General features: G+C 39.9%; 1 protein-coding gene across 3 annotated transcripts; it reads right to left on the bottom strand.

Moving 5' to 3' along the window:
* Window positions 1-5380: 5380 nt before the first annotated feature.
* tfcp2 (transcription factor CP2) lies at window positions 5381-36414 on the bottom strand. 3 transcript variants are annotated; one of them, XM_017486584.3, is made up of 16 exons: window positions 36297-36414; window positions 35523-35732; window positions 35150-35301; window positions 33672-33748; window positions 33484-33589; window positions 31574-31680; window positions 31313-31465; window positions 30963-31073; window positions 26559-26644; window positions 25420-25468; window positions 16039-16132; window positions 15682-15772; window positions 12070-12176; window positions 11805-11947; window positions 6880-6931; window positions 5381-6782 (listed from the first exon to the last, which is right to left on the bottom strand). In XM_017486584.3, exons 2-16 carry the CDS (start codon window positions 35642-35644, stop codon window positions 6745-6747), a joined length of 1488 nt encoding a protein of 495 aa, XP_017342073.1. In that variant the 5' UTR covers window positions 35645-35732; window positions 36297-36414; the 3' UTR covers window positions 5381-6744. The 3 variants fall into 3 exon arrangements, with proteins under 3 accessions (XP_017342073.1, XP_017342072.1, XP_017342074.1); XM_017486583.3 differs by having other exon boundaries at window positions 35952-36395; XM_017486585.3 differs by lacking the exons at window positions 5381-6782; window positions 6880-6931; window positions 11805-11947; ... (3 more) ...; window positions 25420-25468; window positions 26559-26644 and adding an exon at window positions 26680-28454 and having other exon boundaries at window positions 35952-36402.
* Between the last annotated feature and the right edge of the window lie 29367 nt (window positions 36415-65781).

Below are 65781 nucleotides of genomic sequence, written 5' to 3'. Positions count from 1 at the left end.
GCCAATTAGAGCTGAAGTGGGAGCCCCCCCAACAATCCCCCAAACACACACACACCCAAAGTCTCCATAAAACAAATGAGACAGCAGTGTTTCCCACAGTAACCGAACGTTGTCCACAATGTGAAAACAACTTGGAGAGTAAGCTGAACTAACCAACAAAATTACCAAAACAAAAATTTCCAGTAAGAGAAAAACCCCTACTGACTTCAAGTCTGATAAACAGTCTGCGCACAATAACAAATATAATGTTCTTAACTTTTAAAGACTTGTAACAGATAATATAACATTGTAGCACGTAAAGCCGAGGAGATAAACACTAATAAAATTAAATAAACAGAAACTCTAACCCGGTCAGAGCCTCAAAACAGAGAAGCACATTAATACAGAAGGACATTTAAGAGGAGTGAGTCCACAAAATCGAGGTGAAGTAATGCAACGACAATATCTTCAATAAAAATCCGAATTCTGTAGAGCTGGAAGGCCGATTGCAAAAAATAAAAATAATAGAAGAGCGAAAAAGGTGCCAGCAGGTGGGTGTGTCTTTATGACAGAACCTATACAATTTAGAGGGGATGTAAAATCTTAAATTGGATAAGGAGCACCCTTGCGTCTCTAGAAGCAGTTTTTATATTTTTTAAAATCCTAGCCCACTCTCCCTCCCCCAATTCCAAATTGAAATCTTTCTCCCGTAATCTCTTGAGAGTGGTCGAGACTCCGTCCCCTAGACTCTGAATCAGTAAGGAGTAATACACTGATGCTTCATGCCCTCTTCCAAAAGCAGAAATCACCTCTCCCAGAGTATCTGCTGCATTAGGGGGGTGCATGCTACTCCCAAAAATAGTACAGAGCAAGTGGCGTAGTTGAAGATACCTAAAAAACTGAGATCTGGGGATCCCAAAATGTTGAATCAATTTTTCAAAAGATATCATCACACCACTCTCATAAAGATCACCGAGTGTATTAACCCCCCTCGTGATCCACTCTGACCAACAAAAAGACTTATTAATACATAGTTTGGGGTTTAGCCATAGACTTGAGGCAACATTGAGATAAATATCAGAATCAAACACTCTGGACACTCTTCTCCACCCTGAGTGCAGATGTGAAATAACGGGATGTGATTTAACTTCTCTGGTTAGATTAATGGAAAGGCTTTGCAGTGGCAAAATAGGGGCAAGAACTTCTTGTTCAATGCAGAACCAGGGAGGGACTATACAACCAGTTCTTGAGTATGCCAGCACAGTCTGGGGTGCACTGCTTAAAGGGCTCTTTGATGAGTTAGAGAGGGTTCAAAAGCTCTGTTGTCAGATAATAGGTATTCTGACTTCTTCTCTGCCATTATTCAGTGAGAGGCGTGATGAGGCCTCCATACATACCCTCACTAGCATACTCAAGGACAGTTCATAGCAATTGTTTCCTGCCTGTGGCTTCAACAACCAATTATTCACTTCCTAGACATAGAGAATATGTTGTGCCTAGAAGTAAAACAAAAGGGCATGAACTTTCTTTTATTCCTCGTGCTCTTAAAGTGTTATATAAGTGACATATATATGGTACTTAATGAATTGACTGTGAGATGTTTTATTGCATTTCAGGTTGTGTTTGCTAATAGAAAAGTTATCACTATTTCAAGGTGGAGATGGATGCAAGTGCAGATTTACTCTTAATTGATAGCAAAACAAAACACAAAACAAGAACTATGAATAGGCAGCAAACCACTAAGGCAAAGACCTAAACACAGCAACAGAGACAACAGCAAAGAAAGACAAATGTAAGACAAGGAGTGCAGTTCAAACTGTGGCTATATACACATGGGTGCTGGTTAACATGACATGATTCAGGTGAAGATGGTCATGTGACTATGACACAGTGCAGTGCAGTGGCTGCTGGGAACTGTAGTTCAGAGTTTCTTCTCTGATATACATGAAAAAAGGTAATTGGTCATTTATTTTATGTGCATTTAAATTGTTTTATATATGACCTAGTTATGATGCAAGATTATGTGCTTTATATATATATATATATATATATATATATATATATATATATATATATATATATATATATATATATATATATATATATATTAGTGAGTGATAGATATGCACTCTACATGGCTGATTTCCCTGGAGTGTTCTGTAATAGTGGGTTGCTCAGATTATTTCGTAATGCGTGTTCGTGAAAATATTGAATTGTTGCCAAGTTGCCATATCTCTCTCTCTTTCTTTAAAAAAAAAAGTTTTCTGTTTACTGTAGTGTATAACTACTACATTGATAGCTTGGTTTGGTTTAACTGCTCCCGGGGTTGCACTGGTGCTTGAAAGTTTGTGAACCCTTAGAATTTTCGATATATCTGCATAAATATGATCTAAAACATCATCAGATTTTCACACAAGTCCTAAAAGTAGACAATGAGAATCAACTTAAACAAATGTGACAAAAATATTATACTTGGACATTTATTTATTGAGGGAAATGATCCAATATTTCATATCAGTGAGTGGCAAAAGTATGTGAACCTCTAGGATTAGCAGTTTATTTTGAAGGTGAAGTTAGAGTCAGGTGTTTTCAGTCAATGGGATGACAATCAGGTGTGAGTGAGTGCCCTGTTTTATTTAAAGAACAGGGATCTATCAAAGTTTGATCTTCACAACACATGTTTGTGGAAGTGTATCATGGCATGAACAAAGGGGATTTGCGAGGACCTCAAAAAAAGAGCTGTTGATGCTACTCAGGCTGGAAAAGCTTACAAAACCATCCCTAAAGTGTTTGGACTCCACAGTCCAGTCCACAGTCAGACTATGTATAAATGGAAATTCAATGCCATTGTTACCCTCATCAGAGCAGTTGACCAACAAAGTTCACTCCACGAGAAGGACGTGTAATAGTCCATGAGGTCACAAAGGAACCCGGGGTAGCTTCTAGGCAAATAAAAGCCTCTCTCACATTGGCTAATGTTACTGTTCATGAGTTCACCATCAGGAGAACACTGAACAACAATGGTGTGCATGGCAAGGTTCTAAGGTGAAAGCCACTGGTCTCCAAAAAGAACATAGTTGCCCATATGCAGTTAGCTGAAGATCACGTGGACAAGCCAGAAGGCTATTGGAAAAATGTTTTGAGACCAAAATAGAACATTTTGGTTTAAACGAGGAGTTTTATGTTTGGAGAAAGGAAAACACTGCATTTTAGCATAAGAACCTTATCTTATCTGTGAAACATGGTGGTCGTAGTATCATGTTTTGGGCCTGTTTTGCTGCATCTGGGTCAGGACAGCTTGCCATCATTGATAGAACAATGAGTTCTGAATTATACCAGCGGATTCTAAAGGAAAATCTCAGGACATCTGTCCAGGAACTGATCTCAAGAGAAATCTCAAGAGAAATCAAGGCATGCAGCAAGACAATGACACTAAACACACAAGCTGTTCTACCAAAGAACGGTTAAAGAAGAATAAGGTTAATGTTTTGAAATGGCCAAGTCAATGTCCTGACCTTAATCCAATAGAAATGTTGTGGAAGAACCTGAAGCAAGCAGTTCATGTGAAGAAACACACCAACATCCCAGAGCCGAAGGTGTTCTGTACTGAGGAATGGGCTAAAATTCCTCCAAGCCGATGTGCAGGACTCAACAGTTATCAGAAACTTGTATCTGCAGTTATTGCACAAAATGGTCATACTGAAAGCAAAGGTTCACATACTTTTGCAACTCACAGATATATAATATTGGATCATGTCCTCAATAAATAAATGACCAAGAATAATATTTTTGTCTCATTTGTTTACTTGGGTTCTCTTTATCTACTTGAGGACTTCTGAAAATCTGATGTTTTAGGTCATATTTATGCCAAAATATATCAAAATTCTAAAGGGTTTTCAAACTTTTAAGCACCACTGATTATTAAAGGTCAAATGTTCAGCTTCATTAGTTCCAAATTTAATAAATTCAAACAAAAGATGAACAATGAATTTATTAACCCTTCAACATGAGCACAAGGAGCTTTCCAAACAAAAAGCTGAAAATAGTCTATTGAGGCTTAAGAAAACTTTTTATGATTAAGGTGAAAAATCCAATAAATTGCGAGCCTGGAAAATTAAGAAATTTAACTCCGAAAGAGCCATAAATGCAATTAGAAATGGATGGGGGGAAATATCTACAGATCCACTGGAAATTAACCATGCTTTTGTTTCATTTTATGAATCCCTTTATCAGTCGGAATTACTTTTCTAGATAGATTGGATATCCCAGTATCTCTGAAGATACAAAACTTGAGCTGGGTTTGGAGGAGATCTCCATCGCTATTCTTAACATGAAAGGTGGTAAAACAGGCAGGTCCTGATGGGTTCCCAGTAGACATTTACAAATTATTTAAAGTAAAACGAATAATTCCTTTGTTAGATAAGTACATAGAATCATTTGAACAGGGTTACCTTCCCCTGTTGCTATGAAATGCCCTGATCACTCATATTCTGAAGTCACAAAATGTGTCTCCTACAGACCAATTTTACTTTACATGTTCAACAGACTCAAATAGCCCTATCTATTGGAGGTGCTTGAGCGTTTTGGGCTCTGTGACGATCATAGATTGTTTGTTGATTCATCTGCAGAAGTACCCACAAATAATTTGATCTCTCACCAGTTTAAGCTCTTTTACAGCTCAAGACAAGTCTCCCCACTTTCACTTTTACTTTTTGTAATAGCCTTGTAACCACTGGCAATAGCAATAAGATCACACCCTTCAATTTTTGGTATTAGGATAGGTGACCTAGAACATAGTATTGGATTGTATGAAAATACAATACAATCATATTTTCATCAGTTCACCATCCCTCTTAAAGCTGATCAGTCAATTTGGCAACTTCTCTGGTTTTGAAGGTAAACGATAAATCATCTATTATGTTCCTAAATGAACAAGAGATTAGAAAACCAACAATAGCCCACCCATTTGTAAATGCTATAAATGATTTTAACTATCTGGGTATTAGAATAACTAACAGAGATAAGCACCTTAGTTCAACTAACTATGAACCAATGTCAGCTAATTTGTCTGAAGAGTTTGTAAGAAGGAAAACATTACTGCTGTCTTTAATAAAGAAGAATAAATGCAATTAAGATGAACATTTTACCTAAATTTTTACTTTTTCTAATCAATATCAATACCACTTACACCTCCACCTTAATTTTTCCCAAAAGCTAGGACACTGCTTTCAACACTGCCATATGTTCGATTTGGGGCAAAGTTCAGTTGGCATGTATACAATGTGTTAAATGTATAAAACCAATAAAGTTTATATTAAAAAAAAAGAAAAAGAAAAAAAAAAAAAGGAAAAAGCTTAACCTTTGTAGAGGATGTTACAATAGGAAAAATGAAACACCAGTGTTTTTGAGAAACCCTGTGGTCCTTGCTTAAAAGCATTTAATTTAGAAAAATTTTCAGAATGATACAAATAATTTTGCCCAAACATTTGAGCATCATGTGGATTCTTAACAGTGATGTTCACTTTGACTGGCTGTCTGTGTGAATACTGTACATACACGAAATTCAAGCCAGCATCTGGAAAAATTACAATCAATCTGAAATTTACTCGGTATCAAATGTTAGCATTAAATGAGATGTTGCAAACTGTGGTTGGAGCAAGGCTGACACTGAAGCAATAATGCTTTTCATGGGTAAACTATTTTAATTGTTGAACTGACATGAGAAATCGGGGAACAGATTCAACAAATTATTCAGTGACTTTGCTGTCTTACATACATCCAACACAGCTAATCCGATCTGTCACAAGCACAAGCTTAAAACATATGCTTTTCACACCAAATGGATTTGCATTGCAATGGTTATTAAAAACAAAAACAAAACAAAAAAACAGTTTAACAACGATCATGACGAACACACATCTGATGGTTTACTTACATAAAACATGATAGAAAAAAAATCCTAGTCTGAACAGACCTTTGTAAGAACAAGCCTGCTAAAAAAAGTACTAAACACAAAGAAAGTAGTAATGGACTGGTCTTGCCTTTCAAGCCCGCTGTCTGAACAGTACAATGGAACATTTAACAACAAAACGTAGTGTGACCATACTGTTGTGAATTAGCAACTGAATTCATGTTTCTCGGAGTGAGAATTTAGGCCAATTTAGAAGAAATGCTACACTTACAAAGAAAAGATTTGTGACAGAAAACACTTGTTAATAAATGAGCTATAGAAAAGTAACTCAACTTCATGCAGCAGTGCTACTTTTCTTCCTGTAGGCAAACTAGGGGAAGCTACAGAAATCATTTATTTTCGTAACGTAAGCTTAACACGCATTATAAATTAGCCTACTGATAATATGCTGAAACCACATTTTCAGTTGGGCATCAATATACATACAATGTCTGCTAATGCTAATTCTACAACAACCAATTCAGTCATTCCCAGGAAGCAGGCTCTGGCACACCACTTACAATGAATGTATAGACATTAAAGATATTTTTTAAAAAGGAAGGATAACTAAAACAATAAAATGCAAAACATTAAAATCAGCTGTCTGATAGTGCTGGCAGTACAAACATTCTGTGGAGAGTAAGACAGTAGGTATCACAACAGGCCAGATGCATTTCCACTTGACTTATTGCCTGAGCAATACAATTGTAAGTAACAATCGTAATCATAAGATCCAGGAAGAGTGAAGACAGGAAACTGATCAAGATTAATCTGCAGGAAAATGGGTGCCAAATCTCTTCGCCCAATTTTCATTCTCACTTCAAGATGATGTGGTAGCCATCGTTCGTCTCGGCTGCAAATCCAGGAACAGACAAAAGAGATATAATAGATGTTACAACATCAGGACACAATTACCTTCTAATATTTCATTAATTATAGGTTCTCAGTACCTTTCATTGTGTCCAACACAAAACACATCTCATCCTGAAAGTTCTGAATCATCTGTGTGAGAGAAAACGAAAATGTCACACTACAGACGAGTTAGAACACATTTCTATGTGCTCAGAAGACACAAAGGAATCTTTGAGGAACATACTATACACATCTAGTAGTAGTAATGGCAGTGGAGCTTGAATTCAAAGGCAACTTTGAACTCAAAACTTCTGCTCTTACTTCAGTAACTCAGCAACATCAGATTTGGGTGATGTACAGTCCCCTCCAAAAGTACTGGAACAGCAAGGCCAATTCGTTTTTTTTTTTTTTTAGCTGTACACTGAAGACATTTGGATTTGAGATCAAGAGATGACTATGAGGTGATCGATCAGAATTTCAGCTTTCATTTCCTGATATTTATATCTACGTGTGTTAAACAACTTACAACATGGCACCTTTGGTGGCAGACCACCCAATTTCTAGTGAGCAAAAGTATTGAAACAGAAAGAGTAAACACTTAATATTTAAGTTATGATGTTTATTGGGTGTAATAGAATAGGCTAACATGTTTTAATGTTCAAAAAACGCATTATTTGGCGAATAATGTACATTATTGTAGTACCTCTATTCCCAGTTTGCCTGAAAAGCTTGGATTTCTCCGAAGCCCCTCCTTCCAGCTGACTCTTTTCGTTGTGATTGGCCTAAAATCTCAAACGTGGGTCAGAAATGTAACGCCCCTTGGGTTAGCTTCAGCCTTCAAGGCTTCTAAAGCAATTCTAAGCACCTAAGCATGTCGTGGGTTTTACCGTATCAGTTTGAGCCCGAGACAGATTCAGAAAAAGAGGATGATCGAGCGGAACCAACTTTGCAAACACGACCTGAGCAGAACGTCACAGTGTGTAGAACTTCACAGTGGTAAGTTTTTATTTTGTAACTCTCTTACTTTTCAGATACAATGTAAATTCTGACGCCCCGTTGGCGGGCTGTTAAGTGCAAAACTATGCTATATACACAGCTCTGTGTGTACATAGGTACTCATGCGATATACCTTTAGAAAGTTAAGATTCTTGTGATTCAATAGATATAAAATATTTCAAGATAGAATCACAAGAGCAGCTACAATCAACGTCTCTGTCAGACCACTGACATACAAACACACACTTAAAAAAATGAAGCAACTTAGCAAAATTTAGCTAGCATGTTAGCAGAGGTCTACAACTGAGCCCTGAGCCACAGCACAAAACTCCGCATTTGGAAAGTCAATAGCAGATGCTTCATAAAATAATCAAACATACTTACAGGCTCTGATTCAGAAGCCCAAGCCTGGGAATCGCCCCACTTTTCAGAAGTAGCCTTTGTGTGTAGCCTGCGTTGTACTCGCCCAGTTTCAAGAAGCTGTCCTCGGTAAAATGCGCTGTGCACAAGCAAACGTTTGGGTTGTATTGCTCAGGAACAGCGTTATAAATAAACAGTAAAAACCGATTCCTAATTTCATCTGTTTTCGGAACGCTCAAAAAAGTTGTTTTGCTTTCGCACCGAAACACAACACACAACGTCTCTACAACATGGCGCCTGAATTCACTGAAGCCTCGCCTTCTTTCTTTGTGCCTGCCGTTGGGCGGAATTATGCAAATAGTGCACACTGTGACACAGACGTGTTACGGAAGTGATATCTCTACTTCGAACGACGCATTTTGGGCAAGTTTGGAGCAGTGCTCTCTGTTATCGTACAATACATGGACATGACCTCAATCATTTTTGCTGACCTCGATATCAAAACAAAAAAACCTGCGCTGTGCGCTGACAGTTTCCTGCCAAACCGCTCAGCGCGAAGGGGAGATTCCTGACACACCAATATTTTACACATTTGCGCTGCTTCCTATCGTCTCCTCTAGGGCTGTCAAATTAAAATTCCAACTTTTTAATATTTGTTGAATTTAAGATTAAAATGCACATTCAAATGCTTTGCATTCGAATTTACAATGTGTAGAAAGCACTAGTACCGAATTTAATTCAAACATACTGTTGAAAAAAATGACAAAAGATATTACCAATACACTAACAATGCTTTTTGAAGAATAAAAATCTAGAAAGAATAGTTCTAATGTTTCAAATAATCCAGTCATAGTCTACAATGTTGGGGATTGAGCTGCTTAACCTGCGTGAGCTGAAGCTGACCAGTGAATGAACAGCAGTAAACTGAAGCGCTTTACTAGCTGATTGATTAATCTCGTGTATAGGATGCGTTTGGGTGAGTTAATTGAACATATACACAACATTAACATAATATTGCAATTTGCTTCTGCACAAAATGACTTAAATCCACAAGTGAACTTGAACTTAAGTGAGGTTCTAGGTAGAATGGCAAGTCACACTGAATGCGCTCTTTCTGTAACAACGCACTAAAACAAGGACAATGAATAACTAAAGCATAAAGAAATCACAATATTCTTTTACAATAGTGTACTCACCGTAATATTTCAGGAGATCAGCTTTTCACAACAAAGGCAGTTTTCACATGTTTTTGTTAATACATAAAATGTGTGAATATTTAGTTGAATTTTTATTAAAAATTAAATTAATTACTCTGCCACTGAGAGTAAAACTGATTAAAATGAATACAAATTAATAAATACTAAATTTAAAGAATATTTTCATCAGAAGACAAAACTACGCTATTATTTTACTGTTATATTGGTGGCATAAAATGGTTTTAAAATGACAGTCATTTATGACAATGATTTCTTAGACAATAATTAACTACAACAAATGTAGTTATTGTGATAGGACTATGTAATAGGCCCTGATCTCAGCTTTGATCCTCACATCAGTAATAGGGGGCAGTGATGGCTTGGTGGTTAAGGCTCAGGGTTATTAATCAGAAGGTCTGGGGGTCAAGCCCCAGCACTGCCAAGCTGCCACTGTTGGGCCCTTGAGCAAGGCCCTTAACCCTCTCTGCTCCAGGAACACTGTATCATGGCTGACCCTGCGCTCTGACCCCAGCTTCCTGACATGCTGGGGTATGTGAAGAACAGAATTTCACTGTGCTGTAATGTATACATGACCCATACAGACTCATTAACATCATAGGTTGCATCACCTGAGGAACATTACAAAGGTTTGTCCATTTTTACTTCTAAAGAAGCTGCAGAAAAAGACATCCATGCATTTATTACAAGTAGATTAGATTATTATAATGCTCTTTTATGGCTTGCCCCCCAAATTTTTTATCCATTACAGTTAGTACAAAATGCAGCTGCTCGTCCTTAACATAAACTTGAAAAAGTGAGACGATATTACTCCTATTCTGAAGGAGCTGCACTGGTTAACTGTGACATCCAGAATGAATTTTAATGTGCTCTTATTAGTTTTAAAGTGCACCTATTGTGTTTTTTCAAATATTCCCTTTCATGTAGTGTGTTATAGAGCTGTTTGAGAATGTAAAACGTCTGCAAAGTTTTTAAAAAATCAAAGCACATGACAAACCAAGTTCTTGCCTCCCAAAAGGAGGAATCGATTCTGAACAGCTGAAATGACTTGTTAGTGATTCCAGACTTTACTTCCTGCACAAACCTACATAGGTTTGTAACAAAAAGGCCCACCTCTGGTCTCCATTGGCTGCTCCTGAACAGACGACGCTAAAACTTATGGTAGTGGGCGTTTCCTTTTGACACACGCTGACCGCGGTAGACCAATCACAACAGACTGGGACATTTGATCAATCAGAGCAGAATATGCTCTCTGAAAGGTGTTGTTTAGAATGAATCCTTTATAATGGATAATTGAACGAGTCATTTGTGACACTGGGGGAAAAAAAGGTAATGCTGCAATTTAAATTATGAACACATTAAAGTGTTTTTTGAACTTGGATGCATGTAAATCTTTTGTATGAGACCTTTCAAACAAAATTAGGCACATTTCAAAACCATAATAGGTGCGCTTTAAAGACTGTTAATGGCATTGCCCCTGTGTATTCAGCAGAACGCCTGATGGATTACACTCCAAATCGTGTTGGTTTTTTTTTTTTTTTTATTTTTTTTTTTTAAAACGAACAACAAATGCTGGCTTCCTTGAGGTACTTTTTAATAAGAAGAAGCTTGATGAAACTGCTTTTAATGTCCATTCTCCCAGGATGTAGATCTCACTCCCAGCATACATCCATCAGGCACACTCACTAAATATATTTAAAAAGCAGCTTAAAACACATTTATTTACTTTGGCTTTTAGTCCTCTTTATCCTTAAATCTTTTTTTTTTTTTAAATACATCTTTACAATATTTGATTCATTTATATATTTAATATTTTATTTTCTGTTTGATTACTTATTTTTATTTCTTAATCACTTTTTAGGTTTTAATACTTTTCATAATTTTTAAATAATTTTTTGCATTATTATTGTTTTATTTTTAATAATCATTTTATTATATCTTTCCCATTATGAGGTATTTTGAGCTACATTTTATGCATGAAAGGTGCTATATAAATAAAAGTGAAATAATAATAATAATAATAGTAATTTTATATATATATATATATATATATATATATATATATATATATATATATATATATATATATATATAATTATTATTATTATCCTTTTTAACAACAAATGCAGTCCTCACAGGCAAAACCCAGAACTCAAACCAAGAATTCAGCACTATTAACTGTTTAAGCAATCAGTCTAACAGGGCACCCCTTGGCAACAAGAAACACCTGTGAGTCACATATTCAAATATAATTCATCACTTGCCATAATTTATTTTATTTAACACATCTAGATGTAAACATCAGAAAATATAAGCTGAAATTCTGATCTATCGCCTCATATTCATCTGTTGATCTCAAACCCAAGCATCTTAAGTGTATAGTAAAAAAAAAAGAATTGGCCTTGCCATTTCAATACTTTTGGAGGGGACCATGAGAAACTGTGAAACTGCACCTCATCGCTGACAAGCACATGAATGCTTGTGGGTCCCTGCTTGAAGATCTGAATGATCTGGCGTGGTGAGATGTTGAAAAGCTGAGCTAATTTCTCAGTCAGCTCGATGGTTGTTAGGTCTTCCAGGTAAATAGCATGGTACACTAGAGAGATTAAACAAGATATAAAAAAAAAATAAAAAATTTAGTTTCATAAGCTGTTTTGAGTTTGGTTTTGATGAAGTTGTATATCTACCCACAAGATTTCCAAACAAACAAGGACACACCAAAAAAGGTATTGCTAGCACCATCTCCATTCTCATGTTTTTGCTGTTGGTCTCTGGCCTGCTGAGACTCCTGGCACACATAGATGGTGAGTCTTGGGCGAACCACCCTTAATATGCAGTAACACACACAAAAGAAAAAAACAAACAAAAAAAAAAAAAACAAAGAGAGTCAGCTACACACACAAACGTTAACACAGACTCATGAGTGTGACTAAAGTGATATACAAACATTCATTACCATGAAAAATATATAATATCTTCTATAGTTACAACCTAACCATAAGTATTAACACACTGTATAACTAGAGTACAGTTATACAGATTTATAAATGCACATATTCTCACCAAAAATGTTGTTGCTGTTGTAACAGGTATAGAAATTATACTGTTAAAATACCTTAAGTAGAATTAACACAAATTTTCACATATCTGTACCTGATATAGCGGTCTACTTGTGTGAGTATTTTCCCCTTTAATTGTTTCCCCGCAGTCATCTCGCCCCTTGTATCTGTTTCACGACCGCGTGGTTCGTTCTCTTTGCTTGTGCACACGACAAAGCGTATGGTGGATGGACCGGTGCTGCTCATCTCACATAAGATTGTTTAGCTGGAACGTTTGCATCTTGTGAGTTATGCTGGAAACCTACTTTTGTTTTTGTCAAAGACTTTTTACCATTTATGTATTTTGATGTGAGATGTACGGTCATCTGCGCTACTACACGTTCATACAAGAAGGAGAGTTTCTGTGATCGTCACGTGTGGAACTTTTTCTCTGTGCAGTGAAATACTGAACTGTTTTGAGAGTCTCATATTAGATGTGTTTCTGTGTAGTTCATCTGGTTATCTGCATGCTAGTTTTACTTTAGTGTGGGGTTTTTTGTGCATATTTTACCTGCTGTCATTTTTTTTGTTTTCTGCTTTAGTCATGTTTGAAGACACAAATATTTTTAATCCTGCGAAACCTAATGCCACGTTTCCTGTAGGCAGGGGTACTGGGGCTATACTTTATCATACTGACAAAATGTCTGATGTCTCACCTCAGTGTTTGGGGAGGGGGAGGGCGTTTGTTAATGCAGATCTTGACCATCTACACATGTCTGATTCAGCTATTGGTACGTCTAGGAGCCCAGCTGCTAGCTCTACACCGTCACATGCCTAGACTCTGGTCAAGTAATTACTCCCGAGTCGTTAGGGGGTATTATTTCTGATCTGGTGCAGAAAATTTCAGCCAGTTTTAACTTGGAACAAATGTCCAGCCAAATGCAGTCCAATTCTACTGTGCAACAGTCTAGTGAGTGTATTGATGCCTCTAACTTGAAGGACATTGTTCAACATGATGTTGCACCTCTGCCATTCTTTAGAGGTGATAAAAGCGATTCTTTTACCGCGCCTGAATGGGAAGACACGATGTACAGTTATTTGAACAGGAAGAAATGCACTGACGAGACTGAGGTTTCTGATCTCATTTTAGGCAGATTAGCTGGAAAAGTGAGGGATATAGTGAAAGTATCCTTGCGCAGTTGCTCAGGGCTGCCTGCTAAAGTGCTCCCTGGCACAGTGTGACATACTGAAGTGCAATTTCAGCGAGTTGACATATTCTAATATGCCTATGGTTGACTTTTATAACACCCTTCCTAGGGCAGAGGAGAGTCCTATGGAATACTGGATTTGGCTTAATAAGGCTATTGATGTAGCTGATGAATGTCTGCGTAGGCGTAACAAGTTTGTTGAGGACCCTGCAGCTGAAGCTGTTCTGATGTTTCTCTCACACTGTCCAGATCCAGGTCTTTTCACTTCAAGCTTGCTGAACAGTGGAGTGTCGCTGAAGTTCAACAGCAGCTGGATAGTTGTCAAAGGGGCCAGAAAAGAGCTTCTGCTAGAGCACCACACTCGTTGCCTATGCCTGCTTCCCATCAGAACATTGTTACGGTCTGTAATGATCCCTTACACAATTCTCTGAAACAACCAGTACCCTTGTCATTTCAGTCTCTGTGTTCATCTAGTCAGCTTAACCTTAGCGCTGTTCCATTTTCTCCCAATGTTATTCAGCAGATGGTTGGCATGATGGATAAAGTTTTATCACTCTGCGCTACATCACTGTCCTCATCCAAGTGTGTATTTCCTGTCAGAATTTCAGACTCCAAGCCCGGTTTGAGCTCAGAATGTAGAGTTTATAGGTCCAAAGAGGCTTTGCCGTAATTACTTTAAGCCTGGTCACCTGAAGAGTAGCTGTCCCAATGCTGCATGCCTTGAGCTTTCTTCTGCTACCACTCAGTTAAACTAAATAGCCCACGTGCAGAGACGGGTAACATGGGCAGTGTAGTGAATCCCCTCGTACATATATCAGACCCGCAAAAGATTTTTGTAAATAGCTGCAAGCTGTTGCCAGAAGGCAAAACCGTGCTATACGTGGGTTCTCAGAAGATCGATGGAGCTAATGCCACTTGCCTCCTGCTTGGTTGGAATGAAAACCTGCACCCATACCCTTTCCGGATAAGATTGCCCACCCGTGGTCTAGCCAGTATGACAAGCGAGTCAAGGGATTACCTCTGCTGATTGGTGATCAAGTTCTTGTAGCCAACAAAGGTGGTAGAGGTAAGCACAAGCTTGCCGACAAATGGGAACCGGTTATGTATTCTGTCGTTGCTTCCAAACCATCCTTGAACATTTATAGGATTCGTGACCGATATGGTAATGAACAAGTGGTGCACCGGAATCTCCTGTTGCCAGTTAACGTTCTTCCTTTACCTGAAACAGAGTTGAATTTTTCTGCTGGTAGAAGTGGTGTTACTAATCCCGGTTCCACACCTTTTCAATCTGTATGTATCCAGACTGAACCAGCAGTACCCGTAACTGATGACTTGTCAGCAGCAGAGTCTATGTCTGACATTTCTCACATAGCTGTTTTTGATGATGACTGTACTGCTTTATGGGTTGTATTCCACAGTCTCAAACTGTCCCTGAAGCACAGACTGTCTGTTGTTGACCTAGACACTGTAGCCAGTGTTTTTTTTGCCTACTGTTCCAGTTCCTACAAGTTCTCATGTTCCTGCAGAAATCACTTGACTACTAGGTTTGGTAGAGTGATTAAACCTGTCTGTAGACTGATTGAGTCAATGGTTCAACTTGAAACCATATTTAGTATAGATTCTGGGTCTCCTTTTATTAATGTAGTATTTTGTTTTAATGGAAATCAGGGCACATGGTGACCATTATGCATCATGTTTATTTTATAGAGCATTGTAAGGGCAATTCACTCAAAGAGGCTGCTTATTTATATCATCAGGTATGGTTTTTTGTTTTATATTATTTTAATTTGTTACTTGGATGTATTTTTTGTTGCCCTTTCACAGTGTAATTGAATGGGAGAGAATCCAAGAGAATTACATTATAATTGACTCAAAGACGCTGCTTATTTGTATTATCAGGTGCAGATAAAAGACAGATGAACCGATGCCTGTTGTGTCACGTTTGAATGACTCCCCGCAGAAACTGCTTCACGTCTACATAACGCAGAAGTGGCAGGTTTATAATTGGTGTCTAAGCGTCAATTATGCACTTAGTGCTGAGATACACTGGTTACACTGTGTTTATAGATAGAAAAAATGTCCACCTTCCTTTTAGTGAGTTGAACAATCGTATGCCATCAGCTGGACCACAGATCTGAATGACGTCCTCTCTAGTTAATTTCAGTAGGTCTGCCCCTGAGGACCATGCCAACAAGAGAATGTATATTGCTGAAATGTATGCCTCAGTAAATGACATAAAAATACATTATTTTGTGCTAAAGAGAATCATTATCTAGGTGATAAGAAGATTCAATTTAATATTAAGCAGTTAACATTTATTTAAACGCAGAAAAAGCTCAACTTACCATAGTTTACGTACAATACCTTGAGGTTGCTGAGTGAAAAAAAGGCACAGATAAAAGTGCTATGTAGTGGGTTATGGAGCCAGAATATAGAGCTACCTGAGAAGTTTGTGAAGAGACGACAGAATGGCGAAAAGCGGTTTCTATGGAGCCACTGCTGTGCTTCTTGTGGTGTTGCAGTGGGCACCAGATTCTGTTTGTTCAGGATAGAGAGAAAGGAAACAGATAGGGTTTAGGATTATAATGTCTTTAGGATTTTTATTCCATTCAACAGCACTGTCCCCTTTGCAGACAGATGTGGACTGATAAACAGAATGATTCTCTTCCTGTTAACCGCCAAGGAAATGTTGTTCTCCCTTCGTTCAGCAAAATACTAAACTTCCCAAACAAACAAGTGCATTTACAAATAGATTTTATAACAGGTGTAACGCAGATTTGAAAGTTAAATTCATTCACCTGATACATTCATCATCCACCATAAAATCGGGGTACAAAGTATACCAGAGACTACTGAGGCAATTTTCAAAAAGCAAAGGCTTGTAACACCAAACATCAACTTTTTGTCTCATGGATGCAGACATGGCAAATATTTCATGAACATAACTTCTGAAATATGCAAGCTCATAAAATGAAAGGTTAATTGAATTAGGCACTGTTTCAAAAATGATCAAATGTTTGCTTGTCCAAACATCTCAAAAAAGACAACAATTTCCAGGGAGTATTCTTTTTTTTTTTTTCCACATGACTATATGCATATTTAAAATGTTAATAACAAAAGTTTAAACCAGTACGAAGGAAAAACAGACTTCTTAACCCGATAAATGCCTCATAAAGCTTGTGCTGCTCCCAAACACTGCACGCTTAAATATAATGCTGCCGAGCCCTGTACCGGGGTTAGCTTCTGTTTCGGGGGAGGGGGGCGTGGCGTTCTCCTTTACTTTATTAAGGTTAGCTAGGTTAGCCTCCTTGTGCACGCTTCTGAAATGTACTTTCAAATTCGTGGGATTTTTCCCTTTAATAAATTGTCCACATATTTCACCACCTTCCACTGCAAGGCACTTGCTTTTATCTGACACACAGTCATATTCAAAGTAATCCCAAATAGGACTCTGTCGCTCTCCTCCGACTTCCGGTACCGCCATGATGCCAGATGAGGAGCATGGACTATGCGGTGTTCAATTTGACATGGAATGTTGTAATTTCCGGGTTCCCAGTCGGAAATGTCAACTCTGAAAGAGATTTGCTCTATGAAAGACATTGACAAAGACGAAAACTAAGTACATTTACTCTATAATTGTATTTTATTTTAGTTAGTTTTGCAAACAGACAATACAGTTTGTTAGTTATTGTTTTTTTTTCTGTAATGCCTCGTTTTTATTTTGATTTCAGTTAACGACAATGTTTTTTCACACCTAGTTTTCGTTATTTCATTAGTTTTCATTTACGATTATAACCTTGGTTGAGACAATATAGAAACATGACCTCTTCCAGGTTGATTCATAACAGTCATCTGAAAGTGCCCCTCACCCCTCAAAAAAACAAACAAAAAAACCCTCCCCACCTAGAGTTCCTAAATAAAGATCCCTTAGGACTCTACAGTTCACTCTGCACTGCAGCGGAGTTTGCACGCTGCATTGTATGTTGCTACACGTACATGCTGCATATTTTGTACATCAATTTTTGCACATACCTGTACACATTTTATTTCATATTTCTTATCTTCTCACTCATTTCTGATTTTTATTTTTAATTTAGTATTTAATGCACAGTCTAAAGAGGAGTAGGCCAGGTTTTAATTTCACTGTGAGTTGTATACTGTGTATAATTGTGTGTGAGAAAAATAAAATCATCACCGTGGAATTTTAGTTACATTTTAGTTGACTCGGATAAGCGAGTTGCAAACCATCGATAAGGTAAACCTCAACAAAGAATAAATGAAGTATAATTTTTTTGTTAGGGAGTAATTCTTGTGATGCTTAACAACAGCGATAACAAAAAGATAACTAATGTGGCCTATTTTACAACTATAGAAATCACTAATCTACATTAGTGATGACTTGCATAGATATTCATGTACTGAATTAAGTTATGTTGGCCAACGAACTAGTTAGTTGACGTTAAATAAAGATACCTTGACTGAACTAAAGTTAGTATCTAACGTGACTTGGTAGCTAAACAAAGTTAGGCTGTTTTCACATGTAATGTCTTTTTCTGATGAAAACTGTGGGTTAAAGCATTTTTTCAATAAAAACAAACAAACGCTGACCCCCCCCACTATTAAGGCAATTTAATAATGTGGTAAAATAACCTATTGTTTCTTGTTTTTGTTGCACTGTTATGCCATATTACATTATGCCAAGACACTCACGAAGCTAAATTGCGAAGGAATTTTCGAGATCTCGATTGGTTTCACCATGGCGAAGCAAAAAAAAATTTAAGGCAAAAAAAGGGAAACAGGAAGTGTCTCATATCTTGAGTGCATTGAGTGATTTAGATGAAACTTCAGCTGTATGTTTGGTACTTGGGGCTGATCACATGGATGTGGCTATTCTGAGTCACAGTCATAGTGTCACCAACTGGCAGCAGGAAATGCACGACATAAAACAAACTTTGCAATAATCCTCTTAACGTCTCAAACTTGGTCAGAATAATGTCAAGACATGACTGAAGGATTTTTGATATCTTAAAGCAGCAGTACTGAACTTTGCCTGTCTATCACCATCTCTGTTTGAAACAAAAAACTGCAAGTTACTTGGGGAGTTTATTATTATTATTTTTTAACATGGGTTGTGCTTCGGCACTGCTCCTTTATGCAGATGAATCTGGTAGTTTGAGGTATATCTCCAATATTTGACAAAGGAGGTGGCAGCAGATTTACTTGGAGTAGAGGTGAGTTTACTTGGAGTAGAGGTGAGTTTTGTTAACTCTCTCTCTCTCCCATGAATCAAGCGAACAAGTGTACTAATGTTAGCTATCTATCTATCGAGCCACTGAAATGTCTTACCTGTTCAGCAGAAGAAGAAAGAAAAAAGCTCTCTCTTCATCAGTTTTGCATCTTGTCAAATCTCTGAGTTTTCGCCACCTCTCAAAAGCCATGCTGATATTTGTTCTCATTTTAGCAATTTGGGCTCTGTCACTTTCCATTTTTGACTGCAGGCTCTCTGCAGTCCGATGCTTCTTGGTTTTGACAACAGCTGATTCCCCAGACCTTAACAATTAATGCATTTAGAACTATCCAGATTAAAAGCTGCCACCTAGATGACCAGTTTAAATTCTATGCGACTGTTGTAAGAAAAGCTCCAAACACACCACCATCCTACTAGATCCCGTACCTACATGTTTGTTTAAACAGATTTGTCCAGGAGTAATTGAACCACTTCTAAATATAATCAATTCTTCCCTAAGCACTGGCTATGTACCTAAATCACTTAAATTAGCAGTTATTAAACCCTTGATTAAAAAACCTGATCTTGACCCGTCTCAACTGTCCAGCTATAGACCAATATCAAATCTCCCCTTCATCTCTAAGATTTTAGAAAAGGTTGTAGCAAAGCAGTTATGCTCGTACTTAGATAGGAATAACATTCATGAAATATATCAGTCAGGATTTAGACCTCATCATAGCACAGAGACAGCGTTAGTTAATAATTGATTTTTGTTCATTTCTAACAAAAAAAAAAAAAAAGTTCGACCTGCATGTCGAACTTCAGTTCTTTGATGTAAATGGAGACTTCTCCACGCATACCGAGGTTAAATTTGGTGTTCCACAAGGTTCTGTTTCAGGCCCACTGCTTTTTACTTTATATATGCTACCTCTAGGTCAAATTATTCGTAAACATGGAATTAGCTTCCACTGTTATGCTGATGATACACAGCTGTATGTTTCAGCGAAGCCAGACGACAGACAGCAGCTTAATAAAGTTGAGGATTGTGTAAAGGACATTAGACGTTGTATGCTAACTAACCGCCTTTTACTTAATTCTGATAAGACAGAAGTACTTGTATTAGGACCACATGTAGCTAGAAGTAATCTTTCTGATCTCACAGTAACTCTGGATGGACTTTCTGTTTCATCATGTACAGCAGTTAAAGACCTTGGAGTGATTATTGACTCCAGCCTATCATTTGATGCTCATGTAGATAATATTACTAGGATAGCCTTCTTTCATCTCAGAAATATTTCTAAGATAAGAAATATAATGTCACTACATCATGCAGAAATATTAGTTCATGCTTTCGTCATCTCTAGATTAGATTACTGTAATGCCTTACTGTCTGGATGTTCCAGTAGGAACAAACAATCTCCAGTTAGTCCAGAATGCAGCTGCTAGAGTCCTAACTAGAACCAGAAGATACGACCACATCACCCCGGTCTTATCAACACCGCATTGGCTCCCAGTGAAATCTCGCATTGATAATAAAATACTATTATTAACCTATAAAGCACTAAATGGTCTCGTGCCACAGTATCTAAGTGACCTTTTGGTTTTCTATACATGAGATCCTGATCCTTTCTGCTCTCCAGACCTACCTGATCCATTTCAGATGTCCTGCCTCTGGATGGAGCTCTCATCTACTCCAATTCCAGACTGCTTAGACTACGGCTGCTTCTAAGGCCAAACAGACTTCATATAAATCCATAATGAACTTTTTCACACTATCTGTTGTTACCCAGATGAGGATGGGTTCCCTTCTGAGTCGGGTTCCTCTCAAGGTTTCTTCCTCTTAACATCTTAGGGAGTTTTTCCTTGGCACCGGCTTGCTCAGTTGGCATTAATTCGCATCTTTAATATCTATATACTGTGTTGATATTTCTGTAAAGCTGCTTTGAGACAATGTTTATTGTAAAAAGTGCTGTACAAATAAAATTGAATTGAAAAATGTCACTTCAATCCTGCAACATGATACATCAGCTATAATGCATTATGTTCATGCATATACACCCATTTCTGGGTTTAAATAAACTATAGCAGGGTAGACTTCTTTAGAGGAGTATGTATATATATTATACACACACATATATACATACATACATATACATATATATATATATATATAAAAAAATAAGTTATATATATATATATATATATATATATATATATATATATATATATATATTATTTATATATATATATATATATATATATATATATATATATATATATTATTTATATATATATATATATATATATATATATATATATATATATATATATATTATTTATATATATATATATATATATATATATATATATATATATATATATATATATATATATATATATATATATATATATATAAACTTTTCCTGTTTTGTAATTTACCCAAGGGTTTACCATCTCTTAAAGGCAACGAGCGAAAGAAAAATCTAAATCTTTACGCTGTCGTTTCAGTTGCACTTTTAAGACCTTTGAAACGTGAATTTAAGCCATTTTAAGACTTTCAAAGGACCCGCGGACACCCTGTCTTTTGACTAAAGTGGTGCGGTCAGTTTTACCTAGTCACCAAACTCAGTACATATATTGTCCTCATCAAGCCGGACAACTTTCCAAAGAACAGTTATTAGCTCCGCCCACCAGGAAGTCGGCCATTTTGAATTTAATGTGGATTTTTTTTTTTTAAATTGCATGCTGTGCATTTTTAAATAATCCTCCTAGGGGATTCATGTGGTTGTCACTAAACTTGGTCAACCTTATGCCAAGACATTGAAGATGCTAAATGGCGAGGCAATACATTTATAATTTATTTTAAAAAAGGGAAACATGTTACATATCTTCTGCATGCACTGCGTGATTTAGATCAAACTTGAGATTGAGTTCACGGGGGCTGAGCACATAGATCAGACTATTGAGGGTCATGGTCATAGCACCACCAACTGTAAGCAGGAAGTGTGTCACTTAAAATAGGCTTTTAAATAGTCCTTTTAATATTTACCCAAATTGCTTCAAAAATGGTCAGAATAATGTCAAGACACGGCTGGTGTAAAATTGCGTCTTGTAGAAATGAGTCTTGATATCTTAAGTAGAGTTGCCACGGTAATGCATCAAACTTCAATACTATTTTCTTTGTATATTTGGGTGTTTTACTCTACAGCACTTGTTTCACTATGCATTGTTTTCATACACCCACCAGGAAGTGATGGCACCGTAGTGCTTGGGCCAGTCATAGCTGCTTGCAGCTATATTTATTAGGGCCCAAGCACTGAAAGTGCAAAGGCCCTATTGTTTTCTTTAGGATTCTTCCGCTTCTTCTTATTATTATTATAAATATTTTTCTTCAAGGTTTCGGGGTCTTTTGGGGCCCTTAGCATTTTCAAAAACTCTTGAAAATATGCCCACAGGTCAGATTCCGCGGCCATTAGGGTCGGGCGAAAGCTGGTACATGGGCATGACAGGTGGGCTCTACAGATCCCCCCTTGAACACAATCTGAAATCTTAGATACATACTAGCACGTATATATGTAAACTCGATACACATATAGGGCCAAACAACATCCACACTGTATGTCATTAGCTCTGCCCAACAGGAATTCGGCTATTTAGGGTTGTTTGAAAAGCGCATGCTCTGGAACTTGATTTAGTCCTCCTAGGGAATTCATCCAATTGCCATAAAACTTGGTCAGTATGAACTCATGACATTGAGGATGCTAAATTGCGAGTGGATTTTTGATATCTTTGGCAGAGAAACAGGAAGTGTGTTATAACTTTTGCATACATTGATGGATTTGGATGAAACTGCAGCTGCTTGTTTGTTGAAGCAGGCCTTTCACATGGAAGTAACTACTGTGAGTCAGTCATAGTGCCACCAACTGGCGGCAGGAAGTGTGTAACTTTTAAAAATGCTTTGAAATCATTCTGATTTGCTTCAAACATCAGCAGATAATGTCAAAACACAGCAGATGTAGACCTGTGAAAGTATTCTTGATATCTTAAATATTGTTGTCATGGCAATGCATCAAACTTTAATGATCATCTTGGGTGTTTTTGAGGCTCTTAGCATGCTTCAAATTACATGAAACTCGATACACACATCAGAGTTGTTGGCCGTTAGAGACTGGCAAAGCCTTAGAAACAAGCGTGGAGAGGGAGTTCTGTAGCGCCCCCTTTTGACAAAAGTTGTGGGGTTAGTTTTACCTATAGTCACCAAATGCTGTACATTGAGATCATATTCTATCTCATCTAAATGCCTTGACAATGCTAAATTGTCCGATATGTTCCAAATATCAAAAGTTTGATAAAAATCCCAGCCTGAAGACATCTACATGCCAATATTCAGTTATATTCACAGCGCCACCTACTGGCAACAGGAAGTGACATGTTTTACACTGTGATGCACGCCTATCAACATATTGAAATATGCCAGCAAATGGTAACTATGTTAGCAACATGCGTGCTACGTGCTAAAGCATGCTATTAATGCCACAAAACAGGAAGTTGTTATAACGCAAACATACAATGTTCAATCTGTACCAAACTTCACATGTTTTGTACAAAACCTGTCCTGAGGCAATCTACATGCCAATATTCAGTTATAGTCAAAGCGCCACCTACTGGCAACATAAAATGATTTGCTTTACACTAAGTCAGACACACAATGTTCAATCTGCACCAAACTTCACATATTTGATATGAATCCTGGCCTGAGCGCATCTACATGCCAATATTCAGTTAAAGTCATAGCGTCTCCTGCTGGCAACAGAAAGTATCATATTTTACACTGAAGTATTCCTAGCAACATATATACATATGCCAGCAAATTCTAAACATGCTAGCAACACTTAGCTATGTGCTAAAGTGTGCTGTTATAACTCAAGCATATAATGCCTAATCTTTCCAGAATATCACATTTGATACGAATCCTGACCTGAAGACATCTACATACCAATATTCAGTTATAGTCATAGCGCCACCTACTGCCACCAGGAAATTTAAATTTTTTTACATGGTGATACACTCGTAACAACATATAAAGTGCTAAACACAATGGAATGGTGTTCCCATGGCAGAGCATCCCCAACATGCACCTGGGTGCGAGGGCCCATTCATCACTGCTTGCAGCTTTAATTATGGCCTGAGCACCTCTGGTGTGAAGCCCTACTGGATCTACTCCGTTTCTTCTTCTTTTCTCAAATGAATCGCATTTTAGAAGGCCGAAACATACCCAAAAACTCACGAAACTTTGCAGACACGTCAAAACTGGTGAAAATCTGATAGGGGTTCCAGAATTGAGTGTGGAAAAATAGCTCAGTAGCACCACCAACAAAATTTCAATGATGTGCGCCTCGCATTATGTTTCACCTACATGTACGAAATTCTGTACACATGTGTAACATGCCAATATGTACAAAAAAGTCTCTGGAAACCATGCCCTAAACTCAACAGGAAGTCAGCCATTTTGATTTGTCTAAAATTTTTGCTGAGATTTTGCTATTTCCAGGCCTCATACAAACTCCTCCTAGAGATTTCATCAGATCGACATCATATTTGGTCAGTCTAATCTAAAGGCCTTGACAATGCTAAACTGCGAAGGTTTTGAGTTTTCGCTGCACGGCATGTGGGTCTCACAAATTTCGATGTTTCGCCATGAAAAAGGAAGTTGTTATAACTTATAAAAGCACTGTCCAATCTGCTCCAAACTTCACATGTTTGATAAAAGTCCCAGCATGAAGTCATATTCATGCCAGTATTCAGTTATAGTCGTAGTGCCACCTGCTGGCAACAGGAAGTGGCATGTTTTACACAAACTCAAACATACAATGTTCAATTTGCACCAAACTTCACATATTTGATACGAATCCTGCCCTGAAGACATCTACATACCAATAATCATTCAGCATTATACCGCCACCTACTGGCAACAGTAAGTGGCATGTTTTACACTAACTCAGACATACAATGTTCAATCTAGGGATGTCATGAGAACCGATACTTCACTACACATTCTTAAAACGTGACAGTCCTTGTTTTACTGCAGTAGCGTAGGTACCATTGGTAATGAAGGTACCGGGGTTGCAATTCTTACGGAACTGATGAGGGCAGCAAATACGGAAAAAAAGAGTATGTTTTAGTTGATCCACAAGTTGTAAGAAGAAGAACGTCTACAAGCACACGGGAAAAACTACAGAAGATGGAGACAAGTTCAGCTCCGCCACGACTCGCTGACAGGAAAGGTGGTAAGAGTCAAATATGGAAATACTTCACATTCAAGGCGGATGACAACAAACATATAATTGATGCTCTGAAGCCGGTGTGCAACCGATGCTATCATTCATTTCAAACAAAGCGAGGAAACACCTGGAATTTGTTTAGTCATAAACCAAATACTACCATAATATGAGATATACTACGTTGAATGTGTGTGCAATTTCCAAACAAATTGTGAAAAAAAAATAATTAAGCTCTCAATTGACAAGAAAAGCAAACCAATGAACAGCACAAAAAAAATTTAATCAGACAAAAATTGGAAAACAAAGTTACTCACATCCGCTACCTGTACCACTGGCTCTGGCTGGTGAGTCGGCGAGCCATTCCTAGACACAAATGCAACCAAGTTAGGAGTTTTCTGAAGGAAAAAAATAGAGATAGGGCAGACAAGCTGTAGGATGACAAGATTTCAATTACATATTGGCCCTTATTTATCAAAAGCTATGTACAACAAAACTTAAGCACAAATTCCACCAATAGTTTCCTTACTCAATTTTATCTTTATGGAGTTCAGTGTGTTTTAATTTTAGAGTAACAGTAACAACCTGAGAAATACCTGACTTGCAGTTAAATCGTTAAAATCAAATGTAAATATTATGGCAAGTACAGAAAATAGCATTAATATCATAATTGCAAATGTTAGGAGCTTGTGATTTGTAAATAATGCAATTTAATTAGTTAATTTGCAAATGTGAATCAAAATGTGCAGAAGTGAATATTTATCAGCTCATTAGTCCAATTAAGGTTTGCATGCAAGAGTCACTATGGAGATCTACACAGGGCTGCCGAAGGGCAGATAGCTTTGCATGGAAGTTGAAGGTGGTATCTCTGTACGGCTATGAAGACGTCTTACCAAGAGGCTAATCCACAACCAAATTTTGCAAGGCCTGATGCTACATGGCATTTCTCCAGCACCTTTAAGCTGCTGCACTAAATGGGAGTTCATGATGGGAATTTGGCTCACCCGTGTTTATTAATCATTTAGATCTAAAACCAGTTAAATCTGGCATATCATTCAAGTCTGGCATCTAGAAATATAGCACATTATCACAATTGCCTACATGATCATTATTTTAAGTTTTAAAAATGATAGCAAAACTGAAAATCTTGAACAATCAATCCCTCTGCCAAAACTGTTAAATTTTTAATTTGTGTTTAGTGGTACAAATTTATGGTATCTTTGAAGCTACGAAAAGGACATTTGGTATAATATGGTCTTTTATGCATCAGATACAGTTGTTCATACAGCATTCTTGCATACATACAAACATTGTTATGCAACTTTTGTGAATAATGGCTGAGTGCTTAATAAATCTTAATAATGTAAATAAAAATTAATGCTTAATAAGGCTTATGCACTACAGATCCATCACTTAGTAGCATAAGAACAGAGAGCACAGGCATGTGTGATCTTACCCTTCAGTAGGGAAGCTGTTGTGGGTGCTGCTGAAGCCTGGTGATGGAGAATTGTTGACATAAGTGGCCTCAGGCCACGGTGAGCACTAGAGAAGAAAACTATTTCAATCATTCATATTCAGTTCTCACCACAATGAGGCAAACAGCTAATTAAATGTTTATGGTCATGATTACCTCAAATAAATGTTAAGAGTATTAACATTGTTCATTGTTTTGCAGTTGATGCTAAATTCCAGAGAGGAGGCAGCTAAGAAAAAAGCTAATTATTATCCCTTGTGTGTCAATTTAAAAAAAGTTACACATTAAGTCCATAGAGGACAAAAATGTCAATGTCTAAAAACTGTCAAAAATATATATTACTTTTTTTTTCCCCCCACTTTGACTGAAGTTGACATTTTTTTTTAACAGAATCAATTCTATTCATAATTACCAAACATTCATTCATTTTAAGAATTATAGCCCTTGAAATGTTATTTTGTTTACATAATGCCACAGATGTTTTTTTTTTAGAAAAAAAAAGAACAGTAATTATTTTCCATATACTAAATGCTAAGCAGAATTATTTTTTCTTTGATTAGTCTTTGACATGTCAATGATTAAGAACATTAATCTTGATGCATTCATATTTTTTATGCAGTCTCAGATTAAAATAAATAAATAAACATAAAATAACAATAAAGCAAAAAATAAAAACCCAAAAAAACAAACAAACCCTACTACTAAAAAAGGACAAAAATGTCCATGTCAAAAAACTGTCACAGAAATATTATATATGAATATTTTTTCCATTTTCACTGACTTCGATTTTTTACCAGCATCAGTTCTGATCATAATTACCGAACCGAATTCATTTTCAGAATTTTAATCGTTTAAACACCGGTTTCTTTACATAATGCAGAAATCTTCAAAGCTCAGCAACCTTCTTTGACTCTCATACACAGGGTGGGATTTGTGATTTCCAGTACAATATAATTTCTCTCTTTCAAACTGTTCTCACACACAAACAAACACCCATACAATTATAGCTGCGTCATGTATTCAGTTGCTCTGCAGTGCTCTCAATAATACAGTAGAATCAGAAAAAAGGAAAAGCATGTACAGGTCAGAAAATTAGAATAGCTTGGAAAAGTTCAAATTCAAAAAGTGGAACTTTTATATAATCTAGTGCAGGGGTGGGCAAACTTTTTGACTCGCGGGCCACAATGGGTTCTAAAATTTGACAGAGGGGCCAGGCCAGGAACAGATGGATGGAGTGTTTGTTTGAACTAATATAAATGACATGTAAAAGCCATTACATTAAAAGATTTGGCTTTTAACAGGTAGCAAAGCATGAATATGCAAGGCTCATTGTACCAATTGTTTTCCAAATGCATTAATTTCTTAACACAGTAGAGAAACTCGCATTCAGTTTCAGTGAGAACAGTGTTGGTGATCTCCCTTTTTTGCCAGTGCATCAAAGTCTGGAGTTAGTTTTGTTGTGGCAATTCACAGGATAGATCCGAGGTGTTAGTCAGTTAACTTGGATCTGTGAGGGGCTTTGTTGATGTTCATGACGCTGAATGTCTGCTCACATACGTAGGTCGGGCCAAACAACGTCAGCATCTTGTGTGCCGTCCTCCGGAGGTTTGGAAATGTGGCTTCATTAAGTGAAGCATAAAAATCATTCAGTTTAAGAGAGTTGAATTTCTCCTTTAAGACGGAGTCAGACTGAAGATCGATCAGTTCCATTTGCAGCTCCTGTGGTGCTGTTTCAGGGTCTTGTGACAGGGGACAGGACACCAGCTGAAGTGACTTCAATTTTTTCAAAATCAGAGAACCGACGGCAGAATTCTCTGTGCGGTTCGTCCAGTAATTTGTTGTATTTCTTCGTGTTTCGGGTCGTCTCTTTCTGCATGGCTAGTGTGGGGAAATGAGAGAAAGATTAGTTTGAAATTGGTCTGGAGAATAAAGTCAGCTTGGATTTGAAGGCTCTAACATTTGTGTACATGTCGTGCACAAACTGATCTTTCCCCTGTAGGTTCACGTTCAGCTCATTCATGTGTGAAAATATGTCCACAGCAAACACAAAGTCACAAAGCCAGTTGTTGTCGCTTAGCTCAGGAAATCTGTCGGATTTCCCAATTAACTCCAAAAATGCGCTAATCTCCTCTTGGAGCTCCCACACTCGTTGAAACACTTTGCCCAAACTTAACCAGCGGACACGAGAGTGGTAGAGGAGTCCTGGTGATCCGCATCGGGTTCCTCCAGGAAGGTAATAAACTGACGATGCTGAAGTCCCCTTGCTTGTATAAAGTTAACCAGTTTTACGACTGGATTCACGACATGTTTAAGCTGCAATATAGACTTACTCAGAGATTCCTGATGAATGATGCAGTGAAGGTCAGGGTTTTCCTCTTTCACTTTATCCTGGATTCTTTTCAACAGCCCAACGTTTTTTCCAGTTAAATTTGGCGATCCATCCGTGGCGACATTGGCAAGTTTACTCCAAGGTAGCTTAATTCTCTTGACAGCAGACACCTGATTATACAAGTCCTCTCCCTGAGTTTTTCCTTTCAGGGACTCCATGATCAAAAACTCCTCCGTTATCTCAAAACTGTCGTTAATCCCTCGGATAAAAATTAGGAGCTGAGCAGTGTATTTTATGTCGTTACTTTCATCCAGTGCTAGTGAATATAACTTAAAGGACTCTGCCTTTTTGTTTAATTCACTGGCTATATCTTCGTCAATCAGTTCCACATGGCGATTTTTAAAAAAAAAAACTTGCTTTGGTAATTGACTCTTGAATCACAGTTTATCAGTGAAAATTTTTTTTGCTGAGTCTCTAAATTAGCAGTCAACCTCTGAGCCGTAGCTGCCCGTTCTTGCATTGACTGCTTGCTAGCGTAGTTGGCATGCTTCGTGGCAAAGTGACGGCTGATACTGTATTCTTTGAAAACCGCAACAGTTTCTTGGCATATCAGCCATATAGCCGTTGACCAGACTTTAGTGAAAAATATTTTGCAAAACTTAGTTTTCTTTCCAAATTTACTTTCCACTTTTCTTTTCTGAAATGCAAAATTTACTTTTCATCTTCCCCGTGATTGTGGTTGTGTGTACAGAACCAGACGGAGAGATTAAAGGCTCAGGAAACCTTTGCAGGTGTTTTGAGTTACAATGGGGGATATAAGTATTGGACGGGTCACCATTTTTTTTTTTTCAGTAAATATATTTCCTGTCAGGCTAATCACATGAAATTTTCACCAGTATTAACTCAACAAATCCGGAAATATAAAGAATTCAACAATAAAGTCCATAAATAAAGTTATGTTTAATAAAGTAGAATGACACTCAGCAAGGCGGTAATTAGTTTGGGCTAAACCAAATAGTGCAACTTCTAGAGGTAACATGTTAATGAACTTGCCCTTGTTGTAAGCTCCACAAGCAGGGTTGGAGGACCAGGTTACCTGTATAATGGTCACATACATTCAGGTCCATAAGAATTTGGACAGTGACACAAAACGGTCATGGAAGAGTGGAAGAGGACTCCAGTGGAACCTGTGAAGCTCTGGTGAACTCCATGCCCAAGAGGGTTAAGGCAGTGCTGGAAAATACTGGTGGCCTCACAAAATATTGACACTTTGGGCCCAATTTGGACATTTTCACATAGGGGTGTATTCACTTTTGTTGCCAGTGGTTTAGACATTAATGGCTGTGTGTTGAGTTATTTTGAGGGGACAGCAAGTTTACACTGTTACACAAGCTGTACACTCACTACTTTACATTGTAGCATAGTGTCATTTCTTCAGTGCTGTCACATGAAAAGATATCATCAAATATTTACAAACATGTGAGGGGTGTACTCACTTTTGTGAGATCCTGTTTTTATATTATATTATATTATATATATATATATATATATATATATATATATATATATATATATATATATATACACACACACACACACATACACACATATATATACACACACACACACAAAATGAAAATGAAGCATGTGGTAAATGTGATCCCACGGACTTTTACCTATGTACGGGAACCCTCATCTATATTTTAGTATCACTCAGGATTACAAAAATAAAATAAAACAACTCTTGTTTCTCCAAGAATTCTTCTAGAATCAGTGCAGTGCTACTGTTCGTCACAGTCTATTAGGCCAAGTGTTGAAAAGTGTAGAAGGCCCACCTTGACGTACATTTACCTCATTTTAATGTTGGACGAGTGCTGGCATATTTACACTTTGAATTTAACTGTTAATTTTTCATTTTTGTGGATGCATGTTGTAGCTACCGTTATTGCTGTTGATTACATTATTAGGTACAGCCCTAGAATAGAAGAAGTACAAGTGCTCTGATGCAAACTCAATGAAATATTGCTCAAAATATTACTCAATTCCCAGGCACAAACCTCAGTAAGGATGGTGGTTTCATATGATGGCTGGTATTTCTCCTTTTCTTGTGGTGCCCTCTTATCCATCTTTTCTCGATCAGTCTTCTGCTTTCTGTCAGCACCTTTGGGCTATAAACAAAACAGTCTATATTTAGTCAGCTTTGGCACACAAGGGTTGAAGCCATTTAAAAGAGAATACTTGCACACATACCAGGAATGAACATGGTGATGTTACCAAACAAGTACATAATTTACCCTGCATATCTGGATTAAAATTAATACCATGCCATTCCCCATCCAGGTGTCAACACTCAGTATGGAGGTACTTTACACGTTGAAAGTACACAAGTGCTAAATTCTGCTCCTACCTTGAAGACTTTGATTTGGCAGCTGGCAGAGTGCAGATGTTCTGTGTAGTCTCCTGCATCATTCTCTTTGAACGTGTCAATTTGGATGCGAAAAGGCACCCCCTTCTCACCGCCATGCTTGCGCATTGTAAACTCTGTACTGATGCAATGAACCTACAAACAAGCAAATAACATTTTACTAGCATTATACATGCTGATATAATCGGTTATATTCTTACTTGTACAACAGAGTTTAATAAACACCACATGGAAATACGACACCTGGATGAACACTGAAGTCCGCTTTGATGGGTCCCATAGGAACTCCACTGTGTTAAGCTGTGTGGGGTTCGCCCTAGGATCCACAATGCCAACAGACATAGGAATATCTGAAAAGAATTTCAGTAGAAACATATAATCAATACTAATATTTGACTATATCATAAATCATGAATTGACAGAAAAGCTAAAATTATCAAATGAATACACTGACCATTAGCCTACATTTTTAACCCAGGACAATGAATCCTTATTGTCGAAGGCTCCACTGATACGCCATTGTTAACTGTCATATGGAAAAAATATATGTACACGGCGCTCTCGAGTTCCTGGTCAAGCACATGAAGGACGAAGATCGCCGGCTTCTCCAAGACCCACCCGCCATCCTCCATCGATGGAGCGAATACTTCTACAAAATCAGCAACGAGGAATTTGACCACCCACCGATCCAAAGTGCCGATCTAGTCACTGAACCTGTGCCACCAATTACCATCAAGGAGATCGAAGAAGCGACAAAGATGATGAAAAATGGGAAGGCAAACGGCCCAGACAATATCCCAGCCGAAATGTGGAAGATCCTCAGCCGCCAAGGCACCACGACTCTCACTGCCTTCTTCACTTAAATAGACAAGGGTGCGGCTCCAGCAGCTTGTACAACCAGTACCACGGTGCCCATCTGGAAGAGCAAGGGTGATGGGACCGAATGTTCAAACTATCGGCCAATCTAATTCCTGTCACGACATGAAAATTTTCGAACAGATTATCGATGCCAGGCTCTACAAGATTGTCTCAATTACTCCAACCCAATGCGGCTTTGTCAAAGGGAGTGGAACGACGTATGCCTCCCACGTTGCTCGGTTGCTTTTGGAAAAGCACAGTGAGAAGACCAAGCCCGATCACATGCCATTCCTTGACCTGGAAAAGGCCTTTGATCGCGTTCCACATGAACTCATCTGGCACGCCCTACAACCCCACAATGTCTCCGAAGCCTACGTCCAGTGGACCCAAATACTCAATGTCACCAGCATGGTTCGATGTGCAGTGGGAACATCGCCTCCCTTCGCCATCAATGTCGGAGTACATCAAGGATCGGCCCTTTTGCCTTTCTTATTCGTTCTCTGCATGAACACCGTGACGTCTGACCTCCAATCGCCTTATCCATGGTCACTCCTCTACGCCGATGACGTCTTCCTAGTGAATGGACAACGTTGAAAACTTCAAGAGCAAGTGCAGCAATAGAACGAACGGTTCGGCAAATTTGAACGTCGACTGAACATCAAGAAGACAGAATATATGGAACGTGACCCTCACACCGATGGAACCATCAGCATTGGTGGAGAAAACCTCAAGAAAGTGGATCAATTCAAGTACCTCGGTTCCCTCACATGCAGTGACGGAGACAGCTCTCCAGATGCTCGCACCCATGTCAAGGCTGCATGGATGAAATGGCACCAGGTGACTGGAGTCCTGAGCGATCGTCCGATGCCCCTACGCCTCAAGTCAAACTTCTACAAGACGGTGGTGCACCCAGTCTCCCTCTACGGATCAGAGTGTTTGCCAGCAACAGCAAAGCACGAGCAGGCCTTACACTTAATGGAAATGTGAATGGAAGGAAGACGTAGATGGTACGGGCACGTTGTACGCAGCAAAGAATACTTGGTGGCAAGGACAGACATGAATCTCGACCCTGATGGCCGGCGCCCATGAGGTAGTCTCAAGAAACTATGGACAGATGCAACATGTGAACGCAGCCCCCAAAGACGCCTTTGATCAAGCCAAATGGAGACGGACCCTGCCATAGCGCAGAAATAATGCTAGGAAGAAGACTCAAGTTCCTGGTGTAAGAAATCTGCAAAGCACTTCAATAAATGCACAGACCAAAGCATGGCTTAAATGCAGATCATAATACTCACCCAGGTCAAGGATTCGGTCACCTGGTCTGTTCCAGCGCCAGCCCTCAAGCTGCTGGTGCTCAGTGTACTGAAGTCGCCGGTCATGAAAAACTACACGAATGATGCTCTGCATTGACCAAAACAGGAGGAAGTAAGCCATAACCACAGATGCATTATCCTGTGTTATGAACAGCAAAGTAAACTCATACCTTCACCATTTTGCCTGTGATCTCAGGAAGCTCACCCATTTTCCGATTGTCCAGCATTCGAATTTCGTAAGACTGTCCTGCAAATACAACTTTGACAACTTATTTTACAGATATATCTTTGGTGGTAATATTAAGAGCACAGAAACTGTTGGTAGAAAAATGCTTTTCAGAGAACAACCAACAAAACCTATGTAATTAATTATATTACCAGACCTGCCTATCTTTACACATTTTGCATAAGAGCTCTGCAATTTAACACTGGAGTATGCCAATATGAGCTACCATTCAAAAAAGAGCAGTCGGTCTCTGCCCAATAAAACAAGAGATGAGCCAATAAACATGTGACTCTGGAATGATATGCAAAGGTGTTTTGAGAATCTTTTGAATTCAATAATATTGATTAATTAAATGCAGCTGTTTAATATTCACTTTTTTGCCAAAGAGAATAGAGGACAAAGATTTTTACCTACAAAGTGTCAAATCCAACATGTTACAAATAATGATAATGATAATTAGAAATAAACTAAATGCTTTTTTATGCCTCAGCAAGCAGTTCCCAACTGCAAAGCTAAGAATGAGTTGTAGCAAACTTTGTTATTATTTTTTAGCCTATCCGTTCTGCGTGATTAAATCTTTTATAGAGATTTTTTTTTTTTTTAAATGGTAAATCGCAAATATGGAAAAAATATTTTAAAAAAATAAAAATCATAAATCACACAAGCCTAAAAAATCGAATCTTTTTTTTTTTTTTAAGTTTGTGAATTCATTAAAAAATAATTAATCAATCAACTTATATGTTCTTTATAAACGAGAACGGCTTTAACAAATCATTTGCCATTTTTGTTTATTGTTTTCTGAATAATATAAACCAAAACTCCCAGGAACAATTTAACACCTAACATCTTGTTACTCTACTGAGTTTCTCCTCTAGGGCTAATCAAATGACATAATACCAATTTAAATGACAAATAAGAAATTTGAAGAATTTATTTTAAATAACAGCATTCAGTACATCTACATTAACTGTAATAAATCACAAACACTGCCTCTTCATTAATCATAACAAGCCAAAATTAAACAGGCAAAACTTAACCGGTTTCATTAAACTATGAAACTGCTAGAAGAGGATTTACATTTATATTCTCACAATCTGGTGACACACAGAAGAGGATGGATTCAGTGTGAGTCTGGGTCCAAGTTTTATCCCCATGTCATCTCAGAGTTTTTCCTTGCCACCGTCGCCTCCGGATTGCTCATTAGAGATCATTTTAAATATATACCTATGTCTGGATATCTCTAAAACTGTCTTGTGACAATGTACATTGTTAAAAATGGTTTAATAAAAAAAATTCAAGACAAAACTTTCATAATCAACCTTATTGATTATGTCAACTAATCGGTGCAGCCCTATACCAGGCCATGACGTCATGTTGCAAAAAAACATGTTCCTCTTATCCAGTAATTCAGAAGGAACAGACCTTGGTTGAGGTAGGTGAGGGTCTCATCATGTAGTTTGACAGCTGGTGACGTGGCAGCACAAAGAACATATTGGAAGGGAAGGATCTTGTTGTCATTATCCGGTGGAAGATTGGACTCTTCTTGCTTAAAGATTGGAAGTGCCAGCACATCACTATGAAGAATGGGAAAGAGAGAGGAAGTAAAAAAAAGACTTAGATATATAGAAAGCGATATTGTATGACTTGTCTTTTATGAATCAAATGCCTTAAATATTCTGATGATTTTTACTTTTCTTTCACAATCAGTAAGATTATCATACATGAAGCATTTATTTTCAGAGAAAGATACTGAAGTATTGAGACATAGATCTTACAGCAGAAGCTTGAACTATACCTCATACTGTAGGCTCCAGCTCCTAGCTCCTGGCCAATTCCAGACAGACTGGCGTCGAAATCCTGCACCAGGCCGGACTCGATCACCTCATCAGCCAGCGGCAGTTTCAGAGCCCAGGCCATCACGACCAGGAGGTTATTCAGCTCGTACTGACCACGAAGAACACAAGTGGCCTAGAATTCTTGGAGTTGTGTGCAGGATCACACGCACCTGTCAGAGGACACGTTGCTTTAGGATATTCGAGAGAGCACTTCCAGAGTCAAACGAGTTCAACCGTACAGGCTATCGTCCGTGGTTTGAAAGTTACACGATACAACGTTATGGGATCAAGCACTGTGCAATCATTTAAAAGTTAAAGGAGTTTAAACTTTGCCCGATGTAATCACACGTGCGAGACTAAAGAGACAACCTGGTGATGGTAGTAATTACCTTCCCATTCACAAATCAGTTTGGTTCCCAACTTCAGCAAGTCACGACAAGCAAACACGAGCAGCAGTCAGAACACGTCCAAGACGTGTACAAGTACAAGACGCTCGTTTTATTCGGCTCAGGAATACAAACAAGTTAATTGATACACTGGACCCCTTTTCACGCCATATTTTAATCCGTCGTCTTCGCAGTGAAACAACTATCTGGGGTCTGGAGAGGAAACTGTTACCGTAAGCTACAGTACATCAAAGATATCCTAGTGGCCGTTCAATGTAACGAATATAGAATTAACAGAAAGAAAATAGAGAAAACTAACTGGACCAACACACACAAAAATGTATTTACATGAGAGACATGTTTCTTTAACCCTCCTGTTCACTAGAGATAGAGCTGTAATATCCGTGGCCGTTTTCTTCGTCGGTTGCATAAGGCTTAAAAGGCTCTTAGTACATTATTGCCCCCTATCGGTTTTATGGCTATTTACGTTCTTATTCTTATTCTTAGTGTTTTATAGCGGTTGGCAAACCAACGTTAGGTGCATTTCCGCCATCTACTGGGCTGGAGTGCGGAACATTGCTGAGAAGTGAAATAAGTAAACAAAACAAAACAAAACAAACAAACAAACAAAAACGGAATCCTATTAAACAGTCCTGCTTTCTTCTAGCAGATGTATCCTTTCTCTTTTAAAAGCATTACAGCATAGTAGAACATGCTCAATAGTTTATGCTAATCCACATTTACTGTAATTTCCAGACTCTTGGCTCCAGATTTTCTATAGTGGGTAATTTAAAGCTGTATGACCAAGGCGAAGTCTAGTTATTATTGTGTCTTCTCTTCTACTACCAAAATCTCTTCTTTCACTACCAACCTGATATTGAATATGAAGCAGATGTCATCCCCTTTCTTCTTTCTCCCAAACGTCTTGCCACTTTCTTTTTATAACCATTTGGATTAATGCCTTAACTTCTATTTTACTTAAAGGGATCTTAATCTCTATATTAGAGAATTTCAGAGCTTGCTTTGCCAGGTGATCTACCTCCTCATTTCCTTCCACCCACATATGTGCTGGAACCTAAAGAAAGCATATCTTACCACCCCTGCGATGGACTGGCACCCTGTCCAGGGTGTACCCCACCCTGTGCCCGATGCTCCCTGGGATAGGCTCCAGGTTCCCCGTGACCCTGAAAAGGAGTAAGCGGTAGAGGATGGATGGATGGATGGATCTTACCACCCAAATTTTTAACTCTAAATAAACTTAGAAGATATCTTTTCTGGAAGATCTTTAAGTTAATATGCACGGTAGTGCAGAAAATGAGTCTGAGCAGATCACCATGCTCAAAGGTTGAGAGTCATCCGCCACCCATTTAATAGCTAATAAGATTGCTACCATCTCTGCTGAGAATACTGCTACTGATCAGAAGTCTTTTTTTTGCAATTTTTATTTGAAAATGTGGACTAAATACAGCTGCTGTAGCTCCAACAATTTCTGGATCTTTAGAGCCATCAGTAAATATTGTAAGCATTGGGTAGTATTTCTGCTCTAGGTACTGATTGAACACTTCACTGCCAAGCTGCCACTGTTGGGCCCTTGAGCAAGGCCCTTAACCCTCTCTGCTCCAGGGGCACTGTTTCATGGGTAACCCTGCACTCTGACCCCAACTTCCTAATAAGCTGGGATATGTGAAGAAAATAATTTCACGGTGCTGTAATGTATGTGACAAATAAAGGCTTCTTCTTCCTCCTCTACCTTTGACATTACTCTGTTTCTATCTTTAATTACTTATTGTAAATGAAGGTCCACTAAAGCCATAGGGAATAATCAAGGGGGAGCAGGTGATGCCACCACTGTAGGTGGTATCTATCTTAGACAATCCCAAGGACTGGACTACTTTTTCTGCAATCCATCCAAAGCTATTCAGGATGGCTGACTCATGTTCCCAGCAGTTCACCAATACCTTTTTGACTGGATGAGTCTTACTATGACCTTTTATTGACATCCTGCATGACAACAATAATTTTAAGCTTCAGATGTCAAGAGGCATTAGACCCATTTCAACTTGTAGGGCAAGGATGGATGTACATCTAAGAGCCCCACAACATAAACGCAATGCCTGGGATTATATTGCATCAACTTTTTTTTTTAACAGTGTTTTAGATGCAGATCTATATACCGTACACCCATAAACTATTGTAGACCTAGTCAATGCACAATATATCCTCTTCAATGATTGATGGCTGGCACCCCAATCTACCCCGACATCTTAATATATTTATTACTTTTTTCAACTATTTTCTGTATGTTAACTGCAAATGTGAGTATTGGGTCTAGCCACACCCCCAGGAATCTTATTGCTGACACTTGCTTCAAGTAATGATTGTACAGTTTTAGCAGGGTTGATTCTTTTTTTTAGAAGCAAATAACTTGTGTTTTTGATATAGAAAGGCAAAACTTTACTGAGTTATATAAATGATATGGAGGCATACTCTTAGCTACATATGATAAATTCCGCCCTCTTTTCCACAAAGCACCATCATCCAAAATTAGACTTCTCAATGACTGTGCCCACTGGGATAACACATCATATATAATTAAATTAAAAAGGATAAGATTGCATACACTATCACAGAGACCGCGTCCGAAGCAGAGGTGTGAATCTCCAAAGCATTAGTCTACTGGAGATTGCCCGACAATCACAGATACAAACTGTTCATTCCCAGGTAAAATTGGCCTTGGTTAATGCCAGGTATGTGTCTAATAAAACTTATTTTGAATGCCTTTTTTTTACCTGCTGCGGTTTGGATTTTTTATTTTTAAGTGAGACATGGACTGGAACTGATGATTCATCCATCTTTGGTGAACTTTGCCCACCAAACTGTTGCTTTATTAGCACTCCAAGATGTGTTGGAAGAGGAGGTGGAGTGGCTATGGTTTTTAGAAAAAGTTTTAAAATACGGACAATTTCTGTTGGGAACTTTTCTACATTCGAATCTCAATGTGTACTGATAGAGTCAGTTACCACTCCGTTATTATGTGTCTTGGTCTACAGGCCTCCTAAGCCAAATAAAGACTTTATAAAGGAGTTTTGCAACTTTGTATCTCATATTATCTCATTATATGATTGTTAATTCTGGGTGATTTTAATATTCACGTTTGCTGGCCTGGAAAGCATATGGTCAATGAGTTTATTTATGCCCTGGACTCCTTTGATTTCATTCAGCATAAAGAAAAGGCTACACATGTAGTCGGGCACACTTTTAACCTCAGCATGTCTTATGGGTTTTCCATTGACAATATAAACACTGAAGATGCATGTTTTTCAGATCACAAGCCTATTGTATTCAATGTCATACTGACATTGGCATAGTGACGTCTGAGGCGGAGCAGGGAAGAAAAGCGGAGCTCTTGGCCGCACCGGGAGCCTGAGCCGCGTCTTCAGCTGAACGGTGAGACGTGAGCCGCGTCCTCAGCTGAACGGGGAGACTGAGCCGCGTCCTCAGCTGAACGGGGTGACTGAGCCGCGTCCTCAGGTGAACGGGGAGACTGAGCCGCGTCTTCAGCTGAACGGGGAGACTGAACCGCGTCCTCAGCTGAACGGGGAGACTGAATCGCGTCCTCAGCTGAACGGGGAGACTGAGCCGCGTCCTCAGGTGAACGGGGAGACTGAGCCGCCTCTTCAGCTGAACGGGGAGACTGAACCGCGTCCTCAGCTGAACGGGGAGACTGAATCGCGTCTTCAGCTGAACGGGGAGACTGAGCCGCGTCCTCAGGTGAACAGGGAGACTGAACCGCGTCCTGTTGGCTTCTGGCTGGAGCTGGGCTGTAGAGGCCACCCTATCGCCTTTGGTTGGAGCTGGGCTGTGGAGGCCACCCTGTTGGCCTCTGGCTGGAGCTGCATGAAGCATGCAGATGGCTTTGAACTGCAACTGATATGAACAGTTTTGCACCAATGGCTTAGGACTACAATTGTTACGATAGCTTTAGGTTTACAATTGCCATGAACAGTTCTGCACTAGAGTCACCTGGTTATGATTTTATGTGGTACATTATTATAGAAGGGAATTATTTATAATTGCACCAATTTCATGTTTTGACCTGTTATAGCACCACAGCATGGCCAAGGTCTGCCATTTTACACATTGACCTCAGATGTAGCCATTTCAGTATAAGAAGCCATGCCCTCTTCATATGTTATGATGAGCCATCACAAGAGTAAATCAAAAGGTAATTTTTTTTTTTGATAATTATTGATGTTTATGATTATTGAGCTCATACTTTATTTTGGTTGAGTGAAAAACCTAGGACTAGGTAGCAAAAGTATGTTTTTTTTATAGCAAATATTTAATGAACAGTTTGGCTGATTCCAATGGTTCTTGAGGTTATTCAGAATGAGGAGCGCTATAAAACAGTCGGAGAGACTTGAGTTTTGTGACACTGCAGTATATAACACAATTTATGTGCATAAAAAACTTGATAGTGCCCCCCCAGTGGCCGATTAGTTTCAAATTACTCATACACCTCTGAGGCCATGAGTCAAGCAAGTACACAAGCAAGTTAATCTTGTCTAATAGCTGAAAATTAATTGGCTGATGACGGCCATATTTTTTTGAGATAATTGACTGTCTTCATAAATATTGATTGGAGCTTTGACAAAGACAATGCATTTTCAAGACAATTGGATCAATGGTTCCATATAGAGCCAATTTAATTTTTTCCCTGTCAGTTGCAATTGCTCCAAAGAATTGCCACCAACTCATCAAGAAACCCACCTAGGAGACTCCACACCATTCATCATCCTGATTGGTCTCCAATACGCCACTCCAAAACTGACCAGACCGCTGACGAATTCACATCGTCAGGACTCCCCTATACAAGGAGAATCCCCAACTAGAACGAAAACTGAAATGCAAGTACAGTACCTTCAGATTCTCACTGAACTGGTGCATTTTATACAAAGTTTAAAGCCCTTCTAAATGAAGCAAAAGTTTAATTAGGTTTGTTTGGATCATGGTCTGTGAAATAGCATACAGTGCTAGAAACTTAGGATTTCATGCACTCTCTGTTCAAAGACTCTCTCTTCAAACACTCTCCGTTCATTTTCCCCTGTTTATGTGTGTGTGGGGGTGTTTATGTTAGATTAGTTTCTGTGTATTAGAATACTTTAAGAAGGTCTTGTCTGATTTTTAAGACGTGTCTCTTGTGTCTGCTTTACAGTTTATTGTCTTAAGCTGCTGATCTTGTTACTATGCTCTTAATATAGTGTTTCACTATATTTATGATATTACTGCTGTTGGCCACGGATATAATATCTGATGCATAGACAAATAGTTGATCAGAAATATTAAAGCTGCAGTACTGAACATTTACCTCTGTATCGTAATCTCTGTTTGAAATATAAAATTGCAAGTTACTTACAGAGGAAATTTTTTTTTTTTTTTTTTTTTTTTTTTACATGGGTTGTGCTTTGGCACTGCTCCTCTGTGCAGATGAATCTGATGGTTTGACATATACTTAATCAGAGTTTGCAAGTCCACATATAATACACGACTTTGGGCTTCTTTTTTTCTGAAGTTGCTTGAAAAACTCGCAGGCTGTGGTTTTTGGGCTTGTTTTAAAAAATATGGTTGCTTGTTAGTTAAATCTGACAAACGACTTAATATTTTTTTTACATTTATGGTTGCTATTTTCCCCAATGCATTGACACTGTCTGCTCACAGCCTCACAATAATATCAGTGCTGTAGTGTATTACGCCCTTCCACAATTATTACAGGTTATAACAAAAAAACAAGCATAACATACACATATATACTAATACATTTACATTTATTCATTTAGCAGACGCTTTTATCCAAAGTGACTTACAAATGAGAGAATACAAGCAAAGAGATATATCAAGCAGAGAACAATACAAGTAGTGCTACCATACAAGATCCATTAATTGAGTTCCAGAAGAAGCAAAGTGTGCAGAGTAGAGGTGTAAGTGCCAAGAGTAAGAGTAAGGTAAGGTAAGAGAAAGTTTTTAAAAAAATTTTATGGGTTAGTTAGGTGTTCACGGAAGAGGTGGGTCTTTAGCTGTTTCTTGAAGATGGTGACAGATTCTGCGGATTGAGGTTGGAAGTTCATTCCACCACTGAGGAACAGTTAGTTTGAAGGCTCTTGAAAGGGACCTTGAGCCACGCTGAGTAGGTACTAGTAAACATCGGTCGTTGATTGATCGCAGATTGCGTGATGGAATGTAAGCCTTCAGAATGTTGAGGTAGGAGGGAGCTGTTCCTGACAAGGTCTTGTAGGTGAGCATCATGGCCTTGAATTTGATGCGGGCGGCTACAGGAAGCCAGTGGAGGGAGATGAAGAGGGGTGTGACATTGGTTCTCTTGGGCTGGTTGAACATGAGACATGCTGCTGTATTCTGAATAATTTGAAGGGGTTTGATGGAGCTGGCTGGGATGCCCAAGAGTAGTGCAATGCAGTAGTCCAGTTTTGAGATAACAAGAGGCTGGACTAGTAGTTGTGTAGCCTGTTTGGTTTATTGATGTTGTACAGAATGAACCTACAGGACCGTGCAGTTGTTGAGATGTGGTCTGTAAGGGTCAAGCTGTCATCAAGAATCACTCCAAGGTTCCTGGCCGTCCTGGTTGGCTTGAGTTTGGTTGAGTTTGGTTGAGCCGAGCTGTACAGTGAGGTTGTGGTTGATTGAGGCACAGGCTGGGATGACGAGAAGCTCATATTTTGCCAGGTTGAGCTTAAGGTGGTGTTCCCTCATCCAGACCGAGATGTCCGACAGGCAAGCAGAGATTTGTTCAGAGATGGATGGATCATCAGTTTGGAAGGACAAATAGAGCTGGGTGTCATCAGCATAGCAGTGCTATGAGAAGCCATGAGACTCAATCACCTGCCACAGAGATGTAATGTAGATAGAAAAGAGCAGTGGACCCAGAACTTACCCTTTCGGAACACCAGTTGTGAGTTGCTGAGTTTCAGAAATACCTCCTCTCCACAACACCTTGAAGGATCTGTCTGAGAGATAGGATTCCACCCAGCGCAGAACCGTTCCGGTGATGCCCAGGCTGGAGAGAGTTGACAGGAGGACCTGATGATTCACAGTGTCGAAAGCAGCAGAGAGGTCGAGTAGGATGAGGACAGATGATCTAGAGGTTGCTCTTGCTACACGTAAGGCTTCAGTGACGGAAAGCAGAGCAGTCTCCATGGAGTGATTGCTCTTGTCGACTGCTTGGTGTCCAGGAGGTTGTTCTGTGTGAGAGTTGATTGAGAGTTGAGAGTTGATTAAAAAAGGCTCTTTCAGCGGTTTTGGAAAGAAAAGGGAGGAGGGAAACAGGTCTGTAGTTGTCAAACGCAGCAGGGTTAAGTGATGGTTTTTTAAGCAGTGGGGTAACCCAGGCCTGCTTAAATGAGGTAGGATATGTGCCAGTAGAGAGGGATTTGTTAAAGATGTGTGTGAGTGCAGGTAATAGTGTGGAGTGAAGAAGGTGAGAAGGGATAGGGTCAAGAGGACAGGTTGTGGGATGGCTAGAGAGGAGGAGTTTTGAGACATCAGTCTCTGAGAGAGGAGAGAAGGAATCCAGTTGGCAGTTACATGGAGATGAGAAGGAGCCAGTCTATGCATGTCTGGGGTTGAGAACTGGTTGCTGATTGATGTAACCTTGTTGGAAAAGAAAGTGACAAAGTTATCTGCAACGAGAGAGGTAGGGGAAGGGGGAGGGACAGAGAAGAAAAAAGGTTTTGAAGAGAGTCCGGGTGTTGGGAGAACTGCCAATCTTCTCTTGGTAGTATGTGGCTTTGGCAGTGGAGATGCTATGGGAAAAAGAGGAGAGAATTATTTGGTGATTGGTTAGGTCAGTCGGATTGTTAGATTTACGCCATGTCCTTTCAGATGCTCTTAGCTGGGCAGTTAGTTAGTTAATAGTAGTTAAGGCCAGAGCACCGATGATACGAGGCCCTATTGGATCTGCTCCGTTTATTATTAGGGCGCAAGCACTTGAGGTGTTAAATCCCTATTGTTTTTGAAATGTTTTTTCACAAGACTTGGTATGGTTATTGATCTCATCATGTAAGACAAAGTTCACTTGGTTTTATCTGACTCCACCCAGCAGGAAGTCAGCCATGTTGGATGGAATGTAGGATTATGAAATTTTCCTACGGTGTTTTGAGGGGCTGAAAACTTATGAAGTTTATATATACATTTGTCTTAGGATATCTTTTGATGTGTTATTGCAATTCGGTACAGACATGCCTCATTGGCTCCACACCGCCCCCTAGTTCGCGAATGCATATTTCATGCCTTTGGAATACCCGAACACTCTTGAAACTTGGTACACCCATCAAAGATTTGCAATATTCTATAATTTTTTGTCATTTGTCCTGGGTGTGGCCAGTGGACTCCATAGCACCCCGTAACATTTCCAAATGAGTTTATCACTGTGGTTGCCACACAGTTTGTACAATTATCACAAGTTTTGGTGGGGACACCATGACAGATATTTTTCATTGGCTTGTATTAGCTCTGCCCAACAGGAAGTTGGCCATTTTGGATTGTTTGAAAAAATGCATGCTCTGGATTTTGAAATACTCCTCCTAGGGGATTTATGTGACAGGCACCAATCATGGCCAAGATCATGTTAAGACATTAATGATGCTAAATTATGAACGGGTTTTTGATATATCGAATGGTGTTGCCATGGTGAGCCAATAAACTTATGACATAAAAATGAGATATAGGAAGAGCTAATATCTTTGGTTTGCATTGTGTGATTTAGGTCAAAATTGAGATTTATATTTGGTATTGGGGCTGAACACAAGGATGTGACTAAGGTGGTGCATGATCATAGCACCACCAACTGGCAGCAGGAAGTCTTGCAGTAGTGATCCTATCTTTGCTGTGCATTGTGTTATTTAAATCAAAATTGAGATTTTTATTTGTTTTTGTGGGCTAATCACATAGATGTGACTATTGCAGGGCATGGTCTGTAACTAAGGTGGGGCACGGTCATAGCACCACCAAATGGCAGTAGGAAGTGTGACAGAAGTGCTCATATATTTGATGTGCATTGTGTGATTTAGATCAAAATTGAGAATTTGATTTGTAATTGGGGCTGATCACATGGATGTGACTTGCAGGGCACAGTCGTAGCGCCATCAACTGGCAGCAGGAAGAGTGTCCCTTTTTCATACTTTAAAATAGCACTCCCATTTTTACCTGAATTAGTTCAAACTTGTCTAGAATAATGTCAAGACAATCACTCACTCATCTGTCTACACAAATCAATATTAGCACCATGCTTTAATATTGAGACATATTTTTGTCAGTTTGCTCTTGGCATGTGAGGGCCTTACGTCCCCCTGTGACAGGGGGACCCCTCGTTATTCTTCTTCCAAATGAATCACATTTTTGAGGGCCTAAACATACACAAAAACTCAAGAAACTTTGCACACGTGTCAGAACTGGTGACAATTCACATGTGAAAGGGGTTCCAGAATTGAGTGTAGCAAAATGGCTCGATACCACCATCTAAATATTTCACCGATGTGAGCCTCACACTACGTTTCACCTACATGTAAGAAATTTGGTACACATGTGTAATAAATACACATGCCAAGTAATAATAAGTACACATGTCAATAAATACAATAAAGTCTCTTGAACCCATGCCTTAACTCAACAGGAAGTCAGCCATTTAGATTTTTCTCTTAAATTTTGGCTCTTGTTTTTGCCATTTCCAGGCCTCGTACTTTAATGAACTCCTCCTAGAGATTAAATCGGATCAACATCATATTCAGTCAGTGTCATGAATCTTACGTAATGGAGGTTAGGACGGATGCAAGTACAGTTAAAGAAGTTTATTAGAGAGAGAGAGAGGCAAACAGACAAATCCAAAATGGTAATCCAAAGCATGGTCCAAAAACATGCAAAAGGTCAGGCGATTGGCAAACGGGCATAAACAGGGCAAGGCAAAACACAAAACGAGAAACCAGAAACAAAGTCAATAAACAGGAATCGAGAATGAGAACTATGAACAACCACTTGGTAATGAGATAAACTCAATACTACGCAAAGTGCTAAGAGACACAAGGGGTTTATATAACATATGTAATCATGGGTTAAACTCACTCATCACAGGACAGCTGAAAACAATGATGACACACATTTGGAAAACAACCAACTATAAAACAGGGCCAGAGACAGAACATAACCATAACAAAAGCATATGTCCAACGTAAACAAATTCAAAGTCATGAAGACCGAAAAGTGTGCGTTCGCTAAGGGCTCGCACACCGGGCTAGTGCACAAGCTTCCGCTTCGGTTTTCTGAGCATGCTGCAATACAGTGGTGACTCAAGGGGAAATCATGACAGAACACCGCCCCACCAAGGGCACTCCTTGAATACACTCCCCTCCCCAGGACCTGGCGGTCCTGGCCTTTTGGGCAAAATGTCTTTGGCTGAACCTGGAGACTGAGCGGCATCCTCAGCGGAGCAGGAAGGCAGCATGACATCCTCAGTGGAGCAGGGAGGCGGAGCGACCTGGGGATGAGACCGTCTCGTGCGTCTCATGCTGGAGCTCTGAGGATGAGACCGCCTCGTGCGTCTCATGCTGGAGCTCTACCTGTGAGACCACCTTGTGGATCTCAAGCTGTAGCTCTAGAGATGAGGTTGCCATGTTGACCTCTGGCTGGAGTTCGGCAGGTGAGACCACCTCGTGGATCTTGAGCTGGTGCTCTGGAGCCGAGGTCACTACGTTGACCTGTGGCTGGAGCTCAGCAGGTGAGACCACCTCAGGTTGAATCTTGGGAGATGAGGTCGCCAGGTTGACCTCCAGCTGGAGCCCAGCAGGTGCTCTCTTGTGGAGCCGTTTGTGAGTACACCAGCTGCTCTTGAAACATCACCGAGAGCAGAAATATGATCCATGGATCCCAAGTTTCCTGCATGTGGGACACTGTAGCTGGGCCTCTTTACCGCAGCCCTCGGTCTTGCAGGTCGGCATCAGCTCCACCACTGCCCTGTTGGACGGGGGCTGAAGCTGAACTGTGGAGACTGCCCTGTTAGTCCACACATAGTATGTGTGGAATGGCAGGTCAGGCTTGTTCGTCACTCTGACTCCTTCAAGAATAGTTCCACAAACTGAGTTACATTATTGAGGGCACTGGACCCTTTGTTGGCCAGATGCTCTGTCCATTCACGGGCTGGGCCATAAAACTGGGACACAATGAACCCAAGCCACTCTTGTCCGGTTTGGGGTTCGCCAGGCTCGAAAAGTGGCTGTGGAACAAGAACTGCCTCTGGTAGTCATACAATCCAAAATTCGTCTCCGGGAGGTCTATGGCAGTCCACTGGGGGAACTGGACTTACATGAAGGGTGGCCAGACATTCCCATGTACACTGCTGTGATGCTCCCCTCACTCTACTTCTGCCTCCATGTTGGAGGCATAGTATTATGTCATGAAACTTACGTAATGGAGGTTAGGACAGATGCAAGTGCAGTTAAAGATGTTTATTACAGAGAGAGAGAGACAAACAGACAAATCCAAAACGGTAATCCAAAGCGTGGTCCAAAAACATGCAAAAGGTCAGGCGATCGTCAAACGGGCATAAACAGGGCAAGGCAAAATACAAAATGAGAAACGAGAAACAAATTCAATAAACAGGAATCAAGAAGGAGAACTATGGACCAACAACTTGGTAATGAGATAAACTCAATCCTACTCAAAGTGCTAAGAGACACAAGGTGTTTATATAGCAAACATAATCATGGGTTAAACACAGGACAGCTGAAAACAATGGTGGTAACACACATTCGGCAAACGACCGATTACAAAACAGGGGCAGAGAAAAAACATAACCATAACAAAAGCACATGTCCAATGTAAACAAAGTCAATGTCATGAAGACCCAAAAGCGTGCGTTCGCTAAGGGCTTGCGCACTGGGCTCGTGCACTGGGCTCGTGCACGAGCTTGCGCTTCGGTTATCCAAGCACGCTGCAATACTGCAGCGCTAACTCAAGGGGAAAGGCCATAGGTTTGGTCTCAATATTGGTAGGGACACCCACCCTGGAAAAAAAGGACTGTTTAATGTTGACAACCAACTGGTTTATTAAAATACAACATCTATATTTACATTAAGATCTGTATTTACATTGAAATACAAATGATACAAAGCAACAGATCAAAGACTAAAAGAAAGTAAACTATGAAATTACTTGTTAACGGAAAAGAGAAAAAAAAACAAAAAATGTTTTGCATCCAACATCAACATTCTTCATGATAGTCCTTGGTGTCTATTGAAACAATCGAAATATATGCCTATGTCGGTCATTGACAGATACAAAATGTTGGCAAATATCTTTAAGATCTACTTGTTTAAGGGCCTCTTGATGTACATGGCATACAGCTACATTATTAAGGTGCTGCTGAGACATGGTAGATCTTAACCAAGTTTTCAGACTTTTGAGTGTACTAAAGCTTTGTTCTGCTTCAGTTGAGGCCACAGGGATGACTAACAACACCCTAACAAGCTTCTCAACCTCATTGAATAAGCCTCTTACCTCACTTGGCATTCCTCTTAGGGTATCTGCAGCTTCGCTACTTGACATGTAGGTAGAAATATTGGCAGCTGAACCTTCAAACTATCTCTGTTTATCTCTGGAAACTGTCCAATGACATCATCAATTTGCCCAGTAAGGAGAACATCTCAACTTTTTTCAAGATCTCCAAGTCTGGTTGGTCTCCTAAAGAGAAAACTAAACTTAACCTGGTCTGTATCAACATTTGCAAATTATTCTTTTGCATCCTGTGTTATAATAATTTGCAACTAAATTAACTTTAAAATAGGTAGACGGTGGTACTTACAATACATGTAAATTGGTCATTTACAATTAATCCATAATAGCATATGAAGAGTTAATTTGCAAAAACAGATATCCACTATTTTAATTCATTTTCATAAATAATTTTTTAAATTTTGATTCCAGGTAATACAAATCAAGCTGCAATTGGGTTGTTTTGATTACATTTATTTTCACTTAATTGAAACAACCCAACTCCAGTTTGATCGATGTTACCTGGAATGTGCAATAAAAAAATATGATTTTTAAATATTCATAAGAATGGAGATATCTGTTTTTGCAAATGAATTCTTCATATAGGCCTATGTTTAATCGCAGTATCATTTTAAGACCTCACCTGAAGCCCTGAAGGTCCAGCTGCTTCTCCCTCAACCCGCCGTAGGGCATCTTTAGGCCTACTTGATTACTGAGTTTCCTATGTGTAATAAAATTATGCATTGATGAAGATACATAAACATATTTTTAAACTTTAGATCCCATTTACAGTGCATCTGGAAAGTATTCACAGTGCTTCACTTTTTCCACATTTTGTTATGTTACAGCCTTATTCCAAAATGGATTAAATTCATTATTTTCCTCAAAATTCTACAAACAATACCCCATAATGACAATGTGAAAAAAGTTTGTTTGAAATCTTTGCAAATTTATTAAAAATAAAAAACGAAAAAAGCACATGTACATAAGTATTCACATCCTTTGCTCAATACTTTGTTGAAGCACCTTTGGCACCAATTTCAGCCTCAAGTCTTTTTGAGTATGATGCTACAAGCTTGGCACACCTATTTTTGGGCAGTTTCTCCCATTCTTCTTTGCAGGACCTCTCAAGCTCCATCAGGTTGGATGGGGAGCGTCGGTGCACAGCCATTTTCAGATCTCTCCAGAGCTGTTCAATCGGGTTCAAGTCTGGGCTCTGGCTGGGCCACTCAAGGACATTCACAGAGTTGTCCTGTAGCCACTCCTTTGTTATTTTGGCTGTTTGCTTAGGGTCGTTATCCTGTTGGAAGATGAACCTTCACCCCAGTCTGAGGTCCAGAGTGCTCTGGAGCAGGTTTTCATCAAGGATGTCTCTGTACATTGCTGCATTCATCATCTTTCCTTCAATCCTGACTAGTCTCCCAGTTCCTGCCGCTGAAAAACATCCCCACAACATGATGCTGCCACCATCATGCTTCACTGTAGGGATGGTATTGGCCAGGTGATGAGTGGTGCCTGGTTTCCTCCAGACATGACGCTTGCCATTCAGGCCAAAGAGTTCAATCTTTGTTTCATCAGACCTGAGAATTTCATGTCTCATGGTCTGAGAGTCCTCCATGTGCCTTTTGGCAAACTCCAGGCGGGCTATGGCTTCCGTCTGGCCACTCTACCATACAGGCCTGATTGGTGGAGCGCTGCAGAGATGGTTGTTATTCTGGAAGGTTCTCCTCTCTCCACAGAGACACGCTGGAGCTCTGTCAGAGTCACCATCGGGTTTTTGGTCACCTTCCTGACTAAGGCCCTTCTCCTCCGACTGCTCAGTTTGGCCGGGCTACCAGCTCTACTCATACTGCTCCCAGAGATTTAATCAGATTAACATCATATTCGGTCTAATCTAAAGGCTTTGCCGATGTTAAATTGTGAAGCTTTTGCGTTTTCATTGAAGGGCGTGTCCGATATGAAATTAATCACATTTTTGCGGCCTAAACATGCTCGAAAACTCATGAAACTTTGCACACACCTGAAAAGTAGGCAGATGTAACATGTTAAAACATACAAAACATTCTCTTAGAGCCTTATTCTTAATCCAACAGGAAATCAGGCATTTTTATATTTCTCTGCAATTCTCATACTTTAACAAAGTCCTCCTAGAGATTTTATCCGATCAACATCATATTCGGTCAGTCTAATCTAAAGGCCTTGTTGATGCTAAATTGCAAAGCTTTTGAGTTTTCACTGCATGGATTGGCTGTGCCAGTCTGACAAAGGTCATTGTTTTGCCATGAAACAGGAAGTTGTTATAACTCAGATATACAATGTCCAACCTGCTCCAAACTTCTCAAGTTTCATAGCAGTCCTACCCTGAAGACATCTACATACCAATATTCAGTTATAGTCATAGTGCCACCTGCCAACATAAACTGACATGTGTGAGGGCCCGTTCATCGCTACTTCCAGCTTTAATTATGGTTGTAATCTTTTCCATCTGTCCAATCAGCAAGCAATGTTTTTGCTTTTCACACTGCGAGTGGTTCGAGTTGCAGGCTCATTTATTGACTCTGTTTACATTGAGGACGTAACAGGCTACAATAATATTGGGCATGCTTTTGAATTGCAGTTGCTTATTTGTTTCACAAGAGCAACACTGAGGTATTCGTATGTGGTGTATATTAGCTCCGATACTTGACAAGAGGTGGCAGCGGATACGGTTTTCATGGAGTAGAGATGTGTTGCTGTCTCTTATAGGTAGCAGAAAAAAGTGAAATTTACCACACTGACCATAGAAAAAGAAAAAAAAAACACAGTAAACTCAATACCTAGCTTGTCAATCGAACAAGTGCGCTAATGTTAGCTTCCTACCTATTGATCCACTGAAATGTCTTATTTGTTCAGCAGAAAAAAATTATCTCTGCATCAGTATTCAATCCCTTCAGATATTTATTCTCATTTTAGCATCGGCTTTGTTGCTTTCCCTTTTTGACTGTAGGTTCTCTGCAGTTTGAGGTTTCTTGGTTTTGACAACAGGTGATTCCCCAGATGTCAACGATGATTGCATTTAGAACTATCCAGATTAAAGCAGCCATTCAGATGACAAGTTTAAATTCTAAGTAACTGTTGTAAAAGCAAGCTACAAACACTCCACCATACTTAGCCCCCACATGCTATAAATTAGAAGGCAGACGTGACATAACCACGCAAAGACGAATGATAACACAAATGACATCAACTGGCATTTTCCAGTTGGCGGCATTTTTATGTACTTGCTCAATAATTCATTTTTGTTCATTTTTAACCAAAAAAAAGTTCCGTACGACAGCTTTAAGTTTGCAAAATTTTCTGAGCTGATCTGTTACTCTCTCCAACATATAGTCATATGAAAAAATTACAAAAGTACACATTATGGAAATTGATGCTTTTTTGACATATTTGGACAAGCAACCTGTGACAGACTTTAAAGCATCGCAAGGAGAAGGAAGGTGGAGGCAGGTTTAAAACAACCTAGCTCTCTTTATTTTGCTGCTTTTTTTTTCTTTTTTCCACTTTTCAGCTTTTTTGCACGCACATACACACACACACACACACACACACTTGCATCATGGGGATCGGCTCTCTCCCTCTCAAGGCGACAGAGCCTCGTCTCACTGCAACAGAGAACATTCATTCAGAGAATTCCCCACAGGTGTGCATTCTGTACTATTTGCCTTCTCCGGCTCCACCCTCCACTCACAAACAATAATAGCCAGCCCATCCAGAAACCGTCTCACCTCCTTTTTGGTCTTGGGTCTTGGGCAGGTCGCAATCACCACTGTCTTATCAATTTGGGGACATACCTGCCCATAACCCAAGTGGAAGCCTAAATACCATACTTCCACCCATCTAATCGCTCACTTCTTAGGGTTCGCTGTGAGTTCCACCTGCCTCAGTGATCTCAGAACAGTTCTCGGGTGCTGCAAGTGCCACTGCCAAGCATTAATGTAGATAATAATGTCATCTAAATAGGCAGTGGCATATGCAGTGTGTGGACGGAGAATTCTGTCCATGAGTCACTGGAACATTGCGGGGGCCCTGAAAAACCCAAAAGAAAGGGTGACAAACTGGTGTAACCCAAACGGAGTGGAAAAGGCAGTTATTCATGAGACATTGGAGTCAAGGGGATCTGCCAATAGCCCTTTAAATCCAGTGTCGAAGAAAAATGAGCCAAGCCTAAATGATCGAACAGTTCGTCAATGTGAGGCTTTGGATATGCGTCGAATTTAGACACTGCATTGATTTTTCCACACAAAACCGGACCTTCCTGTCAGTCTTGGGAACCAAAATACCAGGCTGCTCCAGTCACTGGGACTCCTTGCTTACTCCCATGTCAAGCATAGCCTTAAGTTCGTCCCGAACAAAAAATTTTTGTGTTTGGACAGACAGTAGGGGCTGCTGTGCACCACCACCCATGGGATTGTCTCACTGGGGTGCTCTGTGAGATTAGTTGACCGTGGAGAGTCGAGAACACATCAGAAAATTCCGCCTCTAATTTATTAATTCATTTTTACTGTTTGAAGGTCCCTCCTCGCAATTTTCCCCGAATGACATCAAGCATACCACACGGCTGGTGTCTGCATGAATATTCTAACAGGGAAAACTCCGTGAAGGCTTGCTGGACCTCTCGTCCTGCAAATAACAGAGGCTCTAAACACATCCTAATTTCACACATCATCGTCAAGAAACTTACGAATAATGTTTTTAAGTGTTTGCTTAAACTGTTCTACTAGCCCATCCGTCTGCAGATGATAAATGCTGGTGCAAATCGATTTAATCCGCAACAATTCGTGAAGCTTGCATAATGTTGGTGACATAAATATTGTGCGCTGATCAATCAGTATCTCTTTTGGGATCCTGATTCGGGAGATAACGCAGAAGAGTGCCTCAGCAACATTCCATGTGGAGATACTGCAGAGAGGAATGGATTTCAGGTATTGCATTGCGTAGTCCACTAACACAAAGCGATGCCCTCATGCAGATCAATCTAATGGCCCGACGAGGTCCATACCAATCCTTTCAAAGGGGACCTTGATTAACGAGAGTGGTCGCAACAGTGGTTTTGGGGTGGCCTTTGGATTCACCAGCTGGCATTCGCGACATGCCGCACACCACCTGTGAACATCGGCACAAATGCCCGGCCAATAAAAGTGAGCCATGAGCCGGTCCAGTGTTTTCCCCTGCTCTAAGTGCCCTACCATTTGATTATGGTGAGCCACCCGGAATAACAATTCACGACTTCTCCTCAGAACCAACAATTGCGTTACTTCTTCATGAGTGTCCTGCATCACTCGACATAACTTATCCTTAATAATCAAAAAAATAGGGGAGGGAGAGGACAACACTTGGTCAAAGGCATGCCTAAGAGTCTAATCATTCGACTGCTCCAAGGGATCAGTCCCAGAGGGGAATCCCTGCCAAGAAGGGAGGAGCGAAGCTCCCCCTGCTCTCCATGTCTCTCTGATGTGGAGCTGGCACCAACTTCCCTGGCACCACATCTCCCGCCAATGCTGCGCACATGCCACACTGTTTTCGACTACTGCACACCTCACCTTCAGCAGCTGTGTATTTCCCAGTGCCTTGCCTTGAACCAAAACTTGGTGAATTGAGGTCTGGTTACAGCCCAAATCCAGGCCCCCTGAACACTCACCAGAATGTGATACATTCCAGCTCGATCGGGGATGGTCTGCGGTGCATCGGGGAGCCGGACCACTGCTCCCACCTCCATCACGTGGCACTGGTCCCCGCAACGCCAGCACGCCGACCCACTCAATACTCCCACAACTGTGGCCCCAGATTCACCCACCTGGGGAAAAGAGAAGACAGACACAGGGGGAGAGGGAAGGGGAGGGAAAGAATGGGTATGGGGCATGGGTCTTGGGGGACTAGGCCCCCATCCTCATTGCACAGGGACAGGGAAATGACAAGAGGAGGGAGAGAGATACAAGGGTGAGAGAGAGAGAGGGGGGGGGGGGGGCTCGCCTGCCCCCGGATACACCGCAAGGTGGTCCTCTGCCAGCTGGACCACCTCGTTGAGTGACGCTTTGTGGTGCCACTGGACCCACTCTGCTGTCCCTACCGGAACTTGGGCAATGAACTGCTTTAGCACCACAAGGTCTATCACCTCCTTAGCACCGCGTCCCATGGCCAGCAACCACCTCCAGCAGGTGTCCCTGAGCTTCTGAGCAAAGGCAAATGGGCGGCTGAGCTCGCTGAAGGTCAGTGCCCAGAAACGCTGTTCTGGGGTTCGGCCGACCCACTGCAAAATCACCCGTTTCAGGTCCGGGTACTCCAGCATGTTGGTGACTGGTAGCTGTTAGGCAGCGAGCTGGGCCTTGACGGGCAGAAGCAACAACAGATGGGCCACCCACTGTCTTTAATCCCCCTTCTTTTGGTCACGATGCAGCTGGAGGAGGGCCTGATGTTGGGTCTGGTGGAGGTTGGGGAGGGACCTGATGAGGTCTGCCAACGGTGAGGACTCCATGACAATGACTTCCTTCTCTCCCGGGTTTTGGCACAAGTTTGACAGACTTTAAAGCTGGGGAAGGAGAAGGAAAGCTCTCGTCCATACCCCGCCTCCACACAAACATTTGATCATCTTTGAAAAAGAGCCTATAATTAAAGTTGATATAGTTAAACAAAACCACAAGGAAATTTAGCTTTTTCAATCTTTTATTCACCAGAAATATCAATAGACATGATATTCTTCTCTGGAAAAAGTAAGTACACCCTTGGCCTTAGATGCTAGTACTGCCCCCTTTAGCAGAAATAACTTTTTTTTTACCACTCTTGCATGCTATATTCTTTCAGTTGCAAGATGTTTGAGGGTTTTCTTGCATGCACTGCCCATCTTCAATACGCCCAAAACATTTCAATGGGATTTATATCCAGGCTTTGACTAGAACATTCCATAATCCTACATTTCTTATTTTTGAGCCATTCCTTGGGGGATTTGCTAGTGTGCTTAGGATCATTATCCTATTGAAAGGTCCCATGTGGCTTCACATTATCTTCAAGCATGCTTTTGTAAGGGTCCACTCACTGATCCCCAAAGACGGTATCCAATGACGTGGTAGAAGGATTCCTTTCTGTCTTTCGAAGCAATGTGAATACATTTAGATTATTAAATTTGTCATTCCAATTCTGTTCGAGTCTCTCTTAAATGAAATCTGACTCCAATTGTAAAAACCTAAATATTCTTTAAATATCTCATCTGTAAATACTTTTGATCTTTTACATTTGATTAATTTTAATTTATTTTATACTTTAAATTGTGCTCGTTCATTCGGATTCCATGTCGCTCAGACTCTCCCGTCGATCGTGTACATGGATCTCACGGTCACAAATTCACCAGTCTTGGTCATTAGCCAGAGGTAATTGACTTATACTATTTAGATGGCTGCCCATGCTTGCCCTTTTCTAAAAACTACATTGTTTACCCCCCTTAGATAGTAACACTTAATTATGGTAACCTTATTTCTAGCCAGAGGTCATGACCACTAAAATTTTACAGAGATAGACCAATAATATCTCAGGTAAAATTAGCTTTATATAATCATGCCATAGATTCCTATGTACACTTAAATAGAAAAATATTACAATAACCAGAGGTTTAGACTTCACCATATTTAAACTTGGTCGATCAACTTTATGTTGTCCTAAACAGAAATTTCATATCGAGCCTGTACACACTAAGTACACTTAACTTAAGTGTACTTAACTCCCACTTAACTTGTGGGAGACGAACGGAAGACGACAGGGATTTTCCGGGCTGACCGATAGCTGTAATGTGGGCGACGGCAGAATCTGAGCTCACCACAAAGCTGGTATGTTGCAGGATCTAGATGCAAGTGGAAGTTCAGGGCCCTGAGTTGTGAAGCTAGGAGATTTGTTTCCATGATTTTCATGCTAAGTACGAGCGCAAGACTGAGTAGTAGCATAATAAGGGGACAGCTCCAATGCTTGATCATATACAGCATACAGTGCGCAATATACTACCGCCGCACCAGTAGCCACAACTCAACTGTCTTAACACCATCTAGTTAATCAAGTGGAAGGCTACCCAACCAGTCAATAAACCAGTGACACAGATAATAAAGAGAGTATCAAAGTATCAGCTGAACCATAAAAATGGTGAACGAGAGAGAGAGAGAGAGGGCTTGTAGCATATCGATGTAATTGAGCAGCTGTATCCAAGCCAAGCACAGCAGCATCAACAGCATACTCTGGTAGCAGGTAGAACTTCTTGACAGTCGATGCAAAATATGCCAGTAGTCATAGTCCATAGAGGGTGTAAACTTAGTGAAGCGGTCAAATAATCCATAGGACAAACTCAACAGAACAGAACAAAACAAACAAACAGATGACAAACAAATAGACAGAACAAAACAAACAAACGGATGCTACAATGTGAAGCGGCAGCCAGGCGCACACAGCATTCTCACAAAAAAAGTCGGAAACAGAAAAGGAAGTTCTCCTCATCACTTTCAAAGACTTACATGGTGTAGCCTCCTCATACATTAATACCTCATATGAAATCAAAAGTCTGACCCAGCAGCTCAACTCCAACAAAGAAGAGGTTGACACAGTCACAGACGAGCTAAAGCATGCCTACATCTTGCAACCAGAGGCAAGAAGGGTGAGAAACCTGCAAGCATCACCACTGTCCAACAGAGCAGGGTCTTCCATTTATGGGCTGACACAAAACATAAGAAGTGAGGGGGCACACCACAGAACCTCACTGGCCCTCCTGATGACAGAAAAAATGACCCATCTGTGCAGACCCTGAAGCTGTGCATGGCCTGGCCCTAAAAGACCTTGACTGTCCAGCCAGGAAAATTAATAAGTTCACCCTGAATGCCACTAGAGGCTATTCAATTCAATTTCAATTTTATTTGTATAGCGCTTTTTACAATAGACATTGTCTCAAAGCAGCTTTACTAGTAATATTATCTACATGAGCATCAGATGATAGGCTGGAGTCAATAATCACTCCAAGGTCTTTAACTGCTGTACATGATGAAACAGAATGACCATCCAGAGCAGGGGTGTCCAAACTTTTTTTAGTGAGGGCCAAATACAGAAAAATAAACAAAGGGCCGGGCCACACACTAGAGGTGAAATATTGACACATGAATACGAACAAACAGTTTAGGGTTTAAAATTTAAAATGAATAAAGAACTGTTTATTATTAAAGTAAAAAGTGTGGCATGAATTAAATACAATGTCAGTTGTGTGTGTTTGCAAAGAGTCAGGTTAATAACTGGAACTGCACTGCCTGTGCACTGTAACGAACAGGCCTGTAGGTGGCACAGGGGGTCGTAACAGTGTGTCTATTTCTAACTCACCTATAATGTGAAGAACATTGCACTCAGTGGGAGCAGTGATGCTGTCCTTTGGATTGAAGGATGGCTGAAATGTCAGGAGAAAGTTTGGTGGTTGAGACACGAAGGACTTCACAGAGATGGCTAGCCATTCTGGTTCTCAATCTACTTTTGTTCTGATTTAACAGAGAAAATGCTTGTTCACAGATGTATGTTGAGCCGAACAGGCTCATCATTCTTTTTGCGTGGCGTCTCATCAGAAGAAACTTGGCACTATCCAAACTCTGATAGAAGTCAAAGAGGGAGAGAAGCTGATGTTGACTCTTCAGAGAATCATCGCATTGCATTTCAATCAGTTCTAACTGCAGACTCTCTTCCACTTCTTCTGCATCCACCAGGAAGGGGGACGAGAACAGCTTGATTTGTTTTTCAATGACAGAAAAATCTTGGAAACGCTGGTTGAATTCTGTCACGAGAGATGCAATCACAGACACATATTTCTCCTTTTTAGCAGAAAGGTCGGCCTTTGGAAAAGCAGACTTGATTTCAGACAGCGCAGGGAAGTGTGCAGCATTAAAGCTTCGTAGTTGCGTCTCAAACAGGCGGAGCTTTACACAGAAGGCTTTCATGTGCGCATACAGGTGTGGCACCAGCTGTTCTTTGCCTTGTAGGTTCTTGTTCAGTGTATTCAGATGATGAGTAAGATCAACTAAAAATGCCAGGTCGGCTAGCCACAGAGGGTCACTCAGTTCATGAAGAGGTCGGCCCTTTTCTTTCATAAACTGATCGATTTCTGATCTCATCGAATAAAACCGCTGCAGCACATAGCCGCGGCTCAGCCAGCGCACCTCAGAGTGGTAGAGCACATCCCCGTATTCAGCATCCACTTCAGAAAGGAAAGCTTGAAATTCTCTGTGGTACAGTCCTCTAGCTCGAATTATGTTGACAGTTTTTACAACAGTGTTCATCACATCACCCAGCTGGACAGTCTAGGCACACAGTGCTTCTTGGTGGATTATACAGTGCATCCTAAAAGCCTTACCTCCGCTCTCTTTTACCTTGGCGCACACCATCGATGCCATTCCTTTACGATCGCCCGTCATGGCCAGAGCTCCATCCGTTGTTACTCCACAGAGCTTGTCCCATTTAAGCCCCATCTTTTCAACTGCCTCTGACACAGCTTCAAAAATATCTCTACCCGTCGTTGTGCCTTTTAGGCTCATCATATCAAGCAGCTCCTCAGTACAGCAAAAATTATCATCTACTCCCCGTAAACAAATCAACAGCTGCACAGTGTCTGTAGCATCTCTGCTCTCATCGCATGCTATCGAGTAAAAATCAAAAGCACAAGCTTTGTCTCTCAGCTGAAGTTTCAAGTTAGCTGACAAGTCCTCGATTCTTCACACCACTGTATTTCTGGATAAGCTCACGTTGTTGAAATCCTGCACTTTCTCCGGGCACATTATTTCTGTGACTTTGATGAGGCACTGCTTTATGAAACCACCGTCTGAGAACGGTTTGCCGTGCTGGGCAATAAGTTTAGCGACTTCATAGCTTGCTGTTGTGGCGTTTTCCTGTATTTTGTTAGCACGGAAAAAAAACTGTTGTTGAGCTTGCAGGCTAGCTGCCATTTGTTTGACTTTCTGTGTTCGTTCGGCACGATGTGTACGATGTGTAGCTCTGATGTTTGGTTTCATAGTGCCGACGGACATTATAGTCTTTCATCACAGCAACATCTTCATTGCAAATCAAACAGACACACTTTCCATTGATTTCTTTGAAAAAATATTCATTTTCCCACCGTGTTTGAAATCTTCTACACTCACTTGCTATTTTTCGTTTTTTGGGTGCTGCCATTTATGGTGACTCGCGGTAAAAGTTTTTCTTTGCTTAATTTTGTTTAGTAGCGGTAACGGTTGAGAAGCACCGTTTCCGTGGCTGGCTCCATCTTGTGTTGAAACTGAGAAGTGCAACAGAGTCGAGCTCAAGCTTCTTGTGTGGGCCATATTCAATTATATTTTCAGAATTTGCCGCGGGCCAATAAAAACTGGACCGCGGGCCGCAGTTGGCCCGCGGGCCGTAGTTTGGACACCCCTGATCCAGAGTAACCATGTGATCAGAAAGATTACTTCTAGCTACACGCGGGCCTAATAAAAGTATTTCTGTTTTATCAGAATTAAGTAGAAGGAAGTTAGTTAACATCCAACGTCTAATGTCCTTTACACAATCCTCAACTTTACTAAGCTTCTGTCTGTCCTCTGGCTTCACTGAAACATACAACTGTGTATCATCAGCATAACAGTGGAAGCTAATTCCATGTTTATGAAAAATTTGACCTAGGGGTAGCATATATAAACTAAAGAGCAGTGGGCCTAAAACAGAACCCTGTGGAACACCAAAAGTAACCTCAGTACGCATGGAGAAATCACCATTTACATCTACGAACTGATAACGATCAGTCAGATAAGACCTGAGCCAGGAGAGGACTGTTCCCTTAATACCAACAACATTTTCTAATCTATCAAGGAGAATAGTGTGATCTATAGTATCAAAAGCTGCACTAAGGTCGAGTAACACAAGCAGCGAGACATAACCCTGATCGTAAGTCAGTAGAAAGTCATTTACTACTTTAACTAACGCTGTCTCTGTGCTATGATGAGGTCTAAATCCTGACTGATACATTTCATGAATGTTATTCCTATCTAAGTACGAGCATAACTGCTTTGCTACAACCTTTTCTAAAATCTTAGAGATGAAGGGGAGATTTGATATTGGTCTATAGCTGGACAATTGAGACGGGTCAAGATCAGGTTTTTTAATCAAGGGTTTAATAACTGCTAATTTAAGTGATTTAGGTACATAGCCGGTGCTTAGGGAAGAATTGATTATATTTAGAAGTGGTTCAATTACTCCTGGACAAATCTGTTTAAACAAACATGTAGGTATGGGATCTAGTATGCAAGTTGATGAATTGGCTGAAGAGATTAATGAAGCTAGTTCGGTCTCTCTAAGCGGAGCAAAACTCTCTAAACATTGATCTGATATTGCTACATTGTCATGTAATGGGTTTGTTACAGTACTGTCCGGTTTTAATTTAATGGCCTGTATTTCACGTCTAATATTTTCAACCTTATCAATGAAAAATTTAATGAAATCTTCACTGCTATGTAATGATTGAGTGTTTCTCTCTGTAGTGGTTTTATTCCTAGGCTATGATGTACAGACCTACCTGCAAGACACCGATTTCCACCTGGAAATGAGGCCTCAGGTGACCAACCGAGACAGGCTCTTTCTGCTGAGGACAACATCTAGTCCAAAGGTGCAAAATTACCTTGACAGACAGCCCATCTGCATCAATTTGGTCTATCAGCTACTCTGTCAGGTGCTGGTTAAAAAATTTGCAGACGCAGAGTCTGAACATGGACTGTTAGACACCCTGGAAACCATACAGAGTTGGCAGGAGAATCCCCAAGCCTACTACAACGGGCTCCGGCAACCCTACTTTGGGGCACATAATGAACCAGAACTGGAAGAGGACATGAACTTCAAAACCTTCTTCCTAAGAAATCTGCATCCTGGAATAAGCCATCGCCTAGGTTTCATGGCCTGCCCTCACACACTGAGGATTCAAAAGTTACGTGACCTAACCCACAAGGCCTACAACAAACAGGCCTCTAGAAAGGGTGACAAAACATCTACAGTCTTTAACCTCAGAACCTAAGACCAAGAACTGGCAATGGAAGGCACTCAGCATCACAATGGAACTGGACTCACACAAAGAATGGTACCCCATGTCAGCAGCAAACCCAAGAACACCTGAAACAACTCATAGGAGCCCAACTGGATGTACAAGGGCAACCGACAGATGCATCCAGGAGTGACCAGTCTTGGTAACTGATGACGACGTCTGCCCTGGCACCACTCAGAATGACAGAAGCTGAAAATGAGCAAGAACAAGACACTCCACCCACAGCTGACTCACAAGAACTTATGCAGCTACTGAAGGAGTTCCTCAAAAGAAATGAATCCTCCAATAAACATGAGGACATGTCAGAACTGCCTCACTGGACCAACCACATGATATCATAAACAAGCTCTTGACAGTCACATACAGGATTAAGATCAGCCAACGGTGCAGAGAGCTGATCCAATGGTTCCAATGAAATCAGAGAAAGAGGCACCTGGGCACTGACAGACAAGAAAAGGGAGTTCAAACAGAGTGACACAGCTCAGACCATTCATACACTATACCACAGTAACATACATTTAAAGCAACCACCACAGGAAACATCCAACTGTCTTCCTGATAGATAGAGCAACACACATCTGATAAACATTCCTACACTTAAATCAACTCAGTGTATAGAAGTACATTCACATCATTTATTTTATCATTACTTAAAAAAATAAATAAATAAAGGTCAAATGGAGCAGATGCACATTGTAAAGTTTTCAGCTCTACTTCGTGAAAAAGTAGGGGCATAACAGGTTTTAATACAGATCATAGCCTATATCTATCTCTAATCAAAGCCTACATCTAACCAAATATTCAGAATAGTAACTTCTTAAGTCTTCAGTATGTTTATCAAGTCAGTGAAAAAAAAGCATTTCATTAGGACATCACCAGGTTAAAAAGCAGCACATACTTAAACTGCCACTGGCTTTCGGTTTCTAGCTGCTATGACACGTTTATATAGGCCCAGCAGATTCTAATAGAAGCAAAATGACATCACAAGAACCAGAACCATGTGATGGTGTGGAATGGAACTCAATGATGTAAGCCCAGCCCTAGAGACAATTCCAAGACAGCTTCCATATTGAGTGAATGGGGAAAATTTGTCTACCTCTAGAAGTGATTGCAAAACTACAGTAGTAATCTGGCTCAGGGAATGGTGGCTTCAGCCCATATCCTTTCTCCACCAGATGTTTATTTATTTGTTGGTTGGTTGATTTTTTGGTTTTGCCCCCGCAGTATATAGTGCATCCGGAAAGTATTCACAGTGCTTCACTTTTTCCACATTTTGTTATGTTACAGCCTTATTCCAAAATGGATTAAACTCATTATTTTCCTCAAAATTCTACAAACAATACCCCATAATAACAATGTGAAAGAAGTTTCTTTGAAATCTTTGCAAATTTATTAAAAGTAAAAAACAAAAAAGCACAAGTATTCACAGCCTTTGCCATGACACTCAAAATTGAGCTCAGGTGCATCCTGTTTCCACTGATCATCCTTGAGATGTTTCTACAACTTGACTGGAGTCCATCTGTGGTAAATTCAGTTGATTGGACATGATTTGGAAAGGCACACATCTGTCTATATAAGGTCCCACAGTTAACAATGCATGTCAGAGCACAAACCAAGCTATGAAGTCCAAGGAATTGTCTGTAGACCTCCGCGACAGGATTGTATCGAGGCACAGATCTGAGGAAGGGTACAGAAACATTTCTGCAGCATTGAAGGTCCCAATGAGCACAGTGGCCTCCATCATCCGTAAATGGAAGAAGTTTGGAACCACCAGGACTCTTCCTAGAGCTGATCGCCCGGCCAAACTGAGCGATCGGGGAGAAGGGCCTTAGTCAAGGCGGTGACCAAAAACCCGATGGTTACTCTGACAGAGCTCCAGCGTGTCTCTGTGGAGAAAGGAGAACCTTCCAGAAGAACAACCATCTCTGCAACACTCCATCAATCAGGCCTGTATGGTAGAGTGGCCAGATGGAAGCCACTCCTCAGTAAAAGGATCATGACAGCCCACCTGGAGTTTGCCAAAAGGCACCTGAAGGACTCTCAGACCATGAGAAACAAAATTCTCTGGTCTGATGGCCTGAATGGCAAGCGTCATGTCTGGAGGAAACCAGGCACCAGTCATCACCTGGCCAATACCATCCCTACAGTGAAGCATGGTGGTGGCAGCATCATGCTGTAGGGATGTTTTTCAGCCACTGGAACCTGCTCCAGAGTGCTCTGGACCTCAGACTGGGGCGAAGGTTCATCATCCAACAGGACAACGACCCTAAGCACACAGCCAAGATAAGAAAGGAGTGGCTACAGGTCAACTCTGTGAATGTGAGTGGCCCAGCCAGAGCCCAGACTTGAGCCCGATTGAACATCTCTGGAGAGTAGGGATGCACCAAATGTTCGGCAACTGAAATTATTCGGCCAAAAATAGCAAAAAAAAGCACTTTTGGTGTTCGGCTGAATAAGTGAAAAGGCCGAATAAATATGACCGATTTTTTTCTTTTAAAAAATCCCAAATTGGGCTTTGTTTTTTCCTACCTAATAATTTCACCATTAGCGCTCCTATGGGCATAGATTTGGTTTGAACATTGGGGGGTGGGGGGGATGATTTGAAGGGTGAAAGGGTATGCTTCCTGATATTTACTTTTTAATTACATTTTTAAATAATAATTAATAAATACATTTTTTAAAAATCAGCTTTGTTTTATCTGCAGTGTCATTACATAATTTCCCTTTGCTTATCTATCTTTATATCTATCTACCAATCCATCCATCTATCTGTCTAATCTATCCATCATCCACAAGCATCAAAGAGTGCTATATAAGTGCAGACCCTTTATCAAACATTTATGATCAAATGATTGTTTCATTAAAACAAATTTCCACAGGGCATAATAACAGTCTAAATGAATGCACACTATAACTGATTAAATTGATTGATTGATGGATCCACTCCGATGTTTCTGACTCTGATCCACACCTGCTTTTAAGTCAGACCACCAAACATTTAAAATACGAAAACAAAAGTTGTATTCTCAGAAATTCTAATTAGTTTTCATTTGTTTTGCAGATGGATATTATAGTTGCAGTTTAGTTTTTGTTTATTTGAAAACATTTTATTTTTATTTCAGTTAACAAAAATTTTTTTCATTGATAGTTTTAGTTTTCATGCACTATGTCATGTTTTTAGTCACATACATAGTCAGTATATAGTTTTCAGTCATAGTTTTAATTAACGATAAAAACCTTGCATAGGCCTGGGATATGCTGCTTTGTCTTGAGCCCAGGTTTTATATCATATAAACAGAACAGACAGACTTACAAAGAGAGGTGTGACTTACCGCACTAGGTAAGTACTAGGTAATATCTAATGCATAATTAATAAATACACTATTTTCAAACTTATCGCTGGACAAATAATTGATCAGAAATATTAAGTTTGCAAAATTTCCCTCTCTGAGCTGATCTGCTAGGCTCTCCTACATATAGTGGTAAATATCTAAAATAGCTAATTCCCTTACATAAGGCGAAGTTGTTTAGAATGAGGAGTCCCATAAAATGATATGAATTACTTGTGTGAAACACTGCGGTATATATACCATTTGTGCATGAAAAACTTGATAGTTCCTCCCAGTAGCAGATTAGTTTCAAATTTCTCACAGAATTTTGGAGCCAAGAGTCAAGCAAGTCCACCAAGTTTAATTCCGACTGGCCTTGGTTAACCTTGACTGAACCTTTGACAAAGACACTGCATGCGAATCTTCAAGTCAGTTCGACCAATGGTGCCATAGTTAGAGCAAATTTCATATTTTTTTCGTGGCCTAGGGCTAGTTTGCAAAAGTAGGTTTTGCAAAAATCCAATATGGTGGAAAGTTTTCCATGGCAGAAATGAAATAGGAGATTTTGTTCCTCTTGACCCATGGATTCAAATGATATGCAACAAATGGTTAAAAATGATGTCCATTTCCGTAAAAGTTTTTATTTTGTTCACTATAGCGCCACCATGGGATGAGACTTTGTTCTGTTGTAGACTGGTGGAGTAATACCAACCCTCAAAGTTTCAAGTCTCTAGGCCTTACAGTTTGCTCTGCACAAACAGTAGGTCAGAACAAAAAATTAAATAAATATATGTGCAAGCAGCACTACAGAGGTAAAGTAAGGAGATAGCATGGTCATGATGTTTATGACAAA

This window comes from Ictalurus punctatus, chromosome 15 (assembly GCF_001660625.3).
Source record: "Ictalurus punctatus breed USDA103 chromosome 15, Coco_2.0, whole genome shotgun sequence".
Taxonomy (NCBI): Eukaryota; Metazoa; Chordata; class Actinopteri; order Siluriformes; family Ictaluridae; genus Ictalurus; species Ictalurus punctatus.
Note: the sequence above shows the minus strand (reverse complement) of the source record. Positions and strands in the feature narration are given on the sequence as shown.

Coding starts and splice junctions, on each gene's coding strand:
- tfcp2 (XM_017486584.3), bottom strand. CDS start 35,644: ATGGCCTGGGCTCTGAAACTGCCGCTGGCTGATGAGGTGATCGAGTCC. Junction 26,645..30,962: donor AAACCACCATCCTTACTGAG/GTTTGTGCCTGG, acceptor TTTCTTCTCTAG/TGCTCACCGTGGCCTGAGGC. Junction 6,783..6,879: donor TGTGTTGGACACAATGAAAG/GTACTGAGAACC, acceptor CTGGATTTGCAG/CCGAGACGAACGATGGCTAC.